Source organism: Phragmites australis, chromosome 3 (genome assembly GCF_958298935.1).
Source record: "Phragmites australis chromosome 3, lpPhrAust1.1, whole genome shotgun sequence".
In the NCBI taxonomy this organism is placed as follows: Eukaryota; Viridiplantae; Streptophyta; class Magnoliopsida; order Poales; family Poaceae; genus Phragmites; species Phragmites australis.
In genome coordinates this window covers 33,068,020-33,140,108 of record NC_084923.1, presented here as the reverse complement: position 1 = coordinate 33,140,108, position 72,089 = coordinate 33,068,020, and the positions used below count along the sequence as shown (strand labels likewise).

The following is a 72,089-nucleotide window of genomic DNA, read 5'->3' as shown; positions in this document are numbered from 1 at the left end:
CATTTTTTCTTCAAGATTGATCTAAGGTTGGGTTATCACCAAATAAAAATTCGATTGGAGGATGTTCCCAAAACAACTTTCTCTACTCGCTATGGACTCTATGAGTATACCATCATGTACTTTGGCCTAACCAATGCACCAGCCTACTTCATGTATTTAATGAACACCGTGTTCATGGAGGAGTTGGATTCGTTCGTTGTAATCTTCATCGACGATATCCTGGTTTATTCCAAGACCGAAGAAGAACATGCCCAACATCTTCGAGTCATTCTTGAAAGGCTCCGTGAACATCGTCTCTATGTCATATTTAGCAAATGCGAATTCTAGCTCAAAGAAGTTGCCTTTCTTGGTCATGTCCAATCTAAAAATGGTGTTGCCATCGACCCAAGCAAGGTTCAAGATGTGCTCAATTGGAGACAACCACAGAACATCACCGACATACAAAGTTTTGTTGGACTTGCGAGATACTACCACTGGTTCATTGAGAACTTCTCCAGAATTACCAAACCCATAACTGAACTCTTGCATAAGGGTGTGAAGTTTGTATGGTCCAACGCTTGTGAGCGAGTTTTCCAAACCTTGAAGAGTCTTCTCACTACCACACCTGTTCTTGCTCAACCAGCTATGGATAAAAGTTTTGATGTTCATTGCAATGCTTCCCGCATAGGCCTCGGTTGTGTTCTCATGCAAGAGGGTCGAGTCATCACCTATGCTTCTCACCAGTTAAAACGCCATGAAAAAAATTATCCTATTCATGATTTAGAGCATGCAGCCATTGTGCATTCTCTAAAAATCTGGCACCACTACCTCCTTAAAAACCTTTGCAATATCTATACCGATCATAAGAGTCTCAAGTATATCTTCACTCAAGCCGACCTCAATATGAGGTAAAGGAGATGGCTTGAATTGATCAAGGGCTATGAATTGGAGGTTCATTATCATCCTGGCAAAGCAAATGTCGTTGCCGATGCTTTGAGCTGAAAGGCTCAGTGCAATTTTCTTATGGTCAAGCCCAAGAATGTCACACTTTGTGATAATTTTTCAAACATGGTCTCGGAAAGATTTATTGCAAATATGGAGATCAAATCCACCATCATCGACAAAATCAAGGAAGCATAAAAGGAAGACATCGGCATGAAGAAAATCCATGACAATATTGAGAAAGGGCAAGCTAGATGCTTTTCCATGGATGATCAAGGCACTTTGTGGTTCAGAAGATGTCTATTAGTTCCTAAGGTTCCTAAGCTAAGAAAGAAAATTTTGGATGAAACTCATGATTCTTTGTTATCCATTCACCCGGGGAGTACCAAAATATACCAAGACCTTAAGCGAAGATTTTTGTGGACCCGCATGAAGTGTGAGATTGCTCGTTATGTCACTGAGTGTGATGTTTACTGGAGAGTCAAAGCTGAACATCTTAAGTTGGCTGGTACGCTCTAACCCTTACCTATTCCCTCTTAGAAGTGGGAGGAAATCAGTATGGATTTCATTACCAGGCTATCTAAGACCTCTCGAGGATATGACTCAATTTGGGTCATTGTGGACTGGTTAACCAAATCTGCTCATTTTCTTCCCATCAAAACCACGCATTCTTCCAAGCAATATGCGGAGCTATACCTCACAAGAATAGTTTGTCTCCATGGTATTCCTACGAAGATAGTCTCCAACCATGGATCCATCTTTGTCTTCCATGAGAACTGAGTTGTTCCATAGCACTGCCTACCATCTTCAGACCGATGGTCAAACAGAGAGAGTGAATAAAATACTTGAAGATATGTTGCGAGCTTGTGCTCTCACGTATAGAAAGCAATTGGAGATTTGCTTGCCATTTGCCTAATTCTCCTATAATAATAGTTTCCAATAGAGCATCAAGATGTGCCCGTTTGAAGCGCTTTATGGAAGGAGGTGTGGAATGCCTCTAAATTGGTCAGAGTCCAGATTTGGTCAAAGAAGTAGAAGAGCATGTCCTGACCATTCGCAAGAACCTTCTCACAGCTCATTCTCATCAAAAAAGCTATACCAATCGTCGTTGACGTGCGCTTGTGTTCAAAATTGAAGATTTCATCTATCTCAAGGTCTCTCCCCTCAGAGGAACGCAATGTTTCTAAATAAAAGAAAAGTTGGCAGCACGTTATGTTGGTCCTTTCCAAATTATTACCCAGCATGGCGAGGTGGCATATCAACTGGAGCTGCTGTGGAGAACCGTCCAGATAATATTCCAATTAGTCATTAAGTCGATCATTTATGTAACCACAACTCTCCTAACTAACTAGAATATCACCTTGATAGTCCCGGCATGTGTTTTTCTTCCAGGATCGGAACACACGTCTTTACAACAAGCACATCGTCACAAGATATAATAAAGAGCGAGTAATTAAAAATAAGTTACAAGTCTTTAAGCAAATTAAACTTTATAACAAAATACATGATCCAAACATCGATAGAGTATCTACGTAGCGGAAAGTACATAAATACAAAAGGTGGGTAGTGCCATTTGCCCTAAGGCGCCACTCCAAAATATCCACACACAAGTAGTAGGCATTACTCCTGCTCGTCGCCAACATCGGCGGGCGTAAAGTAGCCAAAAACTAATTCTTTCTCACCTAAAATGCAAACAAAACATGTGAGTATGAAGGTACTCGCAAGACTTAATCCATAGTAGGCACTTATAAAAAGCCCGACTCTAAGGAGAATACAATTTGGATAATTAGTAAGAACTCGGCCTCAAGGTTAAGTAAGTTCTTAAGCAAATGCAATTTCAACTCAACTGTAAGTATCTACATCTAATCATGAGCAACCTTCTATCCTGAGATCATCAACATAACTGTAACTGTAATACGAACCAAACCACCCATCATCAACATCACTATCCATCTCTCATCATGATCACAAACTGAAACTCTACGGCTGCTGCAAATGAACAAAAGTATGCTCATAACCGATAGCACGGCAATTCAAATTATTTGATATACCCTGCAAGGAAGTGCCTCTTTACCCACACGACTTGAGGACCATTCGGCTCGCGTGACCACACAGGTCCACACAAGGGGTACTCATGTTAACCTTTCCCAAATAAGTCCTAACCGTTTGAACATATGCCTCAACATGCAGGGGTTATCTAGAACTCCTCTCAGAGCAAACTAGATACCCCTTTCAAGCCTATTATGCCAACAACACTCGAGACTAGCACACCAAAAGATCACAGCTACATAAGGTATTCGGCTCATCCGTCCCATATACAGATATGAGGTAAGTACGGACAAGTGCTAGAGCCAACTACAATAACGAATAGTGCTTAATCGGTTCAAGCGAGCCTATAGCCTCCGAGACTCCCTTCTCGAGCCATCCCTATTGCCTGCTCGAATCTCGGCTCATCCTCACTAGCTTACACCATCCTCCATCATCATTATCTTTGTGATATAAGGTAAGCACTAAGGTCGCAAACGATGGCTAAACCACAGCTCGACTTCTACCGAGGACCTAAGCCATGCTAAGCGTAACACATTCTTTTTAAGTTAGACCATTATGTTACATAAACAACCCAGGTTACAAAGGATCAAGCGATAAACAATGTCAAGGAAGGGTAATGCAACAAATAGGATCTAACCCAAAACCCGATATAAGACTGATTGACATGCAAACATACATAAAGCATAACTTATCAGATACAATATATGATCCAAAGTAATGGGATGAAAATGCTTAGATGCTTGCCTTGTTGATTAGCTTCACAAGCAACGGATACAATCTCCGGATCGCCCTCGATCACACCCACGTCACCCTCCGGTCCTTCGTTCACTAAAGAAGAACGTGTGCAATGATGAGCATGAAAGAGATGCAATGAAATATGTTGCATGATGCATATCAGTAGTGGATACATCCTAACATCAAGCTAAAAGTATAAAATATACAAAGAAACAATGAAAGTTTATGATCTACACATCGTCAGAAAGTAACAGGAATCCGAAGTCTTCGGACAAATCTCCGAACTCTTTGGATTTTTTTGGAGTCTACACATAATTCTTCGGACTCTTTGAGTTTTCGGATTTTCTCTGGGACATCTGGACTCTCCGAAGTTCTGCAGAATAATTGTTCGTGATGATTCATCGATCGAATTGACTTGCATATTGAAATCTAAATCACATAAACATGCAATGGCACTAATACATTGGTTCTAAACCTAATACACTCACTCTACACCCTCAATTTACTAGATATCTCATCCAAACCTTCTTTCCATCTCTAATGCCTCAAGAACACGACATTGCTTTGCTAATCTTCCATTGTTCTCCATAAATTCAACCAAAACTGAGCTAAAACTTGTGATGCTATCATGGAAACCCTAGGGTACTTAACCAAGGTCCTTTGCCAAGGCTTGAGGACGTCGATTTGGGGAAGAACCGAAGTAAAACACTTGGAGAAGGGAGAGCAAACTTGTTGAAAGTTGCAGAACAACAAGGGTGACGAATTTGATTACAATCCTCCAAACCTTCATGCATGTGAGTAAGAATTAGATGGATGGAAAGCTAGAGAGGTGGGGAATGTCATAGAGTGACATGCAAACCTCGTTTCTGGCTCTTAGGTGGGATTTTGGTGAAAGAATGGAGAGAGTGCTTTAGGGAGAAGAGAGGGGCTGATGCCTATGCTCTGTCCAGTTGAGAGAGAGCAAGAGAGTGAGTGAGTGAGGTGGGAGAGAGGGAGTGAGCTGAGGTGGAGAGGGGTTGGCGCCCAGGGGAAAAGAGAGGAGGGGTGGGACCGGCCAAAGGTGGGCCCCACTCGCAAGAGAGAGAAACTAATAACTGATGCTAAACTTTTATAACAACTTGTGCAGCGATTAACTTCTAAGCGAGACTTAAACTAACGAAAAGTCTAACGTTGGTTATTTTCAAAACACCTAACAAAAATCAAAACACCAATTGAGATAGCAAACAATCAAAAATGCTTAACAATAAATATGATTATTATGATGCTTAATGACATGATTAAGGAATTGGGACATGACAGCTACCTTCATCTCTCTCCGTCGTGCACAATGTCTTCCATATCTCGCAATTGAAGAAGCGTCTCTGTGTTCCAACTGAAGTTATGATAGTGGGTGACCAAGACCTTTAGCCCGACCTTTCTTAATGCGAGCATCCTGTTCGCATTCTTGATGAATCCAAACGGAAGACACAATGCAATTCATTTAAGTTTCTCAAGGTTCAATGGAGCAATCATACTGAAGATGAAGCAATGTGGGAACATAAAGATCGATTATCCCGGGTTTTTCTCCAACCTGTGAGTGTTGCATTAGTTTATAATCCCCACAATGTAGTTATTGCGAAATTATGAAGTTCCTAGATTCGCCATACTCTCATAGCTCACTCGATCTTGGGACGAGATTCTTTTAGGGGGGAGGTTTGTCACATCCCAATTTCATAAACCTATTATTAAGCATAATTATGCATCATGAGCATCATGTTTAATTGTTAAGCATTGAGGAGTGTTTGTTATTTCTAATGGGTGTTTTAAAAAAAACTTTGAGTTATGAAAATACCCGACGTTAGAGTTTTCTTTAGTTTAACCTCTGCTTATGCATTGTATATGAATCCAATTAATAAGGTTTCATCTCATTTTATAATCGCATCACAAAACTTCCTATAATTTTTGGAGCTTAAATCTTTTCATTTGGACTAATAGAAAGGGGAGAGGAGTAGAACTTCTGTTGAAATACTTATCTCTCTTGCAAATGGGACCCACTGGCCGGCCCCACACCTCACCCTTCCCTCTCTTGGGTGCCAGCAGCCCCACCCCCACCTCACACACTCACACTCACTCTCTCTTTCACTCTAAACCGGCCAACACAAGCAGCAAAGCTACTGCTCCTCTTCCCTCTCTCAAACTCTCTCACTTTCTCCTCAAGAATCTGCCCTCAAGAACAAGATTTGAGGTATGCATGTCACACCATGGTGTTCCCCAGCTCAATAGCTTCTCGTCCATCTAATTCATGTTCGCATGCATAAAGATTTGGAGGAGTTCAATCCATTTTCGTAACTTGTTCTTCACTGCAATTTCAGCAGCTTGGAATCCCTCTTCTCCGAGCTTTCAAGTTGATTCTTCCCTAACCGGCGGTAACCCACTTGGGCAGAGGACATTGGGTAGGTCCCTAGGGTTTCCATGGTAGCAATGCACATCTTAGTTAGTTTTTTTATGGCTTTGTGGCCTGCAATCGAGGAATGACGAAGTAGCATCGTGTTCTTGAGGCATTAGAGATAGAAGGAAGGTTTGAATGGGTAGAGCTAGTGATTTGTGTTGGTAGAGTATGTACATTCGGTTTAGAATCCATGCTTTAGTGTCAATATATGCTTATGTGGGTTAGACTTTAACATGCAAGTCAAATCGGTTAAAGAATTGTCGAAAAACTCGCATTATGCTACAACCTGGAGGTTCTGGGGTAATCCAACAAATTTTTAACAGAGAACCCTCGCTCGGAACCTCACCCAGAGGTTCCGATACCCGGAGGTTCCGAGTTCAACCCGAACCCTCTGGGTTTTACTGTTCATCAAAGGTTTTTATTTTTATTTTCTTTGCTGATAGCTTGTAAATTTCATAGTTAATTTATACGAACTCCAAAAATTATGAGACCAGTTGCATTAGCTTCGTATGAGTATGAACTACATGTTAAAAATGTTGGCTACTTTACACCCATCGCTGTTGACAATGGGTAGGAGTAGTGCTATTCTACTCGTGTGTTGTTATTTTAGGGTGGCGCCTTAGGGCAAACAGCGCTACCCATCTTTTGTCATCGTGCAACTTATTCCGGTAAGTAACTACTCTAACAAATGTTCAGGTTATATATTTTGTTGAAAGTTTAATCTACTTAAAGACTTGTAACTTAATTTAATTACTCGCTCTTTATTATGTCTTGTGATGATGTGCTTGTTGTAAAGGCGTATATTCCGATCCTGGAAGTAAACACAAGCTGGGACTACCGGAATAGTAATCCGGTTAATCATTGTGGGTGTGATATGGAAAATGATCATCCTAATGATTAGCTCAAATACTATTTTGATAATTCCCCACAAAACTGACAGTGGCGGTAATAAGGTATTACCTACTTATGAGGATCTATTTATTGTTGTTGTTTGTCTTGGTACACTCTTAGATAAACGTAACAAGAAAATTAAGAAACATGATATTTAATTGAGTCACTGAATTCTGAAATTGTAAGACTTAAGATTTTAATTCCTGATGATAATACTTGCAAGTTATGTGACTTAATTTATACTGAGCTCACTTCTCTTAGAGATGTTTATCCTTCTACTCTTGAGAAACTCAGAGAAGAAATTGAGAAGAATGAGAAACTTGTTGTGTTAAATTGCAGAAAAGTTAAAAATACTAGCTGTTCAACGTCTAATTTGTTTGATTCAACTTCCTGTTCTAATTGCTCAATTCTAGAATTGAAGTTGCATGATTCTAATGCTGGAGTTTCTCAAATAGCTAACGACATGATTACTCATGAGGTTCTTTCATGCTCTAATTATCGTAAACAAAATAAACCCATGAATGTTGCTTGTAATAAGTGTACAGCTCTTTCTAAATAAGTTGATTACTTGAAAGGAACTTTAGAATATTTTTCTAAGGGAAAGAAAAATTTGAACATGATTTTAGATTCATATAAGTATGCACCCACTATTGTCAGGGCTCTTTGTAGTGGCAAATTTGAAACACTTGTTGAATCTGAACCTAAGAAAGTTGTTTTTAAGACTGCTAAATTTTTATTTTCTACAATGAATACAAATGTAGCTTCTTCTTCTAAATCCACGCATTGTGTTAAGTACACTTGCACTCATTATGGTAGAGATGGACATTTAGTAGAGTTTTGCTTATTACCGATGAGTTGTCTTGGGCACTCAACCTTCTTGCCTTGGGAAGGTAAGGAAATGATCACCTTTCCTACTGTCTGTGATCTTTTGCCGCCTCTACTCCCTCGTGAGAGGGGAGTGTAGCTGTCTGACTAATAGTTCTCTGAGGGCGTGTGGGTGTGAGAGCGCATTGGTTTAAAGGACCGTACTTAATGGGGAAAAACTCCCTGGATTGGGATCACGTTTGAGCTAGGAGAGAGAAAAGAGGTTCACAAAAACGAACACGGAAGAATAGAATTGCAGAACATCGGGCAAACGAACTAGCCAATCCTCAAGTATGAACTCAAAGAAGGAGGGATCAACTTCTTAGGAGGAGAGGGAAGCACCAAAGAAGGAGCAAAAGAGACCCGTTTGGGATAAGAATTAGGTTTTGATTTCTTCCTACAAGAAAATAGGGTCCATTGACTAGCCTCCTCTCTAGACTAAAGCCTACACTCCCGGATCCAATCTGGTCCTCCATCTCCCTAGAGATGGAAGTAAATGTCGAAGTGATCAGTAGTAATAAGCTTAAGCTCATAAATGAGCAGCCCAACGTGCTTAGAAGTGACTGAGAAGCGAAAATGCCTATCTAACTCTAAGTGAACATGGAAACCCGCCGGAGTACCACGAAGAAAAGCGTGTAGAACCCAACTCACCGTAGAACACGTGAGCTGGAAGGTGTACCTGCAAAAGACCACAAGCTTGAAGAAACAGCCATTAGTGGACAAGGATGGGTGGTGTACTGCAGTTCCAAAGCATGGGAGGACCTCCGCCTGAAATCTTCAACCAGGGTTGAGGTCCCAATCCTTCATCACACAAGCGGCCGATCTCCCATAGCTTCGAGCGGGAGACACCGAGCCAGCAGTCGAAGCCATGACATCAAGGTTCTTCAGGCGATGACAGCTACAAACTGGTAGTAGCTAAGGATAAGTTGGATGATTCTATCCACGAAATCTATATAAGGGCTCTTCCATAGCTCTAAGGGCGGACTCACCATGATGTGTTTTGAACTTGCCATTGATGTCCTCCTACATCAACAGCTTATGCAGTCAGAGTATCAAAGTTGATCATAATGCGCTCAGGATTGTCTACCACATTGGTTCCACACCAATCTGGTATCGCACTACTACTGACCTCGTAGAATTGGGGACCATGTATTTTACTAGAAGAGGATTTGCTCAATACAACATGGCCATCATTGTTAAAGGCCGTTGATACTGGCACTATGTGAAAAATAGATAAAGGAGATACAATTTAGTGACGGATCATTATACCACCTGTCACTTATGTAGCATTAGGTCGGGACCGGACATTGACCTATCACTGATAACATATCATTAGTGACGGGTCATAATATTACACATCACTTATCGCATTGGTGACAGATCATAACTACACACATCACTTATTATCTGGTCATAAGAAACGGGTCTCCCTGCACCAGTCATAAGTAACGGTTCATGTTACAACCTGTCACTTATTAACTAGTCATAAGCGATGGGTCTCCCTGCACCAGTCATAAGTGATGGGTTATGTTACGACCCGTCACTTTTGACCTGGTCATAAGTGACGAGTATCCCTACAACTGTCAAAAGTGATAGGTCGAACTGTTATAAGTAACGAGTCATGTTACGACCTATCACTTATAACTGGTATAGGTGACGGGTTAGATTCTAACCCGTCACCAATGAATTAACTTTGTTATAAGAGTTGACTAGCTACTATACGAGCAGAACAGACTCAACCTTATTGCACACACAGTAGATCTGGCGATTTTGTTCGGTTTCACCAGAGACTCTCTAATATCTTATTGATTTGAAGTTTGAATTGTTGCTAGGTCTTTAAATTTTTGCATCTCCCCATTTCCTCCTCCTCTAACCCCTATTTAATCTTGATTTTTTTACTTTGAGTTGTAATCGACATTTTGCATCTTTATCCAAAATATTAGTACAAGTGAGTTGTATTTATGTTAGATTTGATTTTAGGCTTGCCGGATCTACCGCTTCATGTCATAGATCTAGTGTAATTGCATAGAATTTTTAATCACATGCTTAATCAACCAATTAAGGTAATTATTAATGAAGAATGAATATTTTTACATTGTAGATGGCGAATAGAAGTTGGATGTACCTTAAGACCCGGACTTGTCCGGAGTACCTGAGCAGGGTGAAGTATTTTATGAGTGCTGTTTTAGCGGATATAAAAGATCATGGAAAAACGGCAATGATCGTCCATGTTGTGGTTGCGGGAATGATAAGAAGTTTCCGAAACCAGACAATGTCTATGCACACTTGGTCATGTATGGATTTAAATAGAATTATACATGTTTGAACAAATAGGGCGAGGAAGGTCTTAACAAGGGAGAGTTGGATTGGGCCCTCAATGCCAACAATGTGGCTCAAGGACTTACACCCTGTGTTATGGATCATGATCTCAGGGACGAGGACATATTAGGTTTCAATGATAATGATCTCGAGGATTTTGTGGAAAATATGGATCAGATGGTGCGGGATGTCGAGCGGCACGATGAGTTAATACTGGTGAGTTTGCTAAATTCCAAGAATTTATGCGGGATTCCAAGATGCCACATTATCCCAACTGTAAGAAGAAGTACACGCGAACATTTGAGAACCTAAAGCTTCTACGGCTGAAGGCAACCTATGGTTGGACTGACAAGAGTATCGAAGTATTGATGGATCTGCTAAGGGACATGCTACTAGAGGAGAACTTGGTGCTCGAGAGCGTCTACGACACAAAGAAGATAATTTATCCTTTATTACTAGAAATAGAAAAAATACAAGCATCCAAGCAGGATTGTGTCGAAGGATGAACTCCTCAAGCGGGGATCCGGAGGGACCCCCTTTGAGATTTGGCCGGGGGGATGATTCTGAATCTGCCTCGTAGGTGAAATAAATGGGAGTAAATGAGATGCAGGTGGAAGTAAATGCTCCAGGGATTTTAGACAGGTTCGGGCCGCATGGAGCGTAATACCCTACTCCTGTGTGTATGCTATAAATACTCTGAGAATGTCTCTCTGAGGATCTGCTGTGTTACAAGAATGTTTGTCTAAGTATAGAGCTTCGTGAGCTTGTCTTGGTCTTGAAGACTTGTTGTTCGTCTCGAGTTCGTCTGATGTGTTCGGTCTATCCAGCCCTCGTTTCTCCGGGGAGCCCGCCCCTCTTTTATACCCATCGGGGCAGTAGCGTGCCCAGAAAGGATGGCACGAGTTCTAAGGCACCATAAATAGAAAGCAACCATCATAGGCTGCAGCTTGAGGTGACGGGGAGGGTTGAAAACGCACCCCCGTCCGATCTTGTCGTCATCATTCCGCTTTTCAGCAGGCGCAGCGGGGAGGGCCCGCCGGGCAGCCACCGAGTAGCCCCTCGTGCTCGCTCGGTCAGAGCGATCCTGACACAGCAGGGCGGCATGTGTTACGCCTTGAGCCCTGCGACGTTATCCCGAGGCGCGCCGGATGACGTGCGACGGGACCCGCGCATTAAATGTCCCCACGCCTCCCTGCCAGACCGTGGTAGGGACTGACAGCAGGCGTGGGGGGAGTGGTTGGAAATGATAGGCCACGCGCCCTCTTAAATGCAGCATCGGTCTCTCACCAAATGACACCTCACCGCTGAGCCCTTATGGGGACCACCAACGAAGGACTTCTCAGGCCCTCAGGGAACTGTGAGTACTCGGGGACTACTGTTCACAGCCCGAGCACTCTCTCCCGGATATGCCCTTTCTTGGTCCTTGGGGAACTCGGGTGCTCGGGGACCACTGTTCATGGCCCCGAGCGCCCTCTCTCGGAACTTAACTACTCGGGTCCTCGGGAACTCGGGTGCTCGGGGACCTCTGTTCATGGCCCCGAGCGCCCTCTCCCGGTACTTAACTGCTTGGGTCCTCGGGGAACTCGGGTGCTCGGGGACCACTATTCATGGCCCCGAGCACCCTCTCACGGAACTATGACTTCTCTTGTCATCGGGGAACTCGGGTGCTCGAGGACCACTGTTCATGGCCCCGAGCACCCTCTCCCGGAACTTGGTATTCTCGGACCTCAGGGAGATAATCCCCAAAGGAGGGCGCCACATGGCACTCTACTGTCCTGGCCTCGGGACTCGGGGACCCCTGGTTCCCATGTCACCGACAGATTGTATCTTGTTTCAAGAAGAGTATGCAGAGCTAGATCAATGCCTCATGTGTGAAACCCATCGGTATAAGCATAGAAATGACGATGGTGATGGGGATGAAGGCAAGAAAGGTAAAAGGCCTCTGAGGAAGGTGGTGTGGTATTTTTCTATAATTCCCCAACTGAAAAATTGTTTGCCAATAGAAAGAAGACCCAGTTGGCGCGTTGGCATAAGGAGAGTCGTAAGAACGATGCAATAATACAACACTCGGCGGATTCTGCTCAGTGGCGAATCGTTGATTCCATATTTGATTGGTTTGCTGAAGAATTGAGAAATATTAGGTTTGCTATGAGCACAGATGGCATGAATCCACTCGGTAACATAAGTATCTCGTATAGCACCTGGCCTGTTGTATTGTCGATCCACAACATTCCACCCTAGCTTTGTAACAAGCGGAAATACATTATGTTGTCCATCTTGATATCAGGACCAAAACAACATGGCAAAGATATCAATGTGTACCTCAGACCTTTAGTCGATGATCTTAAGAAACTTTGGTCATAAGGCATCGAGGTTTGGGATTAGTACAAGCAAGAGTACTTTACCTTGCACGCCATATTATTTGTCACCATCAATGATCTGCTTGCACTTTGTAACTTGTTAGGTCAGAGCACAAGAAAAGGTGAAGCTTACCCATTGCTTAGATGACACATACAGTTTGAGGTTGAACAACTCAAAGAAAATAGTGTACATACGACATCGATGTTTCCTTCTCAAGAAACACCCGTACCAAAATATGGATAAGAAGTTTGATGGCACAAGGAAGAAAGCGTTACCTCTAAGGCATTTTAGCGGGGAAGATGTCTACAATCAGGTTAAGAGTATTAATATTGTCCTTGACAAGCAAAAATGATCTTCCAAGGACGATGAACAAAAAGAAATATGGAACAAGAAATCAATACTATTCGAGCTAGAGTATTGAGAAAAATTAGATGTTCGTCACTCTATCGACAATATGCATGTAAAGAAGAGTATCTACGAGAGTTTGATCGTTACATTGCTCCAAGTGAAGGGAAAAGGAAAAGATCATGAGAACGCATGAGGTGACCTTGAAGAAATGAACTTAAAGCCAGAGCTCCATGCACATGATACGGATAAAGAAAACACCTACCTCCAGCAGCTATTACTCTCCAAGAAGGAGAAAAAAAATCAGTAAGTTCTTGCACAGTGTAACAATTCCCTCTGGTTACTCGTCCAATATTGCAAGACTTGTTTCGGTGAAAAAACTGAAAATGAATTTTGCCATGATGAAGTCCCATGATTGTCATGTGATGATGACATCACTACTTGCGGTAGCTATTACGAACATCCTCCCAATTAAGGTTCGCGAGGCTATCCTGAGCCTATGCTTTTTCTTCAATGCAATTGAACAAAAGGTGCTCGATCTAGACACGCTGGAGGAGCTAGAAAAAAGATACTTTGAGACTATGTATTCTTGAGGTGTATTTCCCACCATCATTTTTCGATATCAGGTTACATCTCACTGCTCACCTTGTGAAGTAAATAGACTACCTTAGCCCCATGTTCATGTATCATATGTTTCCATATGAGCGATATATGGGCGTTCTCAAGTCATATGTAAGGAATCGAGCCTTTCCTGAGAGATGCATCATGCAGGGTTATGTGACGGAGGAGACATTGGAGTGGACTATTAATTACATTGACCCAAATAACCCAATGTGACCAAGGCAATACAATATTATTAAAATGGACTACCTGTTGGGCGCCCACAACACCGGTAGTCATTAGATCTCAATAGTCATTTGCCTTAAATAGAACTTGGTGTGGTATCTTGACTCATCAAGACTAGTAGGATAAAAGCCAAACCTAGAGAGCGTGATTACATTGTTGTAAAAGGACTTCTTGACGTGTAAGTTCTGTCTGACTTAGTTTACATATTTAACTTTTTAACATTCAAAATGTTCCCTAATCAATCTCTCTTTATACATGGCTTTTAACAAGTACCTTCGAGTTGATCCTGACCACAACGCGACAGACGACTGCAAACTGACACACAAGACCGAGTTCGCGGTAAGTGCTACCAAACAAATATACCTTTGAGTTTTTTTTCTTTTGATCTAAATGTAAATTTTCTTTTCCACGATGCCATCATAACTACTGGGCAACGCCTGCAGACTCTATGTTACATGGAACATGCTCCTCACGCTCCAATCAAAGGATATCAAATCTCCAATGTAAGTTCAATACAAGATAATTCTAATTTCAATAATTAATTTAATTCTCTGATAACGTGACATTGGTTACACATAAAATTATGTAGAATTTTTAAGCTTGTTTTCTCGATGACAGTGCACTCCCAGAGATTCAATAATAGATCGCTGAGTTTATGATGTCTGAAATCATCAACCCACACGGCGAGTTACACTATAGAAACCCTAGAGATCTTATGTAATATGATTTGATTGGAACTTTGTAACATTTGTGATTCAGTAATGAATTGATGGTAACTTTGTAACTTTTGTGATTCTGTGATGAAGTGGGTTCTTATATAAGTGTTTTTGTCAGTATAGATTTGGATATTTTGTTGTTGTTTACAGAGAGAAGACGACTACCAAATCTTGGCTATGCTCTAGAATGCATCTAGAAAACAATACAATCATGCAAGGTAAAATACACATAAGTGACAGGTAACTTATTAACTTATCACTTATGTCTTCTCCCTAGCATATAGATGAAAGACATAAGTGACAGATAACTTAGTTACCCGTCACTTATGTTAGGACATAAATAACAGTCGAAAAGGGTACCTATTACTTATGTCTTGCTTCTAAGTACATAGGAGATGCTCATAGCTGACGGATCATGGTTACGACCAGTCACACATGATCTTATTAGTGATGAATCTTTACCCGTCGCTAATGGCTAGTCATCAATGACTTGTTCAGACTGACAGGTGCAGAACCCATCACTCATGTCCGTTATGACGTGTTACCTTTAACCTTTTTCCATGTAACCTTTTTCCATGTAGTGTGGAGGATAATAGTTCATGGAGCTTGGTGGATGCAAAAATAACTCCAAATCATTAAACTCGTTGGTTGGATCGATGAATTTCTGATAATTCCCTTGCACACGGTTATCCTGTTCTGCTTTATTTTGTAAACAAATGATTTAGTACGTAAACTTAAAACAGGAAACAAAGTATTTCACATATCCTTCTAATCTAGAGTTCTTTTTTATTAAATCTAAAAATAATAGTGAATATCATATTTCCTTAATCTTCTTCTTGTAAGAGAAACTCTAAAATCATGCACTGGATCGCATGAGTTCTAAATGATTCATCTAGATTGTAGAGTATTATTCTCTAAGTAATCAGAGCAGCTTTTCGGATTTCCCATAGAGTATAAAGGGTAAAATTGAAGACCAACCACAAAAAAATAGGCTAAAGAGAAGGACTTTGGCTATATAACAAATTGGTAAGTCGTGTCCAACTGTTTTTGGTTAATGTAGTGAATAGCTTCAGTGAATTTTTTGTAGGGTACAGGGGTTCAATCATCAAATTATGAGTTTAAGTAGTCAACTGAACAAAGATGCAGAGTGCAACTTGTCAAATAATTTACGAAAACAAATTATCATCAAAATGGCGGCTTGCTTTACTATGTGAAAGTACAGTTCAGCCATAGTTCACATTAAAAATACAATCATCTCAGTACATGAGATGACCAAATTAAGTAATTAAATACCAGTGAAAACAAGTTCTGGTATTTTGCATAATTGGTGGTGCCACTCAACTGTAAGGCTTTAGTTTAAATCCCCCAAAAAAAAACTTTAGAGGCAGCTAGTTCGGATCCTTAATTATACTGGAGATTACAATGACAGTAACTAATATGTCACGTTTCATGTTATTACTCTGTTAGATCATGCTTTAAATAAACATCATTTTCCAAGCAAGAAAATGAATATTTTGACAAGTCAGCGGCAGATACTAAGCAACAGAAACAAAAATCATGGCATTTAACATGGACCTGATGAAAGAATGAAAGCAGAAGAGAATCTTACAGTTGATATCTTGCAGGAATCACACGACGAAACTCGCAGGTTTGGACAACCAGGAGTGGAGAGTGGCCCGGATTAACCGGGAACGAAGCCGTAAGCAGGAGGAGAACTATGGGGCAACTCGCATTTATAGTTTGGCTCTAGCCGGCAGAGTGTAGCGAGGACAAGTCATTGTCAGTTTGTAGTATGAGTTCGCCTACTGGTTGATAGTTCCAGTTGAATTGGTCACCCTGTCCCCTGCTCAAAAGCTAGGGACAAAACAAGCTCTAGAGATGAGGCATCGTTTCAGATGTTGAGCTACTGCAAGTATCGTCACTACTGTGAGCTACTCTTAAATTTCATCCTGCTGCTTATGCTTAGTCAAGGTTCATTCAAGGGCTTCAAGGGAACTTAAGCAGCAGGCAGCCCTTCCCTCTCCCAAATTCCCTATCACCCCCTCACTTCCGACAGAATTTTTTTCCAAAAGGATGGCACGAGCATTGCCGATTCTGTATTAGAAGAAGAGAATTGATTAGTTTACGAGGGAAACTTGGTCCAAAAACTATATAACTAATCAACTACAGGATGACACCGAATCAACTACAACTGACACCGGTTCAACCACTCATCACAACTCTACAATGGCGGGGTCTGGCGCCGGTCATTGTTGCCCAGCTCATCGCAAAGGACACAGTAGCTCCAACTTTCAAAGCAGATCACGACCAAAGATGTCGCCGAACTGACCAAAGCTGCACCAAGAGGCCGGTGGCCACCAAAAAACTATGATGGATTTCCAATACGACGCCTTCGAGGAGGACACGACATTTAAGCTCCGCCGTCGCATGTCCAGAAGCATGGGCAGAGCTTTCACCGGAGAATCCCCCACGGGTGGGACGAGGGAGAACATCACGACAACACCTCAAGGGAGGAGAGCGGTGCCTGAGAACGTCGCCTTCATCGACACTGGCAAAAAGTAGGGCAAGGCTTTCGCTTGCGTCTCCCCATCCCACCCAGCTTCTAACAGCAGCCGCACAGCGCCTCGTACCTGCCCTATCCTAAAACCATCGTGCCACCAGGCTTCCCGTGGGCCAGATCTGAGAGAGTAGAGAGGTCAAGCAAGGGGAGGAACCCAATAGCGACACAGGACGGGATGGAGCTCCGATGACAACAAATGGGACTCGGCAACCACGAACTGCACGCACGGCGCTAGGAATGGCATAGTCCCTCCACTGCAAAACGGGGCACACTCGAAGATGCGCACAGCACAGCACCACAAACAAACAGTTAGCGCACGGCGAACTCGTGGTGAGGTCCCGCTTGAACTGGAACGCCATTGAGAGAGCAGCAATCGCTGCCGCGTCCACAGGTTGCCCCTGCGAAGCCAGACTCGGCACCGTGCCCACGGCAAGGTCGACAGTTGGCAACCCAACAACGGCCAAGGCAATAGCGACATGGAGGAGTCTTTCATGTGCAAACACAAGCAGCCGCCTCCACAGACCCTGCACGCAAGTGGAACCTGCCACTAGCTGCGCCCGCTACGGCACCCCCACCGTCGCTCTCGAGGCCGTCGTTGACTCATGGACGCCGTCACACTCCACGACGCTTGTCACCCGAAGGCCGAGCTTCGTGGTTCCCCTATGTCCTGCCTACCGTCACGGACCACAACGTGGGGCGCAACGGCACTGTGTGCATGGACGAGCTGAAGCCCGGGGCAAGTGCGCCCATCACGCCGTCCAAGCATGAGTTTCACCCGCCCTGCATCACACTGTGGCTTAAGGCTAGGGGCACCTGCCTGCTCTGCCGGACGCACACCGGCGCCGGTGAACGAGATGGCCTTGTCCTGAGCCACTTCCTGGGCAACCAAAATGGCCTCAATCGACGTATCCCCAGGCACATCTACTGGGCCACGCTGGCAACAGAGGCGAACACCCAATGCTGGAACCAGCCAAGATGACCACCGGGACCATCGGGAAGAATGAGATCCGGGTCAAGGGCGACCGGATCCGGCTAGTAGGCGCTCAGCAAGAGCAGCAGCCACGGGAACCCAAATTTCAGAACTTTGAACCGATCTATTCGAAAACTTTAAAGCAGAGATTTGAACTTTCACATACAAATTCAAACTTTCAAAATCTTAAGTTTTAACTCCAAAAAATAAATCATGTTCACGTGAAATCCTCTTTGCTACGGCAACAATTCACCGTGGAGGTTGCTCTGGTGACAGTGCTTGTGTAGCAATAGTTGACCTTGATACATGCAACAAAACGTGGAAATCTTTAATGATGCAGTGCACTGTGACATTGATGGATTTAGGCAACAACATTAGAGTTATGAATATGAAAAGCGAGTAGTTGGTGGTCCAAGGAAATTGTCAAACACGGCAGATGGGTCAAGGCTAATGAGACGATGGGGGATAAGTTTCATTGTCAAGATCTCATCAGCATTGGCACACGTAAGAGCATCTCCAGGAGAATAGCTAAATTGCACTCTATATAGAGTGCTCTTTAAAAAGATTTCCTCTTTATATCTCTTCGCACTCCAAACTGTCCATATTTCATACATCTTTTATATTTTACTCTCCTATATTTTATTAATATCTTGTAACTAATCATATATTTGTAATTGCTACATTTGTAATGGCTATAGTTTGTGGAATACAACATTTCAGCACAGGTTTAACGCAAGCTTATGCTTCTGAAATACATTTTGTGGAAGTTAGATGTGTGTTTTTTTTGTGTCTCTGTTTAGTGCTGACTTATAAGCAAGAAACAGTCATGAATTCATGATCATATATAACCTACAGGCTACAGCATTTACAGTGTGGTGCTCCTTCCCTTTCAGTTATCATGTAATTTCTTCGTATGGTCACTAACATCACCATATTGTTTTACCAGATAATAGCTTACATAACCTCTTGAGTTCCTTATCCTGTTTGTGGCCAGCTGAACTCACAATATGCCTAGAGATGGCAAATTTAGCCAGGCTAAGCAATAACCCATCCATTATTACAAGTGCTTTACAGTATCAGATTTTCAGGGGTAAGACACATTCATTCAGTGAGTAACTGATTCGTATAGCATTTACCAAAGAAGATTAAAGTTCTGAACTGATTTGAGCTTCTATGTTGTAACTCTGTAACTACCTGCTTGTTGCTGAAGTCAGATAACAGAATGTATGAACTTGTAATAGCTGCTCGAACCAACCTGACAACAGTCTAAATTTTTTCATGCTTTACACACAAAAGAAAATGTCAGAATATGCTTTTCACCAACCAGAAATTTCCCCAAATAGGATTTTTTTTATTTATCAGATCGGTCCCCATAGGAAATACCATTCCTCCGGCCCTTTTGGGGGAATGGTGCCTAGAATTCCCTCTCATACCATTTTAGAAAACACAATGGAAAGCAAAATCAAGAATTTTGGAATGCAAATACCTTGGTTGTTGGCTTGGTGTTGCGTGTGGGCAAAAATCGCTGGTGCCGCTGCTCATGAGTGAGAAAGGCACGTGGTAGAGGTGTATGTGACTGAGGATGGCACGGAGCAGTGTAGATCGAGACGAACGACAGCACAAGTTCGACGCTCCTCACTCCATGCGGGGAAGAACGAGGAAGACGAGAGGCAGAGGAGCTCGCTGCGGCAATGGGCACGGACGGTGGAGCTCGTTGCAGCACAGGCACAGAAGAGCATGGGGGAGAGGAGTAGCGTTAGCACTAGCTTGGGCTCCTTGGTCGCGACGGCCGCAAGGAGGCGGGACCGGAGGGAGATGGAGATAGAGAGGTGCGCTTGAGGACGTCGTAGGCGAGGGCGGGGAGGCCAGCAGTGCACTTCTTGGAGGTGGGGAGTGGGGCGGGCCAGAGGAAGGGGAGGCCTTGGCAGAGATCCTCTCGAAGCTGGAGGCAAATGGTGGCGCGGGCGCACGGGCGCTACCGGCGGTTGGAGGAGGGCATTGGGGAGAGACCCGTCAAATTGGCGTGCTCGTAGGAGACTCTGCTGGAGACAAAAATTTGCTCATTTTAGCGTTAGGTTCGGATGGAGGGTATGATCTGTGATAACGGACCTAGGAAAGAAATGATCGGATGTCTTACTTATTAGGTTAGAATTTTATAGGTCACATTCGTTCCGCATGTCCCTCGCCTTGACCCTTTGAGACAAAATTGACGAAATCACACGCCAGATACACTCCTTGACTCCCAAATCCTTCTCCCCTCCCATTCCCCATCCTCCCTCCTCTCCACCGCCACAGGCGAGCCGCCGCACCCCTCCGACGACTCTTTCCGCACCGCTGCCATCTCCAACTCCGGCTCTCCTTCCTCCACCCACCCAATCACCTCCTCCTCCCCTCCCTCGCACCCTTCATTTCCCCCGCCCCTCTCTGTCCTCCTCGTAGACGATGCGTAAGCACACCCTCCTCTCCTCCTCCCTACTTTTCTGCTTCTTCACTTCTCCCCCTTCATGCATCTGGTTGCTTCTCCCCTTTCACACATCTGGGACCCATGCTACGCCAGGTGGACACGCGGTTTGAAGGGAAATTGCATGTCATCACCGACCGCTGCGGATGTGGAGGAGGTCACCAAACTAGTGCAGCTGTAGCACCCAGCGGGCGCGACGGACGGGTTCGTCGCTTGGGCACTGCCGCTCTTGGGGGACCTCACCTCCGCCACGGTCGTCGCTGAGGGACTTCGGGAGCTCCTGCCCACCGGGGACGTGCCCATTGTCGAGCGGTTCATGCTGCTGCTCCCCGCCGCTAGGCAACTTTGTCCCCTGTCGCCCCGTGCTCCGCCTCTCCGCCATCGACCTGGAGGTCTCGAGCCCCACCGATGAACTGTTGCGCCAGGTGGACTAGCGGTTCGAGGGGAAGCCACACGCCATCACCGGCGGCCACGACTGCAGATGAGGTCACCGAGATGGTGTGGCTGCACCACCCAACAGGCACGGTGGAGCGCGCCTCTCTTCCTATGCGCGCCTGGCCGATGGCTGGGCTGCCATATGCAGAGATGAATGGGGTCGAGCCCCTGCTGTAGGGGAACGGGCAGGCTAAGCTATCCTAAAACAAAACTTTTCTACCACATTCACCCTGGAAATCATGCTAGTAGGAGATCATAGATCGTTACCGCTTGATGTGCAGTGCAGCGGAAGAAGAGTTGAAGTAGACCGATCCAACGTCGTGCGCGTCAAACTCCTCGAGTAGTTTCGAGATCAGATCCGCGATCAGCCCCACGCAGGTGGTCACACTCCTCGACCAACTCTAAGCAGGTGGTCGCGCTCCTCGACCAACCCCGAGTAGGTAGTCATGTTCCTCGACCAAAATCCGAGCAGGTGGTCGTGCTCCTCGACCAACTCCCGTTTGACTCACCGAGAAGATCAGCGCCACAATAGCAACAGTACCTCTACGGTATCCACACGTACTGGGCAGAAACGTCGAGCGTCGATGTGCTAGGACCGCACGCACAGCTAGGGTTTTAGGAGATCGTGTGGAGGGTTGCGGCTAGGGTTTCGGAGTGGCTCAACCTTGGCACACCCTACTCACGCATCTCCTTATATAGAGCTCGCCAATGGGCTCCCACATTGGAAGCCTTTTAGGACTATAACTTCTCATGGATCACAATTCAATCAAAACCCATATATGAATCCAATTCGCATGTTTTTTTTCAACCCGTTAAGTGTGTGACCCGTTAAGTTCATGTACAAACGGCTACGACTCGGAAGCCCTTTCCAAACCAAAATCAATAGTAGTCCCTAGCAGGATATGTTGACTCTTGAGTATACATAAAAGATCACATCAGCTGAACCTTGATATACATATGCACCGATCCCTTCGCCTTACGATATCAGTCAAGCTCAAGGCAAGATACATGCCACCCTTTGATAGCCCAACCATTCACTCGATCAAATAGTGGATTCATCATGATTAACTGTTTAATAATATTGGCATGGCCATGCACTTTCTCAATCCAACTACCTCGAGGGGCCCAGAGATATCTCACCTGTTATTAAGGGGTAAATTTTATCTTGATCGCTCATACCCCACGACATGTTTCATGATAAATCCAAAAACTACCTTTATGACTACCAAGTTACGGAATAGCGTTTGGCAGTCTCAAAGTATGCCACTACACATTCTGGGAATCAATGACGATCTCAGGTCTAAGGATCCTGCAGGTACACCATTTGAGATAACAACTGATGGCATATCATAAATAACAATCCCAACAGTATCTCAGAGTGGGTCTATCCAACATCATGTTCTCTAACATAAATGTCCACATTATTGACCCGATATCTCTATACCTATGATCCATGAAACGTGATTATCAATTAATACATGTGCTGATCTTATGTATCATCATAATGATATGCGACCAGAGATCGACTAAGAATAACATCATGATACAAACAAAGAGTTCTATGAACAAGTCACATACTTGCCAATCAATGTAAATGATAGTCATTCTTGGAATAACACATTATTCGGTAGTACATGAACATAGATGTGTGATATAATCATCTCTATGATTGCCTCTGTGGCATATCACCTTCACCTGCCGCTCTAGTGTGCCGATGAGATACGTCGTCGCCGCTGTTACGTACTCTGTCGCTATGCCTATCTATCACCATGTTGTCACCGTTCTCCGATACGCCGGTCTTTTGGTTCTTTGTTGTGACCTATGTGCATAATGCCGTCGTCATTTTGGTTTAATCTTCGGCTGCGTGTGCCTTTCTCGTTGTGTATGCACGTTGAGTGGATTTGTGCTCCGGCCGACATGTCGTGGAAATGTGTGCTCCGTCCGTCTTAGCCGTTCGAGCATGTATGTCTGGCGTCTTGCTGCATGTTATGTAGCTATTGGTGAGGTGTGTTCTGCGGTGTCGTCGCATGGTGTTGGTGTGTGTTTGTTGTATCTTTGTTGTTGTTGAATGCCGGTGATGTCTGATCGTTTTGTTGGTTCCATGATTGCTGATTTGGTTTGGTGTTTTTGCCGCAGCGGTAGCCATGGCATCGTCGACACTCATCTGTGACACCAAGCAGTGGAAAGCCCTCCACATGCAGCCTCGCAGCCGACGGCAGTTTGCTATCTGGGTGCTAATAACTGTTGACCATGTTTTTTAGCTTATGTAACTTGTTGAGACAAATCATCATGTTGCTGGGATGAACACAGATCTATCTCATAATTATATCTACCTGCACTGCAAAGTGCAAAATTGATTTTCCATGCCAGAAAGAGCTAGGTTTGATGAAAAGCTCTGTTAAACTCATGCATCATGTATCAATACAACCACATCTCTTTCAGGTTCTATTTCTCCTCATGCCTTCCTACTCCTCCTCTTATCCCATTTTTCACAATATCATGTACGCTAATTTGAAATTTGTTCCCAGCTAATGTAGCAAAAATAGCTCTATTAGATCATGATTGTGATTTTGGTGATTAATGACACCACAGTCATTGGGACTAACATGTTTATCAAGAATATATGCTAAGGTCTTATGGATGCAATACATGAAGAAGCCACCAAATTCGGGACAAAGTTTGGTTGAATTGGAAAAAATCCTAGGAGAAATGACTACACCGGATGATCCGGTGCTCTAAAAATTTGCACTCACCAGAGCATCTCTATCAAAGGAGGACAGAGGCATGAAAGCCTCACCGGATAGTCCGGTGATGAAGCAAGGCAACACCGAACAATGAACAGTGCAAAGATGAAAAAGAAGCAGAAGATTCCACCGAATAGTCCGATGATTGATTTAAATACACCGGAGAATTGCACCGGAGCATTGTTGACAAAGGGGAGAATGCAGTGACCTCACCGGAAGATCCGGTGCTCTGAAGATTTGTACGCAAGAGCATATTTTCCAGAGAGGGTTGCATTGGCTCGGCTGGCTGAGGATAACACACCGGATGGTCCAGTGATGAAGTGATGTGCACCAGAGAATACACCGGAGAAATTTACACAGAGAAGATGTTGACTCGGATGGCTAAGGTATACTAACTGGAAAGTCCGGTGGTGAAGGTGGAGTATACACTGAAGTATCCGGTGTTCACAGAGGCTTGAGTAGGGTTCCAACGGCTAGTTTATGAGAGTATACTCACCAGATGATCCAGTGTTAGTACTATTGTTCTCACCGGATCATTCGGTGTTAACAGTTTTTTAGAGCTGTTGGGTTAACGACTAGTTGGCAGGTTTAAGGCTATAAATACCCATCCACTTAGTCATTTGAGTGTGCTGAAGTCCAAATAAGTTCATATACACCTGAGAAGACATCTAAGCCACCAAAATGCTTAAAGTGATCATCTAAGGTGATTAAGCATAAGATTAGTGAGTGATTAGTGCTTATAGAACTAGAGAGTGAGTTGCTAGGTGATTACTGCCTAGAGAGTGGATTAAGGAGTGATCCAACAGTGTACCTCTTGGTACGCCGGTACCTTGGAGTCTTGGTGACTCACTAGCAAGCTTGTTGACCCTCCGATATAGTGTAGAGCGGCGGCAAGGCGATTATGCGGGGACGTGGAGACCCTTGCCTTTATGGCTCAAGCTCCGAAGTGATCACGGCGGCAAGGAATCAGAAGAGAGGCGTGTGCTGAGACCTTGTCTTGGTGGCTTATCTGGGTGGAGGCCTTGTCTTTGTAACTTGGTGGCTCAAAGGTCGTGACCGGGTGCCGACCGGGAGTATATCCTTTGTGGAGCTCCAACGTGGACTAGGGTTGGTATTCATGCCATCGATACCACAGGAAAAAATCATTATGCCCAATTTGCTCTCTCTACCTTATTTACATTTTCACATTTACTTACTTGCAATTTACCTTCTTAGATAGGTTTCAAGCCCTTTGATCGGTAAAGTAGATACGCTAGATAAACCTAGAGCATATTTAGATAAAAATTCATAGAGGTTTATCTTGTATTATTTTTGGAGCTGAAATAGTTCTAGATGTCCTAATTAACCCCCCCCCCCCCACCACCACTCTTAGGACGTCGCCGATCCTCACAATTGGTATTAGAGTCTCGTGCTCTTAATAAGCTTAAAATCCTAGAGTTGTGACGTCCGGGGTTTGGATGAATTCTCATAGTGCTCCACTTTTCGATGGCACAAATTTCTCAAGTTGGAACATTTTAATGTCTTATTATTTGCAAGCTAGAGGCTTAGATGTTTGGAGAGTCACCGAAGTAGGGATGAAACCTCGCATCACCATTAAGGAGAGGTAATTAGATGTATTGGCAAAGAGTATCCTTTTATCATATATATGTGTTGATGCATTCAATCGCATTTATTCTCTCGTCAATGCATATGATATTTGGAATATAATACATGAAGGCACAAAGGATGTGCGTAATGAGAAATATCATGTGTTTGTTACTAAGCTTAATGGTATCAAGTAACTACCCCATGAAAATGCTAATAGCATGTACTCACGTTTGAATATTCTTGTCAATAAAATCAATAGGTTAAATTTGACGTCAATTGAAGATGATCAAGTGGTGAGAAGAATACTTCAAACTCTTCTACAAAGTACAAGTTGATCGTCTCTATCATCTAAGATAACAATGACATCAAGAAGATGACTTCAAGTCAAGTGCTCGGCAAGATTACCGCCCATGAGATGACAATGAATATGAGGGTAGAAGCTTCTTCCTCATCCGACACAAAGAACCTTACTCTCATAAGCAAGCAAGTTAAATGTCAACACATGAAGACAAGCATGAGGAGACAAGAGCAAGAGTCAAGCTCAAGTGAAGACGATAAAGATAAAGATGAAGAGAGCTATGAAGAAGATGAGCAAAGCACCTCAAGCGATGAAAAGATGGATCCCGAAGTCGTCAAGCTTATTTCACAAGTGAAGAAGAACATCAAGAAGATCAATGCCAAGATTGATCACCCAATCTCTATGAAGGACTTGATCAAAAAATTGATCATATTAAGAAGGAGAGAAAAAAACCAAGAGCAAAAGGGAGATAAGGGAAAGAGCCAAAACATTCGCAAGCATAGGAAGATGGGTGAGTGATGATAAAGATTCAAGCTCAAGTGACGAGAGCATCACCATCCACTCCTCCAAGAGAAGCTCTTCCTCAAGATCATCATCACACAAGTCATCTCGCAATCCATCTCACAAGTACCTTATGGCCAAAGGTATGGATAGCGATGTAAGTGATGATGAATTCGATGAGGATTCTTCCTGCTATGATGAACTCCTTCATTTGATCAATAAGCAACAAAGGGTTCTTAAGAAACAGTCAAAAGAGCTTAAGAAATTCAATGCACTTAATGACATTTATGCTACCTTTGTTTCTAATTTTGAACAATTATTGTGCAAATTCAATTTGCTAAACAAGGAGCATGAAGAGCTTTAGGATAAATTTGAGTGCATTGAATCTCAAACTAAGGTCCTTTTGAAGCAATATATCTCTCTTTTTAATTACAATCATAAGGTAGATGCTTCCACTTCTTATGATGATTTATATGCTTTATCTAGCTCACCTCTTTGCAATGAGATTTGTGTTGAGAATGTTATTGTAGAACAATCTAATGAACTCATTACACAAGAGAATGATGAGCTCAAGCAAGAAGTGGAGAAGTTCAAAGAGGACTTAGCGAGATTGAAGGGCAAAGGACATGTCTAACATGCTCAAGATAACCGTGCTTTTATGGTGAAGAAGCTTGAGAAGGGGTTAACCGTGACATGCTTCAAATGCCATCAAGAATACCACAAGTCCTTCCAATGCAATCAAGTGAAGAAGGAGACCAAGGAAAACAAAAAGATAATAAACCTCTCCAACAAGACCTCCAACCTCTATGCTAAGCCCAACTACAAGAATAGGATAAAAAGCAATCACTACAAGCTCAAGAAGAAGAAAAATGATAAGGTGGTTGCACACATGGTTGGGAAGAAGGATCGAAGATGGAACCAATCCATTTGGGTACTCAAGGAAATCATCACCAACATGAAGGGGCCCCAATCAATTTGGGTTCCAAAGAAGACTTGAAGCTCGAGGCGCCTATGAAGATTTGGAGGCTTGACTTACAAGATAAAGTGAAAATTCAAGTAAAGAAGTCAAGTGTACAAGATAGGTGCATTGATGAAGATTATGATCATCACATACCCAAATCCCCATCCAAAGGTAAAAGAGGTAAGTGTAGCTAGATTCTTGTTCGTGCATTTTGTTTTGCTTCTAGCTCATTTGTCTTATCTAGGATTGCATATGCTTATTTCAATTTATTGCAATGCCTAGTGTGGGTTTTCATATGGTAGGTTGCTTGTATTTCTCTCTTATCCATAAGCAACTTACATGATTTATTAGTGGTAGGTTTCTTTTATGGCACTAGTTTTACATTTGATTATCTTTTATGTACCATGATCCCCATTGTTATCAATAATAATTGCATATATCTCACAAATATCCAACACTTATATGCACACATTTAAGGGGAGTATATCCTATAGGTTATAATTTTGCCAACAAAGTCGGGACAAAGTTTGGTTGAATTGGAAAAAATCCCAGGAGAAATAACTACACCGGATGGTCCGGTGCTCAGGGTATTTGTACTTACCAAAGCATCTTTGTTAAAGGGGGACAGAGGCATGAAAGCCTTACCAGATAGTCCGGTGATGAAGCAAGGCAACACCGGATAATGCACCGGACAATGAACAATGTAAAGATGAAAAAGAAGCAGAAGATCCCACTGGATAGTTCGGTGATTGATTTAAACACACTGGAGGAATGTACCGGAGTATTGTTGATAAAAGGGAGAATGCAATGACCTCATCGGAAGGTCCGGTGCTCTAACGATTTGTACATATGAGCATATTTTCCAGAGAGGGTTAGATTGACTTGGCTGGCTGAAGATAACGCACCAGATGGTCCGATGATGAAGTGATGTGCACCGGAGAATACACCGGAGTAATTTACACAGAGAAGATGTTGGCTCGGATGGCTAAGGTATACTCACTGGAAAATCCGGTGATGAAGGTGAAGTATACACCCGAGTATCCGGTGTTCACAGAGGCTTGAGTAGGGTTCCAACGGCTAGTTTGTGAGAGTGTACTCATCGAATGATCCGGTGTTAGTACTACTGTTCTCACCAGATCATCCGGTGTTAACAGCTTTTTAGAGACGTTGGCTTAACGGCTAGTTGGCGGGTTTGAGGCTATAAATACCCCTTCACTCAGTCATTTGAGTATGCTGGAGTCCAGAGAAGTTCATATACACCTGAGAAGACTTCCAAGCCACCAAAGTGCTTAAAGTGATCATCCAAGACGATTAAGCACAAGATTAGTGCTTATAGGCCTAGATAGTGAGTTGCTAAGTGATTGCTGCCTAGAGAGTGGATCAAGAAGTGATCCAACAGTGTACCTCTTCGTACACCGGCACCTTCGAGTCTTGGTGACTTGTCGGCAAGTTTGTTGACCCTCCAACTTGGTGTGGAGCGGCGGTAAGGCGATTGTGCGGGGACGCGGGGATCCTTGCTTTTGTGGCTCAAACTCCGAAGTGATCATAGCGGTGAGGAACCAGAAGAGAGGCTAGTGGTGAGATCTTGCCTTAGTGGCTTGGTGGCTCATCCAAGTGGAGGTCTTGTCTTTGTGACTTTGTGGCTCAAAGGACGTGACCGAGTGCTGATCAGGAGAATATCCTTTATGAAGATCCAACGTGGACTAGGGGTGGCATTCATGCTATCGATACCATAGAAAAAAAAATTATGCCGAGTTTACTCTCTCTAACTTATTTACGTTTTCACATTTACTTACTTGCAATTTACCTTTTTAGATAGGTTTCAAACCATTTGATTGGTATAGTAGACATACTAGATAAACCTAGAGTATATTTAGATAGAAATTGATATAGGTTTATCTTGTGTTATTTTTGAACCGAAATAGTTCTAGATGTGCTAATTCACCCCTATTAAGACGTCACCGATCCTCACAGTTGATTTGCATCTTATGCTACAAGAGTTTCAATTGATTTACGTCCTCTTTTCCCTTACCAGTTGAATTACCCTATGTATGTTGTGATATATATATCTTATTTCTTGCCCGAATTATCCTACACATGTTATACATTGCATTGCTGACAGGCTATTCTTTTTGTGCTCCCTACCAACTTTTGTTTCCTTTATAACAATGTTTGCCTAATATACCATTACTGACGGCCAACTTTCTTTGCGCTTTCTATCATGTGCTGTGCTCAAATCAACTACTTGCTTTCTTGCTCAAGTACGCGATCTAATTGTCCAAGTGTTGAGAGACCGAGTTGTACTGAAAATATTCCAAGCTTGCATGGTATGTATATTTAGCTGTCTATCCTGTTTATCAATGCGATTGTTAGATTGCTTATTTGTCTAGAGTAAAATCTGTTCAGTGTCGGATTTTCCATATGAACTTTAGTGCAGTTTTAGTCCTTCAAATGAAGTTCACTTATTTCCAACATGATAGTACCTCGACATATATGAGGATTGCTAAAAGATAATTTCAGTGCTTGCCCATGAGACGCTGAAACATACACCATCAACGGCATAGAGTTCACTGGACATGGAACTTCTTTTCCCACTGGTATAGCCATTCTTCTGGTTTCTGTTATGGCGTGATCAGGTTTAACGTAAGCTTTTTCATCCTGATGTGTTCTTTTTAATGAAGTCAGTTACTGCTTTCCATCGCAATTCAGATGTATTAAGTTCTTCATTATGTATGGGCCCGATATTTGGCCTTAAAACTCTAAAACTTTGCAATCTGAGGCATTAATTATATTTTGTTCAAGAGAATTTCCATACTTCGTGATATTCACGACAAAAATAGATCTGTTTGCAATTATTGATCTTGCTACGATGAACTCCTAGGTGTTCTAAATTACTAATCTTAATACTCCTACAGTTTGATTATGCATATAATTAAACTGTTTGCCTACTAATTCGGTTCCGTCCAAATAAGATCTAGGCATAGCTGGCTCAAGCATAAGTTAGTGCCACATGACCTGCACCAAGAAATATTTCATATGACAACTAGAGTTGTATTTGTTGATTTCATAATAAATCTAAGATTGATCAATGCTTATGTTCATCAATATTCTATCTTAACACAAATTATCACCTGCATATAACTGGTCGAGGGTGCTTATGAACAAATCAGCAAATGAATTACTAAATATGCCCAAGTTTGTAAATTGGTTTTTTGGACCATGTACGAAAGCATAATGGTAACAAAAGTAGAAGATGATACTACTTTGGTAACAAAAAAACAGATGAAGCTCTTATCGTCATAGCTTTGTATTTTCGTATTTGTTTCCCCATTATTTTCTTTTCCCTTGGCATCTAATATGCTTTATTTGTAATCTTCAGTTACATATCGATGTTGACTTCCTGGTCATCTGGTGCATTGGGTGCCGAACTGTTCACCTCTGCTCCCTGAGGCTTCTTGCTGTTTTCTATGATATCATCTCACTGGTGACAATGGTGGCTACATTCTGGACAGCATAACATAAGGCTGTATGTTGACATGTCATTGGTAGGTTCTATTTCCTCATGATAATATAGCCTGGAATATGCATATGACATGTGTAGCCTACAGCGATTAGATAACTGCTAGCATTGTGCCACAGAATGTAGCCACTTTTGTTGCCCTTACCATCTTACCTCTCTTTTTTGGTAAATGATGTGATTACATTTTATTTACTTCCAGTTATGCAATATTTCCTAAGCCCTCTATATAACCGCTACCCAATATATCATATTTTCATTCCCGAACTTCACCGGATCTCTAATGGCGATCGTAGCATTAGACATTTAGCAGCTGTCTTCGAGTTGCCTACTTCGTTAATTTCGATTGCAAATTCCAGCAGTCAACCGCCGACTCCCCTCTCTAGTCTACAAAATGTACACTTGCGCTGACAAAATGTACACTTATGCCGGCCAGACACGCAACGCGCGCTTTCCGGTCTAGTAACACAATGGGTGCCCTAATGTGCAACGTGATTGCTCAGAGGGATACTTAGAACCTTGCAGCACGATGGATAGCACGGGCGAATTGGTTGGATAGCACGGGCGAACACTGCCAACTGAGCGGGGAACCTCCATGTACGATTGCATCAAGTTCAGCACGGCCCAGCATTTAGACTATTTCTAATAATTTATGTTAGTTAACTATAAAAATATTTATATTATATTTTTATCTATATGGACGAGAGTTAATAAAGAATAGAGAAAATTAACGACTAATGAGTAATAAGTGTATAATGTATTTTAAGATGTATATAGCTATTTCATTAAAAGATTGTCTGTTGTAGTATTTATAAATAACAGTTAGTTTTTTTATAACTAGTGGTTGATTGGGCTCTGCATCCTTTGACTTTGCTTAAGTAAGCGACAGTTTGTTCTCCCATCCACCAGACCCCAAATAAACGGGTTGAATTTTAGCGATACAGTACTGCTACTTTAACCTTTCCTACCGTATTTTTGCTACCGTCAGAGGACGCGGATCCGGTTGATTCTATGGTCGGACCGTCGGATACGCTCGAACCACTGGCCGCTCGATCCGGCGTGGCGGTGACGATGCGATCTCGGCTCGGGTCTCGAGGAGGAGCAGTTGGCACGGCCGCACTGGACCAACAAGCAACGCCACCCAGCGCCGACGCTGACGTGCGCGTCCAGCCCCACTCCCCGCACGGACTGCTTCGCTGATTCGTCCGCCTGTCTCCCCTGGTGCCGTGCCGGGTTGGTTGTTGCCGTCCGGGCCGGTGAAAAGGTGGCGCCGCCCTGACATGATATCAGCGGCACTCACGGGGTGAGGTGGTGAGTGGCGAGGGGAGCAGAAGAGAGGCAGTGCGCGCGCGCGCGTGCGTGAGCTCGTTTCGTCCGTCGATGGGCTGGGCGCTGGCGCTGCACGGCGGCGCTGGGGACATCCCGCGCTCGCTGCCGCCCGAGCGCAGGGAGCCCCGCCTCGCCACGCTCCGCCGCTGCCTTGACCTCGGCGCCGCCGCGCTCCGCGACGGGCGCCCCGCGCTCGACGTCGCCGAGCTCGTCGTACGTCATCCTCTCCTCTCGTCCCTTGTACCGCTGTTCGATCCGGTTCGACCTATCCATGAAAGATCCGTCATCCATGACGGCGCAGGTGAGGGAGCTGGAGAACTGCCCGCACTTCAACGCCGGCAGGGGCTCCGTGCTGACCACCGACGGCACCGTCGAGATGGAGGCCTGCGTCATGGAGGGCGGCACCCTGCGCTGCGGCGCCGTCTCGGGCCTCTCCACTGTCGTCAACGCCGTCTCCCTCGCCAGGCTCGTCATGGAGAAGACGCCGCACATCTACCTCGCATTCGACGGCGCCGAGGCATTCGCCAGGGAGCAGGTGGTACTCACGAATCATGCTCAATTCGTTTGTAACTCGATCACTGTTCCTACTGAACTTACACTTGATATCGCCTAGTTCTTCATCTGAAAGCCATCATCAACTTTACTTAGTTTTGTTTTCACCAAAATCTGTCCTCAGTGCGAATTCATGGAAGAAAAGAAAATATTAAACTTAGTTCTCAGATCAACACTACCAAATAGAGTACTAACTTATCGTTACTCATGATCGATGTTTGTCGATCTAAACTCTAAAAACATGGAGATTATGGAAAATATATATATTTATGCTACATGAGTTCAGTACTAGTGTTCCAAGGAAAGACCACGCACCATCTGCTCCACTTAGCTTCAGGCTGAGGTTCGCTAGTTGTTTAAGGATTACATGCTCCCCATACGTTTGGTTTGGTTGATTCATGGTAACTTTTCAGGGGGTGGAGACCAAGGATCCAAGCCACTTTATCACAGAGGATAACATCGAGAGATTGAGACAGGCAAAAGAAGCCAACAGGGTGCAGGTACTGTCACAACTTCTCTGTCCCTTTGTTCAGTTTTGGTGGTGGCACATTCAGTAGCTTACAAGATTCGGTATCCTCTTTAGTCTGTTCAAAGTGATTCACATCTTATCTTGCACATGACTCTGACAAATCTATGGTCCATGCATGTGTATTTGGTGTGCAAGAAGATAGACTGATAGACATGCAGCTTCAATCCTTTGATATTCTTTAACTTCAAACGTTCAGCAGATACAGAATCGTGTCTACTCTGACTTACTTCCTTCTCATGAATCTATATGATCAAGTGCCGCATGAAGTACCTTACAGATTTTTCATAAAAAAATGACGAAAAGAAAAAACTCAGTGGAGTGCAATGTGTCCATGCTGAATTTTCATTTTTCTTTTGCCGTTCTCATCAAATGTGAAAGAATTCATTCGGAGGTAGAACTAAATAGATACATCAAATATGTGACCCTCAGTATGGTTTAATTGTGATCAATCCATTGTTGAAACGAGAAATATTGCATATTCACATTACCAGAAATAATGGTTTTATGTAGCTGATCGATCCTTCTTTTCTTGCTTCTCAGATCGATTACACCCAGCCGATGAAAGGGCAGGAGGCACCCAAAGAAACCCAGGCCCCGATGGACGACAAGACCGGCACGGTGGGCTGCGTGGCCGTCGACACCGCGGGCAACCTCGCGACGGCGACGTCCACAGGCGGGCTCGTGAACAAGATGTCCGGCCGGATCGGCGACACGCCCGTGGTGGGCGCGGGCACGTACGCCAACGCGCTGTGCGCGGTGTCGGCCACGGGCAAGGGAGAGGAGATCATCCGGCACACGGTGGCGCGTGATGTTGCGGCCCTGATGGAGCACCGGGACCTACCGCTGCGTGACGCCGCGGCGCGCGTGGTGGCGGGGGCGCCGCGCGGCACCGTGGGGCTGGTGGCCGTGTCCGCGGACGGGGAGGTGTGCATGGTGCACAACACCACCGGCATGTTCAGGGCGTGCGCCACCGAGGCCGGACACGCCGAGGTCGGCATCTGGACGGATGCTGATGCCAATGGCGAGAGTGTCAGCGTTGGACTGTAAACGTTGCGTGGTTTCTTTTCCTCTGTTGCCCATTTTCGTGCCATTGTCGGGCCAATGCATTCAGAACTTGCTTGGTTAATTTGATGTTTCAGTTTGTGTTTCGGAAAAACTTGATTCGGTTTGGGGCTTTGTAGTGCAAGGATGTTGAATTGGTGACTGATGGTGCCACTTTGAACCGATGAGGATGTTATAAGTAAAACTTCACTTAAGTATTACTAAAGCTAGCTCTAAGATCAAACACTTAAAGAGCGGAAGCATGAACACGTACCGGAGCCTGGAGAACTCATTCGGTTCTTGATTAGTTGCTGCAGTGGCGATGATCTTCGAGTCGATTCAGCGCCCCTTCAGGATCGGGAAGAGTTTGTTAGGGCGTTTGGGACCTCACGGGATTTTCTTACTCACCAAGAGGCGCTAGAACCCTTTATTTATATGGCGCTGCTCAACTCGGGACCGCAACCAAGAGTTGGTTGTGCCTCCGATCATGGCGCGTACGGGAATCGCTGATTTTTCGGTCTCGTTAGTTAGGATACGTCAGCCGAGATCAATTCCAACATTCTCCTCCTTGATCGTAAGGCTACCATCATAAGCCCACTCTCAATGAAATAGCACACCAAGGCAAAAAATTATAGCGGCTCATTAAATGCCACTGAAACCAAAAAAACTCATAGCACACTATTTCATCTCGAAATGGAAATTCGTTATTCCTAATGGGGTTGGTTTGCATTATGGTCCTCTTATCCAGAATCATAGGCTTTCCAATAACCCCATGCCGGCAACATGATCACGAAAAATATGAGGTGGTAAACCTTTAGTGAGCGGATCCGCAAACATTGACTTAGTACTTATATGCTTGACACTTATTGTTTGATCCTGGATTCTATCTTTCACAATATGATACTTAATGTCGATGTGTTTGGCAGCACCACTCGACTTGTTGTTACTCGTATAGAAAACTACGAGTTGATTATCGCAGTATAATGTAAGTGGTTTTGCAATGCTGTCGGCCACTCTTAATCCCAAGATAAAGTTCTTTAGCCATACAGCCTGCCCGGTAGCTTCATAACATGCCACAAACTCAGCTTGCATCGTTGAAGATGCTGTGAGTGTCTGTTTGGAGCTTTTCCACGAGATAGCTCCTCCAGCAAGAGTGAAGATATAACCTGATGTGGATTTCTTAGTGTCTACACACCCCACAAAGTCTGCATCCGAATAACCAACGACTTCAAGATTATCGGATTCTCTAAATATGAGCATGTGGTTTTTAGTGCCTTGCAAATAGCGAAGGACTTTCTTAACGGCTTTCCAATGGTCCGGTCCTGAATTTGATTGATATCTGCCAAGCATCCTGGTCACGAAAGCTAAGTCATGGCATGTACATACTTAAGCATACATAATGCTTCCGACAGCTGAAGCATAAGGAACCGTCTTCATTTGATCAATTTCATATTGGTTTCTTAGACATTGATATGTCACAAACTTATCGCTCTTAACAATAGGAGCAGACGTGGCAGAGCACTAATGCATATTGTATTTCTTTAGTACTCTGTTTATGTATGCGTTTTGAGACAAACCTAATACTCCTTCGGTGAATTTCAATGCCAAGAACATAAGAGGCTTCACCGAGATCCTTCATATCGACATTAGAGGAAAGAAATCTCTTGGTCTCAAACAACGTATCCTTATCACTGCTGGCCAATAAGATATCATCTACATAAAGAACTAAGATGGTGAATTTTCCCCTTTAAACTTTATATAAATGCAGTTATCAACTTCATTTTCTTTAAAGCCAAAATTTCTAATGACTTTGTCAAACTTGAGATACCACTGCCTAGACGCTTGTTTTAGACCATAAATTGATTTCTTAAGGCGACATCCCAAATGTTCCTTGCCTTTTATGATAAAACCTTCCGGCTGAGCCATGTAAACATTTTCTTCCAAGTCACCATTAAGGAATGCCGTTTTTACATCCATCTGATGCAGCTCTAAATTATAATGTGCTGTGAGCGCCATAATTATTCTGAAAGAGTATTTACTTGATACAGGAGAGAAAGTTTCATTATAATCGATTCCTTCTCTTTGCGAGAAGGCTTTAGCTACGAGCCTTGCTTTGAACCTTTCGATGTTTCCATTAGAGTCATGTTTGGTTTTGTAGACCCATTTACAGCCTACTGTTTTGGCTCCATCAGGGATTTCTACTAAGTCTCACACATCATTATCGCCCATAGATTTTAATTCGTCATTCATGGCATTAAGCCACTCAGACGAATGCTCACTCATCATGACCTCTTTATATGAGTTGGGATCTTCTGTCTTCCCTATGTCATTAACATCCTCATTCATATAAACAACATAATCGTTCGAGATGGCAGGTCTCCTGTCACACTAAGATCTCCTGATCGGTTCATTATGCACTGCAGGACTAGGACTGAGTACTGCAGGGGACTGCTGAGGCTCATCGTTAGGTATATTGTTAGGAATTTCAGAGACCTCAACAGGGGGTGTACTGATGTTAGTTTCTACTGAAGGTGCAACCACCTGAGGCACAGGGATGTATGACTCTTGGATCAGCGGAGTAGGAACATAAACCAGTTTTTCTTCAAGATCAACTTCCCTCGGCTCCATATCCCCGTTCTCAAGAAACACAGCGTGTCTTGTTTCTACAAACTTAGTGATCCTATCTGGACAGTAAAAGCGATACCCCTTTGATCTTTCCGGATACCTGATAAAGTGACAACTAACTATCTTAGGATCTAATTTTCCAATATGTGGATTAAAGACTTTAGCTTCAGCTGCACAGCCCCACACGTGTAAATACTTTAAAGAGGGTTTTCTTCCAGTCTATAATTCATAAGGTGTTTTTGGAACTGATTTACTGGGAACCCGATTAAGAATGTGTGTGGCTATCTTAAGTGCCTCCATCCACAGTCCAACTGGTAAACTAGAATAGCTGAGCATACTTCGCACCATGTCCATAAGCGTGCGGTTGCGTCGCTCAGCTACCCCATTTCGCTGAGGTTCACTAGGTGTAGAATATTGGGCTACTATGCCATTTTTCTGAAGGAATCTGGCAAAAGGACTAGGGATTTGCCCATATGTGGCATGCCTCCCATAATATTCTCCTCAGCGATCCGATCTCACTACTTTAATCTTCAGGTTGTGCTGATTTTCTACTTCAGCCTTGAATCTTAAATTTGTCGAGAGACTCAGATCGATCTTTAATGGGGTAGATATAGCCGTAACAGGAGAAATCATCAGTGAAGGTAATGAAAGAATCAAAACCATCAACTGATGTCACAGGAAAAGGACCACATATGTCCGTATGAATTAATTCTAATAATCCTATGCTCCGAGTGGCCTATTTCTTTATTTGCTTAACGTATTTTCCTTTAATGCAATCTATGCAGTGGTCAGAGTCGGAGAAGTTTAAGGGTTGGAGAATCTCTTCCTTAATGAGACGCTCCATCCCCCCCTCGAAATGTGGCCTAGACGACAATGCCACAGTTTTGAAGAAGTCTCATTAATTGTACTTCTCTTTCTCTTATGGCTTACATCATAGATATTCATCGTCACAGAGGATTTATTAAGAGGAAGCATATAAAGTTTGTCTTATCGGATGGCAAGACCAATAACATCTGAATTAAATTTAAGAATGCATTTATTGTCTCCGAAATTAGAATGAAAACCATCATCATCTAACATCGAAACAGAAATGAGATTCCTCCTCATGGAAGGAACATAAACTACATTATTCAGTCTAAGAGTGAAGACTCTATCAAGAACTAATGGAACGGATCCGATAGCTTCAACTTGAGCTTCCTTCCCATTGGCCACTCTAAGACTTCGCTCCCTCTTTCTTAATGTTCTCACGGTAAGGAATCCCTGTAAGGAGTTGGTAACGTGCACAGTGGCACCTGAGTCAATCCACCATGAATTAAGGGAAAAATTAGCATAAAGTGATTCATCAATGAATGTTATGAAATCATTACCCTTCTTTGCAAGCCACTTCAGGAAACCAACACAGTCCTTTTGGTAGTGGTCCTTTTTGTGGCAGAAGTGGCATCTGTCATCTTTAGATTCTTGAGAGGCAAGAGCAGAAGGAGCAGATACCTTGGACGCCCTCTGTGCTGTCTTGTCATGTTTAGCGACGAAATGCAACTTCTTCTTAGACTTGAAATCCCCTTGGAATTTTCTTTTATTCTTGAGGCTGCTAACTTGATTCACAAAGTCTTTATTTTCAGCCCTTACCCTCTCTTTCTCTTGGATGCACATCGCGATCAAGTCACTCATGCTCCACTTCTCTTTCTGAGTGTTGTAATTTATCTTAAAGGGAGTAAACTCAGGAGGGAGAGAGATCATAATGAAGTGGACAAGGAAACCCTCAGAGATTTCCATATCCACGCCCTTAAGTTTGGCAGCCATGTCTGTCATCATCATGATGTATTCTCTTATGCCACTGGACCCATAATTATACTTAGTGTTGAGGAGCTTCAGAATCAGTGTATTGGCATAAACCTTGGAGGTGCCTTTAAATTGCTCCTCCACAGATGCCAAGTACATTTTAGCTTTTTCTGAGTTTGAAATTTGTCGGAGGATTAACTCCAGTCGCAGGGATCCCAAGAGACCCCTTTTTAGAGATTCGGTCGGAGGGATGATCCTGAATAAATTCGTCGGAGAAATAAATGGGAATGAATGCAACGGCCGGTGGGGGGTGTTGACCTAGTGTAAGAGGAAGTAAATGCACCGGAATTTAGATAGGTTCGGGCCGCACGGGGACGTAATACCCTACTCCTGTATGGATGCTATAACTGTCCTTAGGAAGTCCCTCAAGAATGTTGCTGGTTACAAGAATATTGATCTATCTAAGAGCTTGATGCTCCTTATTCTTCGGCTGGGACTGGGCTTAGCCTTCCTCATGGTGCTCTCTTGCGCTGTGTTCTTCGTGTCTTTTTCTTTGTCTCGCTTTCTCTATCTCTCCTCGCCTGCCGGTCCGTTCTCTCTTTTTCTTCTGTGCCGCCGGCTCTTTTAAGTACTCGTCGGCTGTGACATGCCCCGAACGGAAGGAGGGGGGCTCGGATTCCGAGACGCCATAAATGGAAAGGGTGTCATCATTTTCTCTGGGCGAAATGACGGGGGTGGAAAATGCGTCGCACGCCCGGTCGCCTGTCGCCATAAATGCTCTGGCAACGGGCGCCGTGGAGAGGGCCCACCGGGCAGCCGCAGAACAACCCGGCGTGCTCGCCCTGTCTTGTTCTCCTGCCACAGCAGTGTGGCAGACGGAACGCCTTGATCCTCACGACGTTATGCCGAGACAAGCCGGATGGCACGGGACGGGACTCGTGCAATTAATGACCCCACGCCTCTCTGCAAAAACATAGCAGGAACTGACGCTGAGCGCGGTGGGAGCAGTTGGAGATGTCAGGCCACGCATGCTCATTAAATGCGGCCTCGGACCTCTGACTGGCTGACACCTCATCGGTAGGCCCCTCGGGGGTCTTTTCGGGTCGTCGGGGTACCGAGCGCTCGGGGTACTGTTCACCTTCCCGAGCACTCTCCTCCCGCGCACTCTCTTTCGGGGAACCGAGTGCTCGGGGGCTGCCACATGCAGCCCCGAGCGCTCTCTCCTGAGCACTCTTGTACGGACCTTCGGGGAACCGAGTGCTCAGGGGCTGCCGCTCGTAGCCCCGAGCACTCTCTCCCGAGCACTCTTATACGGACCTTCGGGGAACTGAGTGCTCGGGGGCTGCCGCTCGCAGCCCCGAGCACTCTCTCCTGGAACTTATCTCTTCTGGTCGTCGGGGTACTAGGGTGCTCGGGGGCGACCGCACACCTCCCCGAGTACCTTCTTCTCGGTACTTAAATTTCGTGGATCATCGGGGAACTGGGGTGCTCGGGGACCACTGACTGTGGTCCCGAGCGCCTTCTCCCGGGACTTAATCTTTTCTCATCTTGCAGGAGAGATCCCGCGGATGGCGCCATGTGGCGGATGGCTAGCTCGGCCTCGGGATTTGGGGACCCCCGGTTCCTGATACACCGACAGAATTGCTCCCCTTATAGCATCTGATATTGAGTTCCTCATTATCATAAGAGACATGTGGTTGGACCGCTCCCACTTCTCAGAAAGTGCATCATAAGTTTTCTTTAATTCATCATAATTTTTCACGCCAATGGCGGGAGCAGTGGGAGCGTCAACCCTGAGTGTATAGTCCAGATCCAAAACACCAAGGATAATAGTCACCTTAGCTTTCCAAGCAGGAAAATTATTGCCCGTAAGTTGCTCTATGCCGTCAATAGTGACAGCAATAGAGGAAGTGTTAAGAGCTGGAGAGAACAATTGGGCCAGATTAGTAAATTTATCATAAGGAAATAATTTGCATGAAAATAACCCTACGTTGGTCTGATTAAAATCATGCAAAAATAAAACTCCAATCTGCATCACCGTTGGGCAGAAAACGGAAAAGAATTTAAATAAACACATAAAAATAGCACATAATTACAGACAACTTTGGTGAGAAAGTAATTATGAACCTATATAAATTGATCGTAAAATTCTCCAGAAAAATCTTCCCGTTGGATACAATTCAACCGGAGAATTAACAATAATATTTTATGCATTAATCATCATTAACTTTGGGCTATTTGCATTAGATATTCCAGTGCATAAATGGAAAAAACGTTAGAAATTACTAAAAATTCCAAATAAATGAAAAAGCCCAAAGCTTTAAAGAAAACAGCCCAAAACGGCCTTTCGGCCTAGCTCGGCCCAGACCTGTGCATGCTACCATTCAGCCCAAAAAATGGACTTTTGGCCCATGTAGCGCGCGGCCCAGTCCTCAAAGCACGGCCCTCTTTCCGCGCACGGCCCGAAGCAGCACAGCCGTCCATCGCGATCGACGGCAGGCCGACAAAATCGCCCAGTATAAAACGCTGTCGGCCGAAACCCTAACACTAAAATCATTTCTCCTCTTCCCTTCTGAAAAATACGGCCGCAGCGCGCGAGAGAGAGAGGCGGGCGTCCGAGGGTTCCGACGCCGGAAAAAAACCACCGGCGAGAGAGAGAGAGAGAGAGGGAGAGAGAGCGCCACCATGGGTCTACCCGCCGGAGCACACGCGTGAGGAAGAAGCGCGTGCCTCCGTCGGTTAAAGCTTCGGTGGTGCAGACCATGAGGTTGTGCGCGCGGCGACCTAAGAGGAGCACGCCGGAGAGACGACGCGCAAGCACGAGAGGTGGAGACGAGAAGACGTCACCAACCGGAAGATCCGCGTGCAATCGAAAGGAAAAGGAGGGGATCCCGCCGGAGAAGAAGCCGACGGGCAACGCCGACCAAAACGCGTAAGACTCAACCTTATCCCCTCTAATTTAGTGATTGACCTGAGAATGGGGGGCGGATTAGGGGATTTAGGGATCGGATTTGGGGATTTTGAGTCTCGGATTTGGGGATTTTGAGTCTCGGATTTGGGGATTTTGAGTTCGAATTTGGAGGGGAATGGGGATGTTCATTAGGATTTGTGTTAGAGTTTCCCTAATCCCCTCCTTCTTAATGCTACCCGAACTCAAAACCTATCTATTTGCCTCCAAACAGGCTCCAAAACACACAAGCATACTCATACATGCACATAAACATGATTAAACCGAAAGAATTTAACTTTAAAACATGAATGAGTGTATAATCCGAGACTAATTTGGACTAATTCATATAATTTAAGCTTTAAACGGAAGCAATCAAGGCGTAAACTTGCTTAATTGACAATAACAGTGCTAAAACTTAATCAAAATTGGCCCTAATTAATATTAGCCAAACCTAATTGACATCAATTATACTTAGACATGATCATTCAGGACTAATTGGTCATCAATAAACATAATTAAATCTAATAGGGGTCTGATTAGGGCTAACACAGGCTCTGGTACCAAATGTTATAAGTAAAACTTCACTTAAGCATTACTAGAGCTAGCCCTAAGATCAAACACCCAAAGAGCGGAAGCGTGAACACGTACCGGAGCCTGGAGAACCCATTCGGTTCTTGATTAGTTGCTGCAGTGGCGACGATCTTCGAGTCGATTCAGCGCCCCTTTAGGATCGGGAAGAGTTTGTTAGGGCGTTTGGGACCTCACGGGATTTTCTTACTCACCGAGAGGCGTCGGGGCCCTTTATTTATATGGCGCTGCTCGACTCGGGACCGCAACCAAGAGTTGGTTGTGCCTCCGATCATGGCGCGTACGGGAATCGCTGATTTTTTGGTCTCGTTAGTTAGGATACATTAGCCGAAATCAATTCCAACAGAGGAACTTGTAAGGATACACGCAAACAAATTTGATCTTCAATTCTCCGGCCTTCCCAAATTAACTTCACTTGCACATCCAGGCTACCTTTCATGGATTTTGTTCTTGCCATCGATCTTCAACAGTTCCTGTAAATCTTTCTCCAGAAACTTGATACATTGCTCCACCTTTCTTGATATGGAAGCTCTGAATTGGTTGCCTACTCTTTGACATCCTTAGTATATTTCGTTAAGAAAAAACATCCTTAGTATAGTCCTCCACACTCGTTTGATGCTACTTCGGATTAATCTCGGTCAAATCGGCGACAAATTGAGGGATATAAACAATATATGACAACCTACGTTCAGTCTAAGAGAGCAGAGCTATATCTGTTCACAATATTTGTTCATCTTAGTGGGAAACATCATTTTGAACTTTTTGTTGATCGAGGAAAACAAAGAGTATACTTTTCAAAACAAAGAGTATATTTGGGAAAATATTTTGAACTAGTTATAATATACATTCGAAATAATGGTTTTGGTTATTTGATCTAACGAGTAAATCATACAAATAGAAAACAACTCAAACAACAATCTCGTTGAGGTTAAAAAGAGCTGGGATTAGTTGGGAAGAACTATGTTGATTTCCTCTAAAAAATCATAAAGCATTAAATAGAAGAGAACAATTTTCAAGAACTAAAACACCAAAACGAAAATTCAAAATATGAAAAAAGAACGACGAGATCCTTAACATTTTATAATTGAAGAATTCCATTTGACCCCCTGAACTCTTACCTCAGTCCAATTTTTCATCCTCAATCGTAAAACCAGATATTGGACACCTATAACTATAAAAAAAAGGATGTTTTACCCCCTCAAGCCAAAACACAATGGTTTTCAATGATATGTCAATGGTTTTGTTGTGCGGATATTTGACGTAACCACTCAGCAAAGAAAGGAAAAAAGTTTTAGGACCATGATATGGAGATAATAGTAGTAGGATGTGCCCCCCCCTCTGGGTCCCAATTTCCTAATCCTCGCTTCCTCCACCCAATGGAGGGGGGGGGGGCAACAGGAGTCTATCGTTCGTGGGTTGCCATCCTCATCGAATCCACCGAACTAGTCGCGCTCGATCAGATTGACAAGCTCAACACCGCCCACCTCGCCAGGCCTCTTCCATGCCAACGTTCTCTACTCATATGAGGAGCCAAACACGCGGGGTGCGGCTAGATTATGGTTCTTCTTCTCTTTTAGCAGCCAGATCTAAGTTCTTTGCTTCCGGCAAAGGCTATGATAGTCCTAGGTGGATGTTTGATGACAGTCGAGCTTTTGTCGGCACTTCCACGGTGGATGAGAGGTGAGCGACGAGTATCACAAAGAGAGAGAAGGGGGAAGAAAAAGTGGACAAAGAAGAGGATAGAGGTTAACACGTGGATCATTATTATTATATTTTTTTTACAATTTGTTGACTAAGTTGCAATCTTCTAATAAAAAAATAATCTGCGTGCCCAAAAATCACTACCGCAGCTAAAACCGCCTTCAAATAGAATAGAGGTTAAAATATCTAATTTTTTATAGTTAATGGTGTCTAATCTAATATCTAATTTTCGGGATCCGAGAGAAAAATTGGACTGGGATGAGAGGTCCAATGGACTTGTGCTTTCTAATTTGCTGCGCGCGCCCTCTTCTTCAACCGGAGAGGAGCATAAATTTTGAACGGGAAAGCGACGCTGCTGCCTACGGCCCACGCACGCCACCGCAGGCCCCGCCCGTAACCAGGCAGGCACCAAAAATGCCCACGAACGAAAAGGACGCGCGCGCGGGGCCCACATCGTTCTCTCGGTCCCACCTACGGAGTCACTGCAAGTGGGCCTCCCGACCGTACCCCGCCGCGGCCGCGAGCGAAATAAAAAGCGGATTGGACTCCGGGCTGGGGTCCGGAGCGAGCCGAGTAGCGACGACTGATAAAACTGGCAAAAAGGCATTAAAATCCTGGGAAAAAAAAACACGAAAAAAATTCTCTCTGCTCTCTCTCTCTCTCATTGCGAGGAGAGGAGGGGAGGAAGGCGAGGAGGCGACTCCACTTCGCAGGCACCAACTGCTGCTGCTCGTCTCCAACTCCAGGACCAGGTAAGAAGAAAAATCTCATGTTTCTTCCAGCGTACTCGATTGCTTGCCCGCTTTCTCCCTCGAGATTCATGCCGCTGCTGCGCGTCGGGGTGTTGTTGAGTTGGGTGGTCGTTGCGAGAGCGGGAGCGGAAAGCTGAGCTGGTCTCGCTAGGGTTTGTGGTTTCTTGCGAAGGTTTTGGTGGGAGGAGGTGAGGAGGAGACAAGAAGCGCGCTTCTCTGCTCGGGTAGCGTAGAGCTGGAGCAAACTGTGGAAGGGCGGTTTTTTAGTCCAGGAGGGTTAGGGTTTTGGCAAAGTTGGGGGCGTTTTGCGCCCTAGCTGCTCAATTTTGCTCCAATTGGCTCAGTTTGGTTGCGGAACTTGGAGTCTTTAGCCTTCTTCTGCCGCCCGGCGATAAAATTATGTGTTCCTATCAGTAATTGCCCTCTGATTTCAGTGCTGATGGGAGTTTCTGCAACGAATTTTTCTACTTGTCGGTTGGCCCTTTCGGCGGTGTCTGCAATTTGATTTCTTCATGCATTGTCCTTGTCGTCAGGCCTTTTTAGCATTCTTTCTGTTCTAACAAACCATGAGTAGGGGCTTTTCTTGTTCGTTTTTTACAAGCATATTTTGTATTTGAAAGAATGGTACTACAAAGTTTTAATCTTTGTAACGGTACCAGCATAGTATGCACCATATAACACGGTCAATTCCTTTTCTGTCTATTTTTCGGATCCTATACCTCGTGTTTTCTTACAAGGGTAACTGTTTGTCTGAAGCTAGATCAATAAGGGTCGGCTGGGATGCCTGAGGCCGACCCAGCACCAGTAATGGAGGAGACGGCTGTCGCAAATGGAGGAGCAGCTGCTGATGTTGCTGCTCCTGATAAGAAGGATGTGACCACTAAGGAAGTTGCTGCTGAGAGCAAGAATGATGTAGTAGCAGATCAGAATGATGAAGAACAGGACAAAGGCTCGGAAAATGGCACCAAGGGCCCTTCTGATGGAGATGTCAAGATGGCAGAGGCTGAGGGTGCAAAGAAACACGATGGTGATGTGGTTACAGCAAAGCAGGTGGATTCCAAAGGTGTCAAAATGGATGCAGATGTAAAGGTAGATAACAATGCCGAGACAGCAGAAGGCGAGGATGTCAAGATGACTGAGGCTGAGGCTGGAAATACGGAGGTCAAAGATAAAGGACAGAAAGAAGATAAAGATGAGAACACGAATGCGGATAAGCAGGGTGAATTGAAAGAGCAAGAAAAAGGTGGCTCAGCAGATCTGGAGGAAAACAAAGGAAAAGAAACAGGTGCTGCTGAGAAACAAGAGGAAGAGGAAGCAAAAGAAAAGGGCTCTGCTGAAAAGAAAGAGGAAGACGCAGCTGACAAGAAGGTGGAAGAGAATAAGGAGGAGACTCCTAAGAACAAGAAAGCAAGGAGTGCTAGGGATAGAAGCCAGGGAAAGGATAAGAAACAGGATGGTTCCAAATCCAGGGAAGCCAAAAGTTTACTAAGCACCCCAAACCCATATGCTACTGATCGTCCTCAACGTGAGAGGAAAACAGTGGAGAGGTTGGTTGAGGTGATTGAGAAGGAACCAAACAAGGACTTCGTAGTTGAGAAGGTTCGTGGCTTGCAGTCATTTTATCCCACTATTTTAATTTTGGCATGCAATAATTATCAGTTAATCACTTAATCTTATTATCACAGGGTCGTGGGACTCCTTTGAAGGATATACCAAGTGGTATGGGCCTCTTGTCATACTTTTTTACTGTTTGCTGTTTATTAGTGCCAGACAGCTGGCCTTCTCTGCTGTTCTTAATTAAGGCAATGAGGTTCTTTTGCATTAAGCATCATTATGTGTTGTTTTATTGAATCTGGAAGTCTGAATAGACAAATGTTTTGAAACTAGGTGGTTTGCAGGTCCCAGTAGAAGTCTTTAATTCTTTCCCCTGTGTTTCCCATCATCTATATTGATTACACACTACAAATAATGGATCCAAACCTTACATCTAACTGGAGAAAACAACCACATAATCTGTGAGCTGAATCAGAATATTTATTTGGTTCTCTCGTATGATGTGTCTGTCTTCCATAAACTTGATTACCACTCCATGATGTAATTGCTATGGTAATACACTTGATGACCAACATAACACATCCATTATTAACCCAGCACTTTCACAAGTTCATATTTAATTCTGATAGCTTCTAGATAAAAGACCTGGTTTTCTGCTGCCAGCATCTCCTATGATTCTTTATTTTGAGGAACTCGGTAGATACTTCATACTTGTTCTTTCCAAGAAGAAGCTATTTGAACAATGTAGGTTATGGCATTTATGTGTTAGCTTTACAGTGGAATAACAACTATAAGGTGAAATTAGATCAGAGCACCGAGGAACAATTACTTAAAGATGTACGGAACCATTAAAAAAAAACGAGAATACACAGGACAAACTGTGTATCTACAATTTTAATATAAGTGGGGACTTGAACACACGTGCCTCAACCACAACACCAAAGTGCTCTACCACTAGGCCATATGGGTGTCCCCATATGCACAAAACAAGAAATGAAGCTCATATTTTGGTGCTATGTGCTATGTTAGATGCATATCCTTTGTGTACTCTGGTGTAGAATCGAAATGGATATCCACCAGTAGTAAGGCAAGGCTAAGAATCTAGTGATTCTATTAGCTTAGGTTTACCCCTTCACAAGTACGCTTTTGTTTTTTCATTGCCTCAGATGAGCACTAGATTTTTTTTTTCCAAATTGTACAATGTTGAAATATCTGATCTTTTCTGCTGAAATTTGAGTGAAAAAGTGGCAATTTTTTGGACTATAGACTACAAGTTATGGTGTGAGTCACGTGACTGTGATTTAATTTGCTTCTTGCTAAGTGGTATATTTCATTATCTTGAGTCGACGGAAATGATATTTGATAAGTAATGTTCTTTTTCTTTGATGTTGGTGCATTCATTTTCAGCTTCTGTGGAAATTAACTTCACTTTTGATGATTAAAGTTGTTTGCTTTCTTTTCATTTATTTTTGTGCACATTGTTTCAATGAATAACTAATGTACTAGTATTGCTCTCTTTCCTTTCTGATGATTTGTTGCGTTATCATTGGTTTATTCAAGAATAAACTTTGTTGCTTACAAGCTAATTGTCTACTTTGATTTCACTTGCTACCTCTCTTTATGCATTGCTTCTTAGATTCACAATGTGTCTTCGATTATGATTTATAACAAACATTTGTCGTTCTTTAGTTTAGAGTTCCACCTAATGCTAAAATCTGTGAAATTTCTTTCTTTCTTCTAATTCACGGCGCATTTCTCTTTCACTGATTTGTTTTTTCTTGTTTGAAACTATTGTATAGTGGCACACAGAATATCAAGGAAGAAACCTGCTGATCTTAAATTTCTTCACAATATTCTCTTTGGGAGGAAAGGCAAGGTAAACTTTTGACACAGCAGAAGGCTGATGCACTATTTATCTCTTAGATAAGCACTTGGTAGTATCAAGTCCACCAGAATTTAAAATATGCAAGAAAACTGCCGCACTAGATTTTTGAAGAAATGCTAGTCCCTCCAACAGGTTTAAGCACAGAGGAAGCACATTTCAGGATGAAAATGTGTATGTGATTTAGGCACCATCTGTTGTGTTAGCCCGTTCACTCTGGTGCATATGCTGTTTTGGAACAAAGAAGCATAGGAAACAAGAACTCCCAAAAATAATGCAGCGCCCTAACCGATTAGCATGTTGTTTCAAGCTCCATATGTTCGTTAAAGTGAATTTGCTTAGTGTGCAAGTGTCGTGGCTGGTTCAATGACTTATCAGAATTGTATACAGGAGTAGCAAGAGTAAGGTATATGGCATATTGAGAGGCTAGCTTCACTGTCATTTCACTTTCGTTCTGTACAATGGACTGCTTCAGTTATAAACTTTTAGCCTTAGTTATTCGAAAGATGACTAATTATGGGTGGATTCTCTTAAGTAAACTATGCTGTTTTATATTTTACTTCCATTTGCTTACTTTACAATAACTCCACAAGTCTGATGTTTATCTGGAATGATGTTAAAGCTAAAATTCTTTTTGCTTCTGCCTCTCAAATGTCTAACACACTTATGTTCTCTTATGTTTCAGACTTTAGATTTTAAAGGACATATACTCCAGTTCTCTGGATTTGTTTGGCACGAGAGTGATGTAAGCTTCTTTTCTCAAACCTTTAAATATTCAGTCTACTGTAGCTGATACAAACTGGTTTAATTTGGAGAGTTTTCTGGTTTGTAGGAAAAGCAGAGAGCCAAGGCAAAGGAGAAGCTTGACAAATGTGTGAAAGACATGCTGTTGGACATCTGTTGGCTCCTTGCTATTCCAGTTCCAAAAGCAAACATTAGAAAGGTTCTTTGTCTTGTCTTGTTCTTGGAATTACATTTTGGTTAATATAATATAGTAGCATTCTAATATAGTTTGAGATATAGGAAGATATTGTGTCGAAGCTCTTGGATTTCATTGCTGAACCTCACGGTGTGGCTGATTCTGGGCTCTCTGATGATCAGGTTAGACAGCAGTTCTTATGCTATGCTCCTATCCTGATATCAGCTGGGTACTGTTGCTGATGTTCTATGGTTGAAATTAGAATATATGAGAATAAAACTTACAATATCATTTTATTTCTGTGCTTTATTTTCTTCCACTCGCCAGGGATCGAATTCTAGAAAACGCAAGAGAGGAGGTGGAAGTACAAATAAGACTCCTGAAAGCACGCCTAATAAGTCTAGGAAGGTATAGTGCCAAAATTTTCTTATGTGTTGACTATAAGTTTTAAATTAAAAGCTTCAATATGACTTGCAGTAATATGTAGCCTTCGTTAGTGGTTATTTTGATACTAAGCTGGGTTTATGCATGGACACCCAAGCTAAGCTTCACTACTTGCCTACCTCCAATGTGCACTTCCATTGATTTGTTAATGTTGACACAGCCATGGTTATCACGCCTTCTTCAATATATCAGTATATCACTATTGTTCTCATTGTTTGTTATTTCTGCAGAAATTTGGTGATGACACCACTTCAGGTAAAAGGCAGAAGAAAGCTCTAAAGTATGATACTGATGAAGACGAGGATGAGGATGAATCCATGAAATCTGATAGTGAGGAAAACAAAGATGAAGCAGCTGATGAACAGGAAGATGACTATGACTCTGGGAAAGAAAAGGCAAGTAAGAAGTCCTCAGAAGTAAAAGAATCTTCAGGCAAAAAGAAGACAGACACAGGGAGTGGCAACAAGACAGGTCCTCCAAGGACAATTAGCAAGAGTCCACTCAAAAAATCATCGTCCAAGATTTCTAAGGAAGAGGAAAGCCCTGAGGACAGTACAAAGGTCTTTTCTAGGAAAAGGAAACCCACGCCAAAGGGTGAAAAGGAGACCAAAGAAAAAAAACCATCAGGTAAATTTGTGGTCTTCATAGTATGCCAAAATGCTCCCTTTTTATTGATGTTTGGATACTTCAAGTCCAGTTCATTTTGCCCCTCTGGATCACATTTCTGGCTGTGTCATGGCCAAAACATCCTTCTCTCTATTTTTTCTTTATCTGGTGAACTAATAAGTATGAGTTTATTTTTTACTATTTTTTCACATGGACCGAGGCTCTGGACCATCATGTGATCATTGCATTGCACTACGTATGATTATTAATTCTGCTTGTGGCATGATCACAGAAATATCTTTCATTAAGATAAATTATTCAGTTATAGGTGATTATTAGTTTGTGCTAAAAATGTAAAAATTGTATTTCATCTAGGTAAAAAGGTGACAAAGGGTAAGGGGGGATCAGCAGAAGCAGATCTTCCCAGCAAGGATGAACTGAGGAAGACCATTACTGGAATCCTCAAAAAAGTTGACTTCAACACGGTGAGTTACAGATTTTTTGTAGTGGACAGAAATTGGTACCATTGTTGACTGGCAATTAATTTTCAACTTTTACCATATATTAAAAAGGCCTACCCCGATTTGCTTGGGACTAAAAATATTTTGTTGTTATTGTTGTACCATATGTTAAAAAGCATCTAGAATGTTGATAGGACAATGGTACCATCACATTTGTTGTCAGGAGTATTTTCCTAGTGAAATATTTTCGTATGTATATTCTGGTCACACTAAACTGTTGATGGTCACGATTTAAAGTTCGGCTAAAAATTGTCAATGTGGGAAGATGTTTGGAAACATGGGCAATTGATGACAGAAAATTCATACTTATGTTCAATTATATGATAATGTTTTTGTCTATGACTAAGGTAGCATTGTCTCCTAAAGTCCTAACTACATTTGGTATTCCACAGAAGTACTTTATCAGATGCACTTTTACTCCTGCTTTTCCCTTTTATTTCTGCTTCTCTAGTTGCCCTGATTTTCCCCCATTTTTTTAATTTCAAAATTTCTTATAAAGACCCTGACCTTTTGGAAATCCGACTTTGCAGGCAACTTTCAGTGACATTCTTAAGAAGCTTGGTAAGCTTTTCAAACATCTTTTGCTGTAATTGCGGTTGTTGATACTTGGCACACTAACAAATTTTATCATACAGACAACCACTACAAGATGGATTTGACTCCAAAGAAAGAGTCCATCAAAGTTATGATCCAAGATGAGCTAACCAAGTTATCAGAGGAGGCAGATGAGGATGAAGATGGCAATGAAGATGCCGGGAAGAAACAGCAGCAGCATCAAGCGAAGGAGGTCGAGGCATGAGGATCTGTGCAACCCCATAGCTGTATTACCCACTGTTAATTAGTACTTATGCCTCTCTTTTGCCTGTATAGGCATCCTATGTTTATTATCGCCGCCAACTCCAGAACCTTACCTTTGATTATGTATGTTAAGGCATGGTCTGTAGGCAGCCCCACACGGCCACACCTCTAGCTGACTGATCGGAGGTACTCCTAGTCAACTTCTGTAATTCTGTTTCTAGATTTGCAAATGTTTGGAACTCCGCGTCAGTTGTGGTAGAGCATGCAATGGATAGTTTGCCATAGGTTTGAATAACACATGGACGGACGTATTAGGCTGTAATTGTTTAGATTGCTGTGATTTTTTTTTCTCTGTTTCTTATGTGCAGTGTGCATGTGTTCCAGAGTCCTGTATGGTGTTAATTCATTCATCGCATTCCATGACCTGCAGCAGTACTTCGTTGGTGTGTGTTGCCATGCTCGTAGCTAGTCTTGCTAGTTTCTCATGTGCTTGTTGCTGTACCTGAGCACAGGTCTGTGGCAAGCAGATCGAGGCAAGGCTGAGTAATATGGGGCCCTGTTTGAGATTTTTTTTTCCCGATTCCCAGGGACATTGAAATGATACATGGGATTTTTTTTGCAAAATCCCATGCATTTCCTACTTATCCTGTGAAATTCCTACATTTCAAGCGTGGCTTGATTGTTTTTACCCGTGGAACCAAAGTCACTTTTCCAAACTTCAAAAAGTTTACTTTCTAGTTGTCTCTATATAACACAGGAGAGCCGTGCGTAAAGAGAATTGAAGTTCATACATATAGCAGTGCGATCCCAATTCCGAGAGTAGATTTGCAAGACATCCAAGTACGACACGGTAGGGTTAAGGTCTAGACAATAGAACAGCAAAAAGGAAGACCGACTTGTGCTCTCGGGTTGTTAGACTGCCGAGATGTTTGGTTCCTGCTTGGTTTTGTCGATGATCTAGCCGAGCTCGGATGCAGGGTTGTAAAAAACTTTGGCATTCCTTGTCTTTCCAGAAGTACCGAACCACGAGGATTCCACGCACATCCGAGCTGGTGTTGAGAACTAGAGTATGTTTGATAGAATTCTAACTCTAATTTTTTTTAAGACATGTATTTCTAGCTTTATAAATTCGTAGAGTTTGAGCCGTGGATATATTTGAGATTATTTAGGTGAACTATCTTATTTTTATTGTATACTAAGAATAGTAACTAAAACAACTTTATTATAGCATACAGCCTCAAAATCTGATGAGAATCTGAAAGCTGGAGCTCTGTCAAACGTGATCTTATTAATAGTTTTATTTTTGTTCATGGTGCTAACTACATCGCTAATTTTGGGTTACCTTACATCCAGCGACATCCTTGATCAGTGTAACCAGTTAAAAAAACGAGTAAGTTGTAGGTCACATGTTATAGGTCATAATTGAAAAAATGATTTTTTTTTATAGTAGTGCACTTAATCTTACTTTTGAACCTTAACCAAATCCCTGCTTGTCACTTTGCCGGAGTTATCGATGATGAGGGGACCCCTACTGTTGGTACATTTGTCCGTGACTAACGGACGAAAGTGTGGGCTGTAACATCCCGGGACCACATAAGTCTGAGGTGCTATCAAACTAACATACAAACTCACCAAATCTTAAAAAATTCAGCAGCACCTCTCATGTAACTAAAGGTTTAACCAACACATACGCAGAGAAAAATATATATATCATCACACTTACAACATTAAATATCCTATCAAACAAGGAACATATCTCGATCATATATAAGTACCATGACAGATCACTCGTACAACAAAAGCATCTAAAGTTTGCCAAAAAGGCATCACAGTGGATAATCCAGAAGATGGAGATGATTATGCAAAGGTTGTGCTGCTACCCATTTCGTATGCTCGCAAACACCTTAAGACGCATATAGGAAGATAGTAAGAGAGATTCAAAAATATCAACAAGTGAATTGTTTTAACAAACTATTTAGCTATAATTGATTAAATATTCATCTTTAAAAAAGATAATTAGTTGGAAAAGTTAACAATATCTGAAAAAGCATAATTAAACATGACAATGCAACATCAACCACATGTCATCATCCACTAGCCATGATTCGCCATAGTGGTATCATCCAGAACAGTATTAAATACTTCCTTTCAATATGAAGAGACAATATCGTTACAATTAAAGTAAATATATTCATATGAATGCATATGTATGCACAAGTCATATTATTCCTCATATTTACCCCTTCACGGGTGACGTAAGCGTGTGTAACATACCCCTTCACGGGCAACATATGGCGCGGTACCGATACAATCACAGCTATGCACGATGACAAAACTTACAATACAAGATATCATATTTATAGTATGCTTTATGCATAGATAACAATATAACTTCTAAGATATGTATATACTTCAAAAAAAATTATACTATAATAATGAATAGCTGTAAACGACATATCTCATTTTCTGCACTTTATAACTCAAGAGTCAACTATACTTAAGAAAGGTAAGCAATAAAGTAGCATGTATCACTTTTAGTTTATTAGATTAAATATATGTGTTGCAATTAAAATTTATGGAGATAATCAAATAACAAGTTAAAGCATAGCCATCCGCTAAATTCACCTACCTTCACCGACGATGAAGGCGGGCACTAGCTGCAACCCAAAGAGGCACCACCAAAAGACATGTTCCTACTCTGAAAACCCCGCATGCAAGACGATATCAAAATGATGAAGAAACATCTACCGCTTTTCTGCAAGACATCAAGCGAGAACTTCCTCTAACGAGGTCAAAGACAGAAAAACAAAAACACCACACAGACTAACTCTAGACGGATAACAACATTTTTTTTACCAATTACTCCTAAACTGATCATCCAAATTGAACATGCTATAACTTTCATTCTAGGCTTATGGTCGAATTCGCAAAGATTATGCCTCAAATTTCAAAATTAAGTTGATGCACGCAATGGATCAACTAAAACACTAAACCGATGACAAACACAACCATTCCCGACTATCTATAAATATCTAAGGACTAATTAGAAAGTACACAATAATTAAAGATGAATTTCGATAAAAACTAAATCTCATCCTTTTCCTCTTTCTTCTTCTCCTTCCTTTCTTCTTCCTGTCCTTCTCTCCCTTCCTCCTCCTTCTTGCTCCTCACCTCCCAGCCCTTGGCATCCTCGAGGGGGCCGAGCGTGGCGGCTGCAAGCGACGCAGCATAGTGGAGGTAGTCAGGCGACAGTAATGGCGGGCACTGGCGATGGCGAGTGGCGGCTAGGGTTATGAGGAGGAATGGTCAGGTGTTGGGATAGTCTAGGTGAAAATCAGGGTGGTGACCAATCCCAGGTGACCTTATCCTCTTTTTTTTTTCTATCTAATGATCTAGATTTATTGATTTCGCTACAGATTCATCATATGTCCAAACGAGGCGTTAGATAGGAAAACCGAATTGTCTTCACAAAATCTACGCATCACGGTTTCTGATCATCCATCTATCTGAGCAATGAATCAAAAAGTCAAATTTTACCCTCACACAGGCCTACACGTATGAATTTCTGAAAATTCTCGGGTATTACATGGGCAAATTTTAGTTCTGCTGCGATTTGATCCAGCAAAATTCTCGGGTAGTACAGGGGCAAATTTTGGTTCTGCTGCGATTTGATAGAGCAAGCAAATTGAACTTGCGCCCAAGTAGCGAGCAACCGGCTTTACGTTAAGGAAAATGGACGGTGCGGAGCTGCCTCTGGAATGGAATTCGCAGACAGCATACGAGAGAGATCATGCATTGCTTTCTGAGCCTACTGCAGCTGCTCCTGCTGCGAACATCACATCATGATCATGGCCCCTAATCCTACCATAATTTGACAAAGAAATGAATAACAGCAATCGCATCCATCACCAGCTCTGAGCGTTTAGTATGATGGTGCTGTTAGAAATAGTTGAAATTCTCCTTGTATCATGCGATAATGCTGTTGGTGATTCGGTTTGAGAGTTTTAGAGATAGAGTTAGAGTTGGATTTCTTCTCAACCAAGCTGTACAGCAAATCAACCGAACACAACAACCTTGATGTAATCCTATTGGCCCTTTGCCGCTATATAACATGTACCCGTGGTGAACCGAGTTTGGTAACCACGTTTTCCCTAATCTTTTCATGGTAATCAGAGCATCTTCTTCCTAATACATCTACCTTCTATCCCTAGTCGTCAATGGCATCACCATCCTGCTACACCCCGCCTACTCTCGGTCCCTCCGTCTCGGAAAAACTGACCAGGGACAACTTTCGCCTCTGGAAGGCGCAAGTGCTCCCAGCCATCCGTGGAGCCCAACTCATGGGTATCCTTGAAGGAAAATCTCCGGCACCTCCCAAGACCATCGAAGAGGAAGATGCTGTGAATAAGAAAATCGTCGTACCCAATCCGGAGTATGACAGATGGTTGGCGAAAGATCAGCAGCTTCTAGGCTACCTGATCAACTCGGTCGCCAAAGACGTCCTGGCGCAAGTCGCAACACTGGAGTCGTCGGCCGAGCTCTGGAAGGCGCTTGAGAACATGTTCTCTGCGCACTCCAGGGCGCGGGTGTCCAATCTGCGCATGCAACTCGCCAATCTCAAGAAGGGAACCATGTCTACATCGGCTTACTTCACCAAGATGATTGGGATCAAGGACGAGCTTGCTGCAGTTGGTAAGATTATAGATGATGAGGAAGTTGTAAATAAAATCTTGAATGGCCTTGATTACGGGTACAACCCTTTTGTGTCTTCTGTTCTTGGGCGAGCTGATCCGACTTCTTTGGATGAACTCTATGCTCAATTATTGGCATATGACGCACGCTTGGAGTTGTACCAGGATAATCAAGGAGGAGGAGGACAGTATGTCTCTTCGGCTAATGCTGTAAATCGTGGGCGTGGTGGCTCTCGCGCTCGCGGCAGTCGTCGGGGGCGCGGTCATGGTAGAGATGGACCACAACGTAACAACTCTGGTGGATGAGGATCTTCCAAGCAAGGAGGCCAAAAATCCAATTCCAAGCCCACTTGTCAGATCTGCAAGAAGATCGGTCATGAGGCGTCAATCTGCTGGTATAGATATGATGAAGATGAGGAGCAACCAAATGACAAGACAGCAGGAGCAGCAACCGTGGGCTATGGAGTAGACACCAATTGGTACATGGATAGTGGTGCTTCGGATAATATCACTGGAGATCTAGAGAAGCTATCTGTTCGTGACCGCTACAATGGACGTGATCAAGTGCACACTGCAAGCGGTGCAGGTATGAAAATTAGTAATATTGGTAGTACTATTTTACATACCCCCGTTAGAGATCTGCACCTTGACAACGTCCTTCATGTTCCTAGTGCAACAAAAAGTCTTGCTTCCGTTCATCGTGTAACCTCTGACAATAACGTGTTTCTTGAATTCCATCCTAATTTCTTTCTTATCAAGGATCAGGAAACGAGAAGAATCCTCCATTAGGGTAGATGCAAAGGTGGCCTGTATCCCTTAACGTCCCAGCTAGAAGAGGACTCAAGGAAGCAGGCCCATGGAGTCAATAAACCATCGTCCTCAAGATGGCATAGCCGTCTAGGTCACCCTGCCTCTCCTATCGTAGATCATGTTCTTAGAGAGAATAAACTTTCTTTCATTAGTAGTGAGAATAAAGATTCTATTTGTGATTCCTGTCAAATGGCCAAGAGCCATCAGCTACCTTATTCTATATCAACCAGCATATCTACAAGTCCTCTTGATTTAATCTTTTCGGATGTTTGGGGTCCGGCTCCTTTATCTGTAGGTCGTCACTCTTACTATGTTAGTTTTATTGACGACTACAGTAAATACACCTGGATATATCTTCTGAAAAAGAAATCAGAGGTCTTCCAAGTTTTTCATAACTTTCAAAACCTTGTTGAAAGGAAGTTCAATAGAAAAATTCTCTCTATGCAAACGGATTGGGGGGGGTGAGTACCAAGGGTTAAATTCCTTCTTTCAAAAGATAGGCATCTCACATAGAGTCTCTTGTCCTCATGCTCACCAACAAAACGGAGCAGCCGAGCGCAAACACCGCCATATAGTAGAGGTTGGTTTGGCTCTCCTTGCAAATGCCTCCATGCCTCTAAAACTTTGGGACGAGGCGTTTCTCACAGCAACATACCTCATTAATCTCCTCCCTAGCCGTGTGATCAAATATCAAACTCCTACTGAACTTCTTCTCAAAGAGAAACCAGATTATAACTCCTTGAGAGTGTTTGGATGTGCGGTTTTGCCAAATTTGAGACCCTACAACAACAGGAAGCTCGCTTTTAGGTCCACGCGATGTGTTTTTCTTGGCTACAGCGCCATGCACAAAGGTTTCAAATGTCTTGAACCATCTACAGGCCGAGTCTACATCTCTCGTGATGTTATTTTCGATGAAACAATTTTTCCTTTCGCTCAACTCCGTTCTAATGCAGGAGCTCTTCTTCGCAAAGAGATCCTTCTTCTTCCACAAAATCTCCTCGCTACAGGGGGTGTAGATAGTACTAATCCAATATTTACTAATCCTGCTGTTGAGATTGATGATGTGCAGGAAAATTTACAAGAAACTTCGGCCTCAACTGGTTCACAAACCTCTAGTGACATGATCTTCCCTCCGGCCGCAGCAAATCCCGGTGGTGGATCCGATGGAGATCGACCTGCTAATTCTCCTGCCGTGTCAGGTGCGCGATCCCACAAGAATACGGCTCCTGATGGCGACTGCATGGACTCGGCGTCTGTCGGGCGTACGGGAATCAGCCCCGACTCGGCGCGTGGGGGGGATGGACCTGTGCCTCCGACCGTCCCGGTGCCCCCTGGTTCTACTTCGACGAATCACAGCGCAGCAACCAGGCGACTGTCTTCTGCGGAAGGCGGATCCTCTACACCGAGTTCTGGATCGGGTGCGGCCACGCAGACTACTCCGCCCGTTCCTCTGTCTCCTTCAGCGTTTGGTTCAAGCAATCCAGATGCTGAGGTCCAGGTTTCAATTGATATTCAGAGACCAAGGACACGATTGCAGAGTGGCATTGTGAAGCCCAAAAAATTTCATGATGGGACAATTAGGTATGGAAACTTTTGTGCAACAGGAGAACCGGAGAATATACAAGAAGCTTTTGGTGATCCAAAGTGGAAGAAAGCCATGGAAGATGAATATCAAGCTTTGTTAAAGAATCATACTTGGCATCTTGTTCCTGAGAAAGAAGGTAAAAATCTCATTGATTGTAAATGGGTATTTAAAATTAAAAGAAAGGCAGATGGCACTATTGATAGGTACAAAGCCCGGCTAGTAGCAAAAGGTTTTAAACAACGATATGGCATTGATTATGAGGACACCTTTAGTCCTGTAGTGAAAATTGCTACTGTCAGGCTTGTTTTGTCTATTGCAGTATCTAAAGGATGGTGCCTTAGACAATTAGATGTACAGAACGCGTTTCTTCATGGTGTTCTGGAAGAAGAGGTATATATAAGACAACCTCCAGGCTTTGAGAGTGCAGAGACACCACTTCTTGTGTGCAAGCTTGACAAGGCCATATATGGATTGAAGCAAGCGCCAAGGACCTGGTATTCTAGGTTAAGCTCTAAACTTATCGATCTTGGTTTTAAGACTTCAAAGTCAGATACATCACTCTTTATATATCAAAAGGGACATGTGACAATATTTATGTTGATATATGTTGATGATATAATTGTTACTAGCTCCTCTCAAGATGCAATTGCAGCTTTACTTAGAGATCTCAAGAAGGACTTTGCCTTGAAGGATCTTGGAGAGTTACACTACTTTCTAGGTATTGAAGTGCGCAAAGAAAAGGATGGCATATTGCTGTCACAAGAAAAATATGCAAGGGAAATTCTTTCTCGTGTTGGCATGAAGAACTGTAAGCCATCCCCCACACCTTTGTCATCTACAGAAAAGCTGTCGTGTCATGTAGGAACAGCGCTCAATTCTGAAGACAACACGAGATACAGGAGTATAGTTGGTGCACTTCAATACCTTACTCTTACAAGACCCGATCTGGCATATTCAGTAAACAAGGTGTGTCAATTCTTACACTCTACTACCACGGTTCATTGGACTGCTATTAAGAGAATATTGAGGTATGTGAAGCACACGATTGGTATAGGCTTAAAGCTACAGGAATCTAGTTCAATGCTGATTAATGCTTTTTCTGACGCTGACTGGGCTGGAAGTATTGATGATAGAAGATCCACTGGAGGCTTTGCTGTTTTCTTTGGTACTAATCTTATCTCTTGGAGTGCTAGGAAACAAGCAACGGTGTCTCGGTCAAGTACTGAAGCAGAATATAAATCTATGGCAAATGCAACAGCTGAGGTAATTTGGCTAGAATCCTTGTTGAAGGAACTTCGAATACATTTGCAGCAGCCTCCTTGTTTATGGTGTGATAATTTAGGAGCAACTTATTTATCTGCCAACCCAGTGTTTTATGCTAGAGCAAAGCATATACAAATTGATTTCCACTTTGTTCGTGAGAGAGTCGCAAACAAGCAATTACAGATACGGTTGATACCTTCTGGAGATCAGCTAGCTGACGGATTTACAAAGGCATTACCAGTCCGCAAGTTTGAAAACTTTCAAGGCAATCTAAATCTTCAAGACAAGAAAAGTTTAGATTGAGAGGGGCTGTTAGAAATAGTTGAAATTCTCCTTGTATCATGCGATAATGCTGTTGGTGATTCGGTTTGAGAGTTTTAGAGATAGAGTTAGAGTTGGATTTCTTCTCAACCAAGCTGTACAGCAAATCAACCGAACACAACAACCTTGATGTAATCCTATTAGCCCTTTGCCGCTATATAACATGTACCCGTGGTGAACCGAGTTTGGTAACCACGTTTTCCCTAATCTTTTCAGGTGCCACCTCAATCCTGACAGGACTGCAGGAGCTTGTTCTGTTCAATCCATGGCTTGGATACATTCCAGGCACCAACAACAAAGTGCAGGATGTACAGTACTACACTACTTTACCATAGCTATCCATGACAATTACTAACAAAATATCAGCCGCATACACACGCTGCTTACAGTCTTGTCTATCGCTATTGCCCAGCCGCTACATGAAGAGTTCATACAGCGAGCAACTAGCATGATCCTTCCAAAATGGTGTCAGCCGGCAATCACCATATGAACAAAAGCCAGACACCGAAATGGCGTCTGGGGGTGACCAATACCTCAGCACTCTAAACTACAACCTTCTCCCAAATTGACTGCGTCCAGATCGATCAGTACCGCCTTCATCTTTCCTGTCAGAACCGAATCGATCAATCACATGAGATTGCGAGAGCCTTTTCGGCGACCACGGCCTTTAGGCTTTTTCGCATCAGCAGCTTCATGGTTGGACTTGTCTTCCCTCTTCAGATCGTCACCTTGGTCATCTACAGGAGCATCTTTGGACTTGTTGTCTTCGCTCGTCAGCGTGTGACCACCCTGCCTTTTATTGCTGGGCTGGCCAGCCCCACTCTTCAACCTGATGGATCAATCACAAATCAATCAGTGACCAAGATATCCCCTGAAATTTCTCAGTATCCATTACGACTTCAGACCTTTATAGAGCAAAATTAAGACTGGACTGTTGCCGCTGCGACTTACCCTTCAGGGGAAGAATCCAAGAAATTTATAACATCCTTCAGAGCATGAATAACAATCTTCTTGATCTGAAGGCACCAGATTTGGCTCCAGGTTAGTCATCATATCAAAATAGTACAACATCGTAAGCAGAAATCAATCATTGAATACATGGCATGCCAACCTCCAATTTGTCTTCTTTAGCCCTGTGATCGGATGGAAGTCGTCTAAACTCCCCAGTCAGTTTAATACACTCACCGACATTTTCAGGGGAAACGAAGTCCATCGCGACCTTGATGCAAGACTGCGCAAATGAAAATGGCTTCAGTTTTTAAGCAACGAGATATTTGTCGCTACATTCAAAAGAAAAAAGAGCAAAAATTAATCTGCACCGTCAAACTAGTTACGCTCTGTCATACCTTCAAATTCCTGACTTGGTGAGGACATCCAGCAGGAATGAAAATCGCTTCACCAAGTTTCTGCTCAAACGTCCAGGGTTCAACACCTAAACAAGCATGCCATCACATAAGAGAAATGGCATAACAAAACTAGACAATGCATTCGTGAAGTCTGAATACATCACATAACAAGTTCACTAACCGTATTCTTCCTTGAGCTTTCTCTTATGCTCCTCAGTTAAGTAGAAAGTTTGATCATGAATTGGGTGAATAACCTGCATAATTGATATGATCTATAGGTCAGCATAGGAAATATAAGGGAAATAAATTCCTGACAAGTGTAAGGGAAAAAAAAGACCTGCTTAACAGGGTTGCAATGGACGTGCCGAAATTCTGAGGCATGCTTCCTAAGATACTCTTGTAATTTATCAGAATCCTCTCTACGGAAAATATCCCATAAAGCTCCACCAGTTCTCTGCTGCTCTCCGCCATCCTGATCTGTTCCGAGAGGAACACCACGGACTTCCTTTGAAGGCCTACACCCGTCTTTGTAACCTTGATTGTCCGAAATATAATGAGCTCCATTACGCATCTTATCAGATCTATTATCCTTGTGATTGTGATCTGAACACTGCCCACCTTCACTTTGTACCTTAGATTCATGAGATGATAGTTTATCCTTAACATCACCTTCAGTATCACCAGGTGGTAAAACATTGATGTCCGAACCTGCGTATTGAAAACAAGAATGTCGTTGTAAATTATAATCAAACCGAAAGACCTTTTTTTTGGTAACCAAAAGTAGACCTGTACAACTCACCATCGGAAATATCTTTACAAGTACGATCGTTACGTGGTGTATTTGATGTTTCATCAACAGCTATATCCCTGGATTCAGTACATGATGGTGATAGCCCGCGTTCAGTGCCTGATTCTAGAACACCGTAAAGTTCCTGAAGATCTTGTTCTCTCATTTTCTTTCTGGCTTTTTCTATCTTCTGAAGCTGATAAGTCTCATAGGACACTTCTGCTGTGTGTGTTAAAATATTTACCTGGTTAAAACACACTTCTCACAATTAATTACTGCCATGGCATTAATTGAAAACTAAGCAACTGACAAAAAAGAGAGAAGTACTGATGGTTAGTACCATCTGGGTATAAAGCTGCAACTTGAAAAAGATCAAATCACACATAAAGAAAGCTACCCAGTATAAGACCTAGCTTTGCATAAGTCAATTTTATTCTACACTGAAGGTACAGGGCACAACCACAAGTGTCATAAAATGAGAAACATGAAATCACCATTAAACAACATACCGCATCAGACATGTCACAGTGAAGCTTGGTCACAGAATCGCCCCTGCCTAACTCTTGGTAAAATCCATAAGCGATGTAAGTTTTTGGCCCAAGATCTGGCTTCAGGGCACCATCAGGAAGCTTGGTGGCGAGATTTAGAGGACCATATCGAGGATCAATATACTCAGGAAATGGTAATGCACTGATAAATTCAGCACCATGGCGAGGCAATCTCTGATCAAACGAACTAGATGGTGGCCAGTCCTTTAGCTTAAGTATCTCGGGCCACTGTGTCGAGGGGTGAGTTCTGCCTCTCGTATATCCCACAAAGAACATGCGTATATTAATTTCCACCTGCACCATAATTGTGCATGCTAAGTGCTTAATATTTCTATATTAGCTTTAAACTACATAGCAGTCTGTCTGCATGCATACAGATAACACCATTTCTTGGAAATTGGAACGAAAGTTAAATTCACTGATCAATCAACAAAGTCCTTTACTACTTGTAGAGCATGCCTTGTTTCTTGACATAGTAATCAGTAAATCTTATATCCAAATTGTGCAGCCACCATAAAATTGACATGGGGAAAAAAAGATATGCGACAGTGTACAAACATCGACAAGGCAGGGGAATGAACCTGTCCATACACCCATCCCCCCAAACGAACCCAGCAAAGGCAACCAAAAAAACTAACAGCACATCCAAGGGAAACATTCTTTTAAAAACAGACATTTATATATATATATATATATATATATATATATATATATATATATGAGGTCATTCAATGCACCTACACATTAAGGGAAATAGAGTTCCTAACCTCACACCAATCAAGGCAATCTACTGCCCTGACAGCGAAGTGCTCATCTTCCACGGTGCCATTGGTCTTTTTCTCTCGCAATGCCCGCCACATAACTAATGGCTCCCAACTGAGACCAGAGGTTAACCGAAGGACATCAGAAACAATAACTGGTTCACCCTTTGCCCAATGCATCTGAAAGTGCACCAAGTCATCCTCTCTGATACCAGTGGCAAGCGGACAGTAGAGGTGGTTATCAGTGAAGCCCTTCCTATTTGCAGCCTCCCGCATGTCCTGAGTTCTTACCTTTCCTGAATGATCATAGCAAGGGCACTGATCACTTCTTTTGGCTACTGCTTTTGCAAATATCTCACTCCTAACAATTCTGTCAGCTCGTTCTTCTAAATCGGAAAGCATCATCTCTGGGAGCAAGCATTTGAGGCCCAACAATGAACCACCGCAACCTCCTAGCTCCTTTGGTGGGCAAGGTATGCTACCATCACTTTTTGCTTTCCACAGTAGCAAAGGGCTATTTGGATCCTCACTAGCAGCCATGCCATTGCAAGGCTCATCATTTGGGGACTTCATGTGCCCCTTTAAGGAGGCCCTTCTATTCCCATCCTTTGACTTAGGAATAGAACCAAAAGCATAATCCTTGCCTCTATCTTCATACTGCGCACTCATTACCTCTTCTCCTCCAGGAATCTCATCTTTGCGGATCTCCCAGCAGCATGCAAGGCACAAATCATAAAAACAGCACTTGCAACTTCTATGAAAATCAACTATAGAAGTTCTACAGTTATTGCTGCATTAAAAGAATAAGAAGAAAATCCTTAATCAGATGCTTGATGCTATAACATTTATGGCACAAAGGAAAAGACAAAGGACCATACCAGTAGACACGCTCATCTAAATTACATTCAGCTTGTTCCAACTTCACTTTATTCACCAAAACACCTGCAAACAAAAACGAATGAACATGTACAACAACCTCAGTTACAAGAATGTGTCATGTGACACCAGAACATGATACCTTTTATTTTAGCCTCTAGTTCCTTCTCCTCCATCTGCTCCTGTCGCAGTTTTCTCAACCAGGGAAGCAACAAGCTTAAGACATGACAAGCATAACGGATTTGATTTTCTTCAGAAATTTCCTTTTTTGGAGGCTGCTTCATGAGGAATGGGCAGTCATTAAATAAGAGTAGAAAGGAATAGTTTGCATAAAAAATGTAATATGCAGAAGAATAAAAAATGTAATATGCAGAAGAAACGGAAAAGTTGTAAAGGCAGAAAAGAGATGGAATGCTAATTGCAAACCTCTTCAACTCCTCGCATCCGTAGGCATGCCTTGCAGTTACAGTTCTTGCGACAATATGGGCACTTTGCAGCAAATTCATCTTCTGACAAATCGGGATACCTATATACCAAGAACAGTTTAGTGTTGTACAATACACAAGATCAAATAACATGGCCACACGTCAATAGCCAATGAAATGAAAATATTGTGAGGAAAAGGTATGCACTTTTATGTAGCACAGAAGCAGTTGAATAAAGTGTCAAAAAATAGTGGGTGCATATAGAAAGTAGTGATTGACTAAAGCAGGTGTATGTAATTTATATATGTAAATGTCATATTACAAGGATACAGTAGATAATGGGCAGTCAAATTAGTAGACAAGAAGAATGAGAAAACTTGACTCACCATCGTTGCATGCATGGCACACAGAAGCGCTTATTCTTGCATGACATACACCAGACCACCCTCTCTTTATCATTCCTCTGGCATTGGTGGCACATTAGGGCATTTTCCCCAGTCAACATCTTCTTCCCTTTCTAGATAATTGAAACAACACTTACATTCATCAAAATAGTTATGGAAAATTGTTCCATAAACAACTTATACCAGGAAATGAGTAGCTTACCCTATTATGTTCATCGCAATTTTTATCCTTGGAGGATGAGACCTTCTTTTGTTCTTCATCCACTCTCTGCAGTATTTTTGTGATCAAATCCTTCCCTGCATCTCTTTGTTTCCGCTTCTTTGCAGTCTGTGAAACCTCATCATTCCCTGAGTCCTTGTCCCTCACTGTATCAGCATCATCCTGCCAGGGAACGAACTTAGCCCTCAACATTCATCTTTAAATAGATGAGACAAGGTGATAAACTTCGCTTGCTAATAGCCTAGTACGACCCTAGGATTAGATTATAAAGTAAACATCTTTCAGGAACGCAACATGATACTAGCGTATTCCTATACGTCTACATGCCCAACAATATGCGGAATGATGACCATTGCACATCCCAACCTTTCCGGGTTTAATGATGAAGGATTGTAATGCACTGCTACCTTTTCCAATGATGCTTCATTTATGCGATGTTCCGGAAATATATTAGCAAAATCGAAATTAAAGTTCCACTTGATTGTTTTGTTTGATTCCAAACCCCATTGTCTGGGTAAGAAACTAAAAGGTTCAAATCTTGTAGGAAAGCACAAAAAATATAAGGCGAAAGAAAAGGTCAGCAACTAGCAAGGCAGCGTGCCTGCAAGCCATTTAACTCAAAAGATCCTCTAAAGAACTATATAGTTTACCGCATTGCGTTTGCCATAGCTTTTGCCTTTGGATAATTGTGCCCCACTGTCTCCTTTCTCTGCTTGGCTTTTCGCAGGCCCCTGTTTCCTCCCAGTATCAGTCCTCCCAGTATCAGTTGTTTTATTCCGCTTCACAGGCTCTAAAACCCCGTTGTTCTCAGTTCCTTCAACAGATGAAATTCCCTTGCCATCCTATGACCAAAATAGCAGAAATAATAGAAGATTCACAAAAGAAAATTGAAGTATAAGCTCAAAAGCACCAAAACTGAGGTTCTACAGCAAGGTAGCAACAGTATTACGAGAAAAAAAAGGAACTTTTGTACTTTTACATACAATGAATGACAGAAACAGAAAGATAAATACAAAAAAAAAACATCTATACACGAAAGGAAGTACATGAAACACAACAATTTGCTGATCATTAAGCACTTCCTAGTTACAGTGAGAAAACACCCACATATTATCAGCACCTTTACTAGTCAGCGTCGAGAATCTGATTTCTGCAAAGCGAAATAAAAACGAACAAAGGTTTACACCATTTTGAACCGGACCTGGAACGTGTGACAAGGTGTTTAGATTTTTCAGGAAACATTTAGAAAAGGTCTAAAATTTTGTAGCCAAGCACCGTCGGACACATGGCTACAAAACTATTCCTAAATCAACTGCTGCAGAGGATGCTGCGTAATTTACCCCATTCGTTTCGCGGCTGCTTTTACTGCTGGGGAACTGGGCCTTGCTATCCACTTGCTCCGCTTTCGCTTTTCTGGGTCCCTTCTTCGTCCCGGCATCAATCTTGGCCCTTTTGGGCTTCACTTGATTGTTCGCAGTTTTGTCATCATTCTATTGTCAAAATAGTAGCAATTAGTCAACTGAACTGAGGCACATCCTCGACAATGATGAATCAATAAAATGGCAAGTAGATGTTTTTTCAGAGAGTTCGACACAAGTCGAGATAAAATCAACATATATCTGAAGTAAGGCGCTTGTGGAAAAACAAACCCTGAAATGTCAATGGAGGAGGAGGGAGGTATGTCAAAAGCTAGGCTTTTACTATAGGCATCGAATAGTAGAGCAAAAGAATCTTGAAGAGAAAAAACCCTTAAGTGACTGATCGATAGATACTCAAATGCTAGCAAAAACTGCATCTTTCCCGATCGGCATTGGATTGGCAAATAAACTAGTCTAACAAAGCAATATTATGGAATGATAGAATGGTTATTTTTACCCATTTTCCTGCCCCTAACCATAAAGTAAAGTCTTTTGTTTTGGTTCACGTTCCCTCACCCACCAAAACAAACAGAAACTAACCGTAGAACAAAAGACAAAAAAAAAAAAAAAGCTAGGGGAAATGCAATAAAAGACCGGCAATAGCAGACGCGAAACGACGCGATCCCAAAAGAAAAGAGAGGAAAAAGGATTTGCTTGGAGAAAAGGACATTGCCACCTCGTCATCGTCGTCGGTGTCGCGCTCGCAGAAGGCGTTGGGCGCGGGCCTCCTCTCCCTGAGCATCCTGTCCCCCACCGCCACACCACCCATCGCCGGGGAAGCGAAGGCCCTGTCGCCGCCCCGCCGCTTCTTTCCCTTCCCCTTCCCCCGCCCTTTCGGCTTCGTCAGCTCGCCGCCAACTGCAGCCACGGAAACCGTGGCCCCACCACCGCCCGCGACCCCCTCCGTCTCCTCCTCCGACATGACCGCAGCTTTGAAGAAGAAAAGTGGTGCGCGTGTGTATGTGCGCTCGTGCAGTGGAGAAGTGGGAGAGTCGGCGATGGAAAGTCTGAGGATGATTTTCTTGCGAAATTGGCGTACCATTTTAGTATTTCTTTCGGTCTTCGAGCGGACGATTTGGGCGCGGAAACGACGCGGCGACCGAGACGGCCTGCCCCATCCGGGCCGTCCGTGCGGCATCAGGAGCATCGCGGCCGTACGTGCAGTGGCAGGAAGTCCGGGTCTCGCCTCTGTTTTTAAATTTTGAAACGGGAGACGGACGACTGGGGAGGATGGAGGGAACAAAGGGCGGATCGATCAATTCCTGCGTGCGCCGCGGTTTCCTTCTTCCCGCCGGTACCAATGCGATACAATACAAGTATACAAATATACAAGCCAACCGTATGGTACCCCTTCTGGCTTCCAAGACGGTTTCTACTGAGCACTTGGCAAACACCTCTCCTGGTTGAAGGCGTACACACGTCCCTTTTACAGTCCTTTTTTACGCCTGTCAACTGGTGACAGTGGTAGTATCTAAACAATGTGCACATGTATCAATTCTATATAAATTCACACTCACACTCGTATGCACACAGCAGATCTACACATTACATATAGTTTGACGGAACCATTTAAGACTCTGCAAGTAACAGATACATCGCATTTCTATTGTGAAATCACACGTAAAGAAACGATTTTTATTTTTGGATCATGCACTGTGAGACACGAGGTCGAGCCAGGGGCTAACGCTCGTGGTTAGAGAACGATCAACTGTTCCTACTACTGTGCTATCAGCCTGTTCTAGTTTCATATGCCTAGGTGAGTATACTGGTGAGGCACTTTGATGCTTTCTGATTTTGTTACATGCAAGGTTGCTCTGCTAATCCTTTATGGGAAGTAAGCTGAGTGAAATCATATTTGTTAAAAAAGATGTTTGTTTGATTGTATTTGTCTGGATAAGCTGAACTGAGTTTTTGTTTAGTTGGTCGAATTTGAGGCTGTATGAGTGGATGTAAAAGTTGAGACTGTGATTGGTTGCTCGCATGAAAATGATTTTGTGACACTGACAAGTGAGCCTGCTTGCATGAGCGAACGCAGGAGCCTGCATCCATCGGGCCAAGCTACGGGCATACATTGCATCCCCACGCCAGACTGGAACAATGCATGTGGATAACCAAACACGTTTCTCTCTGAGAATATACGCATCCGCCAAACCAGGTTGCTCCCATACGAGCAACTAATCACACCCTATATTCATTTAACTTACGAATTATGCAATGGCTGTGTGTGAGAGCATATCTCTATTCATTTCCCCAATGGCAATGGACCAACGATGCTAGTGTTTTTGTCGCAGCTATACACTTCGGGTGTGATAGGTTGCCTGCACGGATTCTACTTGCATGGACCATATATGTAGGTTAAGTGGTATCATATTTGTTAATAAGAATTGTATTTGGTTGGTTGTATCTGTTTGAACAGGCTGAGCTGAGTTTCTGTTTGTTTGATCGAATCTGAGGCTGCATGAACAGATGCATGAGTTGAGACTGTAATTGGTTACCCACATAAAGATATTTTGTGACACTGACAAGTGTGTCTAGCTATATGAGCGAATGCATGAGTCTACATCTGTTAGGCTAGGCTACGTAGCTTCTCTCTTGGGCCGGGCTGCGGGGATATATTTGCATCTGCTGGGTCAAACTAGAACAGTGCATGTGGGCAACCAAACACGCTTTTCTCTGATATTATATGCATCCGCTGGGTCAGATTGTTCTTATGTATGCAAACCAATCAAACCCTTCATAACTCTCAACCTCGAATAGATTGCACAATGTTCCCTGCGCACTTTCATAAAATTGTATTGGCAAAATAATGTAGTACACTCCATTCAGTCTAAAATAAGTATTGTTTTAGGCATCGACACGGTTTTCAAAATACAACTTTGACTACTATATTTTATTGCAACACATTAATAAAATATAGCAAATATATACTATCATAAAAGTACTTTTCGAGACAAATATATTTATGTTATTTTTAAGTATCCAAACTTAATACATAAAAGTAATATATAGCCAAAGTTTGAAACAGTTGACTGCACGCAACTCAAAACAACACTTATTTAGGACTAGAGGAAGTACTATGTTATTGATGTTGTTTCAAACTTTTATTTAGCAATTGTTCGATTAAATAGATTCTAAATTTAAATATAATGAACAATAAATAGTAGCCAAGGATAAACAATGCATATTCGAACATGAGCATTTTATCATAGCATTCAACATAAATAATACTACTCATATTCAAAATGACATAAACTATGACAATCATTATAAGGTGGAATAACATAAGAAACATATCAACATGTGTTAAGCCATTTAGTGAGCTCCCAGTGCGGGTTACCGAATTAACAGCCATCTAACGTCAATGGCTTAAATAAATCATCAACTAGTGTGACAGTACCAAATTGTTATAGACCATAATTAACAAGTTCAATGTCTTGATAATCTAACAATTAAACAACTAGCATATAACAAATATTCCAATTTATCTAGCAAAATAGATATAACAATTTAATTGCCAACAGATAAATAAAATAATATAACATAATAGGAAATTCTATCCAATTGCACTATAAAACAACTATTATACTGTCACACTAATCTCCCTATGCCAACTATCATCATTGAGCATAAAAATCCACCATACTGGCATACAATTCTTGCCATATCAGCATACAAATTAACAGGCACCCGATATAGCAAATTGCAAGCTTAACTTTAAAAGGCAATAGGAACAGTCTTGCTTTCCAACGACGAAATCGAAGGCATAAATGTGTTATCATAGAAAATAGAGACACCTCCACTATGCAAAGGTCAAGAGGTGAATGTTTTTGGAGATACAATGCCTAGAACCTGCAGCATGGCATACTGCAACAGGTACCTAAGGAGCAGCAATCACCGCAACAGCAAGGGCCCCACTCTAGGCCAAGGAGGCTGTTGTCAACAGCTGGACCAGAATAGCGTGCACAAAGGACACGACCAACGCGCGCGCACACAGAAGCATGAGCTCACACACATGACACGTTGCAAACCAAGCGAAGACCAAACGGGATCCAAAACCACAACGGCTGACGCACACGCACACAACAAACAACCGCGAGAGCATGAGCATCGGTGGACAACCACCTGCAAGAAGCGCACGCGAAGGTGCAAACACGCAGAGACACCACCACAAAGTCCATCAAACACATGGCCACTAGAGCCTGCACGACTGAGCCAACGAAGACTTCTGATGGGCGACTGACACGTGTCACAATGGGGCCCACCTTTGAGAAGTCAAGCCGGCGACACTGTGGGCACCACCAGGCCGACGGGAAGGGTCAAACCGATGTGAACGCATGTGAGGTGAAGGAAATCGCCGAGGATCGGGAGGAGCTTGAGGTGGAAGATGAGGAGAGATTGATTCCGTTCAGATCCAACCGAGAAAAAGAAAAACCTGCACGTCCCATATATACTCGATTGAAAGAGGGAGAATTGGCTCTGTCCCTCTATCAGTCGTGCCCCACTAGGGCAGAGCAGTGCAAGGTGACGCCACCAGCTCCAGTCCCCCCTCACCCCTCCTATGCTCTGAATAAGGGCGCTTGGCTCTAGTGCTGGGCTACTATGCCTTTTGGCCTAGTAGCGGCCCAGTGCCGAGAGGCACAAGCCAAGTTTCCTCTCTTTTTTTGTTTTTGGAATTTCTTTATAAATTCAAATTTGACTCCATTCAAACTCGAATTTAAAAGGGAAAACACTCATAAATCCAAACAATTGCATTTGGTGTTTTGTTCCCTTTTGATTGGTCTATCACTGTGTACAAAGGGACAGTCTGGGTTTCCATGTACTTAAACACTTCCCACTAGTGATGCAGGTGGGACGGATTGTGGATAGCTGCAAAGCCACCACACTTACCGCAAATCAGGGGTTGAGGGGGCTTAATCTGTTGTACATAAATGCGATAAACATGAGCATGGATATTATTCCATAGGTAAAAGAACAAGAGCATAGTAGAAAGAATTCCTTACACATGAACATGGAGCAGAATAACAATACCATATAACATATGCAGAACATGAACTGAACAGCAAATACATTTCTTTTGTGAGATTGCTCTCAGTAAAAGTATAACAATTGGCCCCAGGACTCTGATGGTCCTGCTCCCTAATTGTTCTAGACAGTACATCATTGATTGGGCAAGATCTTAAGCTCTCAACTAGCAATTAGAACCTGTACTGAGTTCTCAAGAATGTAAGGCTCATCACGTACATCGTTGCAGTGCAAATTCAGAGTGCACGGAAATGGAACAGTAGAATCAAGCTACTGCTGAGATGGAGATGAAATTGAACAACAAATTGCAAAATACAGTAATTGCCACTTGGACAAGCAATTCATCCAGTATCAAAAATGTAAAGAGCACTATGATCTCACTGCAACACCAATCCACAAAGTGTATCTCAGTAAACAGGAACATACCAGATACACACATAGAGAAGCCTCCAGGTACTAGCACATTCAACCAAACTACAAGAGAAAACATAGGACTAAGCTAGTATACACAGAGAACATGCCCAATCTCATAA

General features: G+C 43.0%; 3 protein-coding genes across 4 annotated transcripts; 2 read left to right on the top strand and 1 right to left on the bottom strand.

Annotated features, from left to right (window-relative positions):
* The first annotated feature begins 31,702 nt into the window (after window positions 1-31,702).
* Window positions 31,703-34,145, top strand: LOC133912843 (isoaspartyl peptidase/L-asparaginase 1). Its single transcript, XM_062355776.1, has 4 exons — window positions 31,703-32,051; window positions 32,140-32,373; window positions 32,804-32,890; window positions 33,460-34,145. The coding sequence occupies exons 1-4, from the start codon at window positions 31,890-31,892 to the stop codon at window positions 33,964-33,966; spliced, it is 990 nt and encodes a 329-aa protein (XP_062211760.1). The 5' UTR covers window positions 31,703-31,889; the 3' UTR covers window positions 33,967-34,145.
* A 10,048-nt stretch (window positions 34,146-44,193) lies between these two features.
* On the top strand, window positions 44,194-51,428 carry LOC133912842 (DEK domain-containing chromatin-associated protein 4-like). Of its 2 annotated transcripts, none has more exons than XM_062355774.1 (12): window positions 44,194-44,355; window positions 45,116-45,954; window positions 46,041-46,074; window positions 47,709-47,785; window positions 48,477-48,536; window positions 48,624-48,734; window positions 48,815-48,892; window positions 49,038-49,118; window positions 49,385-49,781; window positions 50,136-50,245; window positions 50,812-50,842; window positions 50,917-51,428. In XM_062355774.1, exons 2-12 carry the CDS (start codon window positions 45,136-45,138, stop codon window positions 51,078-51,080), a joined length of 1,962 nt encoding a protein of 653 aa, XP_062211758.1. In that variant the 5' UTR covers window positions 44,194-44,355; window positions 45,116-45,135; the 3' UTR covers window positions 51,081-51,428. The 2 variants fall into 2 exon arrangements, with proteins under 2 accessions (XP_062211758.1, XP_062211759.1); XM_062355775.1 differs by having other exon boundaries at window positions 44,212-44,355; window positions 45,112-45,954.
* Window positions 51,429-60,006: 8,578 nt separating this feature from the next.
* LOC133912841 (lysine-specific demethylase JMJ26-like) lies at window positions 60,007-67,528 on the bottom strand. Its single transcript, XM_062355772.1, has 16 exons — window positions 67,211-67,528; window positions 66,457-66,606; window positions 65,099-65,278; window positions 64,879-65,009; window positions 64,494-64,593; window positions 64,210-64,342; window positions 64,070-64,133; window positions 63,198-63,981; window positions 62,392-62,724; window positions 61,895-62,126; window positions 61,433-61,803; window positions 61,277-61,349; window positions 61,096-61,181; window positions 60,861-60,980; window positions 60,701-60,765; window positions 60,007-60,578 (listed from the first exon to the last, which is right to left on the bottom strand). Exons 1-16 carry the CDS (start codon window positions 67,454-67,456, stop codon window positions 60,377-60,379), a joined length of 3,270 nt encoding a protein of 1,089 aa, XP_062211756.1. The 5' UTR covers window positions 67,457-67,528; the 3' UTR covers window positions 60,007-60,376.
* Between the last annotated feature and the right edge of the window lie 4,561 nt (window positions 67,529-72,089).

Excerpts from the sequence above, each read along its gene's own strand:
- LOC133912843 (XM_062355776.1), top strand. The coding sequence starts at position 31,890 with ATGGGCTGGGCGCTGGCGCTGCACGGCGGCGCTGGGGACATCCCGCGC. Across the intron at positions 32,052-32,139 it reads TCGACGTCGCCGAGCTCGTC|GTGAGGGAGCTGGAGAACTG; the intron begins GTACGTCATCCT and ends ATGACGGCGCAG. Across the intron at positions 32,374-32,803 it reads AGGCATTCGCCAGGGAGCAG|GGGGTGGAGACCAAGGATCC; the intron begins GTGGTACTCACG and ends GTAACTTTTCAG.
- LOC133912842 (XM_062355774.1), top strand. The coding sequence starts at position 45,136 with ATGCCTGAGGCCGACCCAGCACCAGTAATGGAGGAGACGGCTGTCGCA. Across the intron at positions 45,955-46,040 it reads AGGACTTCGTAGTTGAGAAG|GGTCGTGGGACTCCTTTGAA; the intron begins GTTCGTGGCTTG and ends TTATTATCACAG. Across the intron at positions 48,537-48,623 it reads TTGTTTGGCACGAGAGTGAT|GAAAAGCAGAGAGCCAAGGC; the intron begins GTAAGCTTCTTT and ends TCTGGTTTGTAG.
- LOC133912841 (XM_062355772.1), bottom strand. The coding sequence starts at position 67,456 with ATGTCGGAGGAGGAGACGGAGGGGGTCGCGGGCGGTGGTGGGGCCACG. Across the intron at positions 64,134-64,209 it reads ACTAGAGGCTAAAATAAAAG|GTGTTTTGGTGAATAAAGTG; the intron begins GTATCATGTTCT and ends TTTTGTTTGCAG. Across the intron at positions 60,981-61,095 it reads ACCAAGTCAGGAATTTGAAG|TCTTGCATCAAGGTCGCGAT; the intron begins GTATGACAGAGC and ends TCATTTGCGCAG.